The 55,609-nt window shown below is 38.4% G+C and overlaps 6 protein-coding genes across 8 annotated transcripts; 2 read left to right on the top strand and 4 right to left on the bottom strand.

Annotated features, from left to right (window-relative positions):
• Nucleotides 1-8,171: 8,171 nt before the first annotated feature.
• LOC118454982 (uncharacterized) lies at nucleotides 8,172-15,739 on the bottom strand. The gene is made up of 12 exons (XM_087839315.1): nucleotides 15,706-15,739; nucleotides 13,672-13,774; nucleotides 13,459-13,580; nucleotides 13,208-13,278; nucleotides 12,906-13,031; nucleotides 11,631-11,726; nucleotides 11,346-11,468; nucleotides 11,120-11,254; nucleotides 10,949-10,986; nucleotides 9,988-10,028; nucleotides 9,804-9,892; nucleotides 8,172-9,303 (listed from the first exon to the last, which is right to left on the bottom strand). Exons 1-12 carry the CDS (start codon nucleotides 15,734-15,736, stop codon nucleotides 8,215-8,217), a joined length of 2,064 nt encoding a protein of 687 aa, XP_087695441.1. The 5' UTR covers nucleotides 15,737-15,739; the 3' UTR covers nucleotides 8,172-8,214.
• Nucleotides 15,740-16,631: 892 nt separating this feature from the next.
• On the top strand, nucleotides 16,632-19,173 carry LOC102800309 (putative E3 ubiquitin-protein ligase RNF144A-A). The gene is made up of 4 exons (XM_035912459.2): nucleotides 16,632-16,753; nucleotides 17,001-17,101; nucleotides 17,783-17,956; nucleotides 18,696-19,173. Exons 1-4 carry the CDS (start codon nucleotides 16,675-16,677, stop codon nucleotides 19,149-19,151), a joined length of 810 nt encoding a protein of 269 aa, XP_035768352.2. The 5' UTR covers nucleotides 16,632-16,674; the 3' UTR covers nucleotides 19,152-19,173.
• Nucleotides 19,174-20,443: 1,270 nt separating this feature from the next.
• Nucleotides 20,444-28,715, bottom strand: LOC102777634 (uncharacterized). Its single transcript, XM_087839314.1, has 11 exons — nucleotides 28,431-28,715; nucleotides 28,060-28,168; nucleotides 27,838-27,953; nucleotides 27,618-27,688; nucleotides 27,393-27,533; nucleotides 24,369-24,464; nucleotides 24,111-24,242; nucleotides 23,884-24,018; nucleotides 23,720-23,757; nucleotides 22,298-22,338; nucleotides 20,444-22,206 (listed from the first exon to the last, which is right to left on the bottom strand). The coding sequence occupies exons 1-11, from the start codon at nucleotides 28,477-28,479 to the stop codon at nucleotides 21,185-21,187; spliced, it is 1,950 nt and encodes a 649-aa protein (XP_087695440.1). The 5' UTR covers nucleotides 28,480-28,715; the 3' UTR covers nucleotides 20,444-21,184.
• Nucleotides 28,716-29,907: 1,192 nt separating this feature from the next.
• LOC102799729 (ubiquitin-ribosomal protein eL40 fusion protein-like) lies at nucleotides 29,908-31,480 on the bottom strand. The gene is made up of 2 exons (XM_006801760.3): nucleotides 31,305-31,480; nucleotides 29,908-30,090 (listed from the first exon to the last, which is right to left on the bottom strand). Exons 1-2 carry the CDS (start codon nucleotides 31,447-31,449, stop codon nucleotides 29,957-29,959), a joined length of 279 nt encoding a protein of 92 aa, XP_006801823.1. The 5' UTR covers nucleotides 31,450-31,480; the 3' UTR covers nucleotides 29,908-29,956.
• Nucleotides 31,481-41,229: 9,749 nt separating this feature from the next.
• Nucleotides 41,230-46,687, bottom strand: LOC102799452 (ubiquitin carboxyl-terminal hydrolase 50-like). Of its 2 annotated transcripts, XM_087839311.1 has the most exons (12): nucleotides 46,661-46,687; nucleotides 45,257-45,383; nucleotides 45,067-45,163; nucleotides 44,576-44,706; nucleotides 44,382-44,452; nucleotides 43,441-43,566; nucleotides 43,253-43,348; nucleotides 43,037-43,165; nucleotides 42,829-42,957; nucleotides 42,701-42,735; nucleotides 42,514-42,548; nucleotides 41,230-41,806 (listed from the first exon to the last, which is right to left on the bottom strand). In XM_087839311.1, exons 1-12 carry the CDS (start codon nucleotides 46,685-46,687, stop codon nucleotides 41,262-41,264), a joined length of 1,548 nt encoding a protein of 515 aa, XP_087695437.1. In that variant the 3' UTR covers nucleotides 41,230-41,261. The 2 variants fall into 2 exon arrangements, with proteins under 2 accessions (XP_087695437.1, XP_087695436.1); XM_087839310.1 differs by lacking the exon at nucleotides 46,661-46,687 and having other exon boundaries at nucleotides 45,257-45,434.
• A 41-nt stretch (nucleotides 46,688-46,728) lies between these two features.
• On the top strand, nucleotides 46,729-49,599 carry LOC102778494 (E3 ubiquitin-protein ligase RNF19B-like). 2 transcript variants are annotated; one of them, XM_087839312.1, is made up of 5 exons: nucleotides 46,729-46,814; nucleotides 47,935-48,055; nucleotides 48,358-48,446; nucleotides 48,863-49,033; nucleotides 49,143-49,599. In XM_087839312.1, exons 2-5 carry the CDS (start codon nucleotides 47,959-47,961, stop codon nucleotides 49,596-49,598), a joined length of 813 nt encoding a protein of 270 aa, XP_087695438.1. In that variant the 5' UTR covers nucleotides 46,729-46,814; nucleotides 47,935-47,958; the 3' UTR covers nucleotide 49,599. The 2 variants fall into 2 exon arrangements, with proteins under 2 accessions (XP_087695438.1, XP_087695439.1); XM_087839313.1 differs by having other exon boundaries at nucleotides 46,755-46,814; nucleotides 47,977-48,055.
• The last annotated feature ends 6,010 nt before the right edge of the window (nucleotides 49,600-55,609 follow it).

Here is a 55,609-nt window from a genome sequence, read left to right as displayed (position 1 = left end):
TTGTTATTCTCTCTTTCCACTCCTCAGACAAGCTTGACTCAGCAAAGTCAAAGGTGAGTGTTCCTGTGTCAGACACAGATACAGAGTTGCATGCAGCTGTAGCTGGAACCGACGGATATTGGTCACCTGACAGAGTTTTGACAGTTCTTTCAGTCAAGGATGACACAGCTTTGGGAAGGATGAGTTCTGCAATAACCTGGCCAGCAGGTATTTTAATATCATGTGCTGTGTCATTTTTAACTAGAACCGGGACCTTAAATGATGAACATGAAGGCCGTGTCATTACAAAACTGCAAAACAAGAGCCCACCAGGCAAGGTTGACTCTAGAGGCCCAACCATCAGGGTTGTGTCAGATGTTGTTGTGACCTTCCTTGCATATCCATTCAAGGCCATTTTTTTTCCTGCAGGAACAGTAATGCACTTTTTGCTCTGCAGCTTCACTTTCCCCACTCTGCCATTGTCTTGACGGGTTTTGAACCTGTGATAGAGATGCTTCACCAGAGGAGAGTGATGGATGTTTTTTTCCTGTAAGACATGATTTGGCTGAGCTTTTCCTAAGCCAACTGTTTCATACAAAATATCCAGGGTATTAGTCCCTATCAGCAAGGGCACTTCCATGTTTGTCCTGTGATCAGGAACTACAAGAACAAGCGTGTCAACTTCAGCTGATTTCCCCATGACACTTTCAGGGAAATGGATGGTTGTGGATATGTATCCCAGATAAGGCACTTCCTGACCACCAGCACCTTCAATGTCCAGCAGATCCTGGATGGGAAAGATTTTCTGACTGGAAAGGTTCCTGTCATAAAATGACTTTGATACTGTGGTTACTTGGGAACCTGAATCAAGTAGACTGTTACACTGACTCCCTTCAATGGAGACTGCTGCAGTACACTTTGGGCCAATAAGCCTTTTTGGAAGACAGTCAAAGAGTAATTGGGCTTGGGAATGGCTTTCACATGTGACTTTTTCTTTGTCCTGAAATCTTATGGGACATCCTCGCTCATTCTTGGGTGCAGTCAGTCCCTCCACTGCGACCCAGTCCAGTTTAAATGACCATATTTGGCTTCCCACTCTCTTTGCCTCTCCCTCAACTCCTTGTATTTCTGATCAACCAAGATCTTATTTGGAGGACCTTCACACTCTCTGGCTATATGTCCATCATTACCACACTTGAAACAGAACCAAGGTTTTGGTCTGGGTTTAGGTGCCATTTGTTGGGCTTGTACTGCAACTGGAGTTATACTAGCGGAGGCATTTAGGGTGGGATTTCTCTTTTCAGCATGTTTTTGTTTCCTTTGCTCTTTCTTTTTGTTAAGTTGCATTTTTAACTCAGTTACCTGCCTCCTCAAATCCTCTGTTTCAGTGATGTATGTCTGAAGTACACTGGTATTCTCATCATGCGTGGAAGACATGTCTGGGACCAGCTGCATGTGTACGGATGATTTAGCTTTTGCACTCCCTAAATGACGGTTCATTCGATCAAATTTTGCAGCCCTTCTATCTTCTTCAGTCCGTAACTGTAGAAGAAAATCAGAGAAATCAGGAGCTGTATCTGAATTCAGTTCAGACTGCAATGCTAAGATGAGGGACTGATCCCAGCAGCCGCGGCGAAACTGCCTCAGCAAGTGTTTCCCAGTCTCTGAACTCCTCACACCACCCCTCTGTGCAGCTGTGGTGAGCAACACCTGCAACCGCTGAAGATACTCAGATGCCTTTTCCCCTGTGTTCTGGTGGGTATTCAGAAACCTTGCGAAAATTTCCTCCCCATCCTCAACTAATCCATAAGCTGAGCCAAGAAGCTTGACATATTCACGAGGAGCCGCATGTGGGCCAAGCTGCCTCACCAAGTCAGAAGCTGGGGGGAGTAAGCTCTCAAGAATCTTACGGCGTTGTACATCAAGTGGAAGATTATCTTGAATCATGAGTTCCACATGAAGTGACCACGTCTCAAAATCTACTTCATTTTGGGGTTTAGGAACTCTTCCTGAAAATGGGCGAAGACCTTTAGAGCCTTGACTTGGAGTGGGAGGGGCATCGCTTTTGATGACATGCTCCACGATTATCTTTTGGACTTCAGGAGGGTTGTACACATCACTGTCTAATGTTAGTTGAGAGACAGGGTGAGTTGGCTTGGAGACCGTTCTCTGTCCTTTTACTTTAGAAGTGGTTTCAGCTACAACCTCTTCAATCTCTTTATTCTTTACAGTCTGTCTACGTAGCAGGGGTGTCCAACTATTATCAGAATCTGGTTCATTTTCTGAGCCAGAACTGTCACTTTGTTGGCGTGGGAAAAGTGTGGGTGACATTGTCTTTGAAGACTGAGCAGTTTTACAGGCACCATCTACACGCCACATAATGTCTGGGTTCGAAACGCTGGGATGGTACAGAGGGAGGGTGGAAGCCAACTTTATGACAGTTTCTTCAGATTCAAACTCCACCAGGGCTTTAACACCAGTACCTTGCCCTGTCTGTCTTACTCTAAGAACTTTATCAACACAGCCAAATTGCATACAAAATTCAGTAATTTGATCATCAGTAGTTGCTGCTGTAATTCCTTCAATGTATACACACTTCTTCATATCAGTACCATATTCCTGTTCTGCATACATTGTGAAAAACGGTAACACTCAATAACCAACAGCTGTGAAATGTTAAACAAAGACTAACAAAAATCAGCTAAATGGAAGTGTTTTCAACTAATTTTCCATCTACTCCTCCTGGCCTGGCTCGCCAACTTTTGTAATAGATCCCTTAATTGATTAACTTAGGGACATGGATATTCTAGGTACTTTCAATGAGGAGAAGAGGAACAAGAAAACTAAAACACCTCCTTATGCTGTCTTATAGAGAACACTCTATGACATTTATTACAACAAAACACATAACAGTCTCATCAGCAACTTCAATAATATGCAGAATGTTAACAACACTTATGAGACAAAATCAATACAATCCCCCCTTCAATCAGTCAGTTCAGTTTCCATATTAGTATTGGTCCATTTATGTTTCTTGTCACAGTTCTACCTCCACCAACCACTCTGGTTTGGTGAGGAAAGGAAAAAAAGTAAAATATGGTGTTGAAGTAAAAAAGAATAATAATAAAATAAATTCAGAGCTCTGAGAAAAACTTTGTTAATCTACCCGGGTAGTGTGTGTGTGTGTGGATAAGCCCAGTGCTTATCTGCAAAGATGAGTAAAATCCTCATTCGCCGTCCTTCTGGGTGGAGCAATACGTCTCTGGAAAAAGCCCCACTGGATTCGCCTTCCAATCGCCGATCGAGTATCCAGCAACTGTCTCTCGCACTATGTCCCAACACAGTAAAAAACAATTGGAAAAAAGGATGCGTGGTAAGCAAATCCTAATAGTCTGTAACGATAAAAACCTTAACACTTAGAAAAAAAGGTTCGTATTCTCTTCCGATACACCATGCGCTCGGTGCGTTCTTCTTCTAGCTTGCTGGCTATCTGCCCCGCTGCAGCTCTTCTTCTTGCCGCATAACGCAGCGCAGGACAACTATAGCGCCATCACTGCCCCCTGTTGGACAGAATTAGTACTACATACATTAAACATTAAATTATTGGCTTCAACAGCAGTGGATAACCTTGAGAGGGTTACATATATAAGAAAACTGTTTAGTAATCATCACTGAAGCCCCTTAATTCTGCTCTTTTTAATAACTGTGCATAATTTGATTTGGAATTATTATAACAAATGCACTGGTTATCCCAATTAAACCAAATGAAGTAGTATTTCATGCACAAATTTTACTTTTGTGCTAAATTTCCGGGGTCGAAGTCTTTGCGCAAAGTAGGTTCTCTTTAATACCAGGCAGGCATTTCCACACTGTTGAGTTCACTGTCTGCGCTTATTGTTGTTCCTCTCAGCTCCAGTGGAAGGAGACCAGGATCAGCAGAGATGTCCTGCGGCCATGCCGTCACTCCGGAGTCGCTTAATGGGTGGTGTCGCAGCCTGTTGGATCAGGTACTTTCCAGGTTCCGAATAACGTCATTGTTTTCATATAGTTTTACTTTTAGATTTCTACAAAACAAAGAAAAAAAGAATTAATTTGGTTTTAAAGAAAACTACACTACAAAACAAAATGCCGCACTTTAAACAAATGGTGCAAATACTTTCAGTTCAGTTCAGTTTCAATTAATTCTTTAAATGTATATTTAACAGATGATCGTAAGGCTTTTAAAACAAGGGTATATTTGTAGGCTCAAATATTAGCTGGCATACCTTTTTAAAAAAAATTGAGGAGTGAATTATTAAGTAAAGAAAAAGCTCTTACTGCATACCATGTAGATGTTCACACACACACGCACACACACATATAAGCTTGAATTCTCCTCTTCACAGTTGAAACTGAGACTTGCTTACTGCAACCACTGTGCTTGAAGCTGTTGTCCTGTGAGCCGCCTCAGGCAAGCTGTTAACTCTCAGAAACTTCCTCTGATTCAATTGTGACTTAGGGTCTGCCAGACCTCTTCCTGTCAGAGTTTGCCCCAGTTTCTGAGTGCCTTCTGATGGTGAAGGAAACTGGACTCACTAACACCAGACTTTCTTTGCAATTTCTCTGTAGGAAAGACCTACATTTTTAAGTGTTATGATGGCCTGACTCTCTTCCATTGTCAATTGCCTTTTTCTATACACGTTTGTATCAACACTCTACTTTCGGTAGTACAATATTCTTCAACTGATGTGTGTGGTACCACAGTGTGTTTTAACACTGCTTTTAAGCAGACAGAGGGTGTTATATGTAATCGAGAAAAGTTGGAACACCTAGAAATTAGTAGAAGCAGCTTTCAGGGTTTGATCAACCTCTATTGCTGCAGAACAACTTTAAATTGCTAACCTATTTTCTGCTTCCTCAAAAGGGATTTTTTCATATACTAATAAGTCTGAATTACAAAATATACATTGCTTTTCAGTTTTGCATAACCATATCTCTCTCCCTCTCTTATTTTACATCTGGCAGTTCACCACTTACCTTTGTGCCATTTTAAGCTATTTACTGGACTTGAACAACTTGAACTGCAATAAATGACTGGAAAAATTGGGGTGTTCTAAAATCCTTTGAGCAGTAGTGTGTAATATATCTTATTTGAAAGTATAACTAACCACATCTGGTTCTCTATTCATATTTACAATAATAATCGTCAGCTTATTTCATGATAACCTTACTTTTATGCAACCTTAGCTTTTATGACAACTCTGTACTATCAGATAAGCTAACATTAGCTACTAACCTACTGTTAGCTGGTCTGTGAGTGGTATAAGTTGATAGTATGTGGCATAAGTTAATAACTACAATAGACATGGTCCTAAATATAACTTCAGGAATAAAAAAAATATTTTTGCTTACCTTGCAGTCCTACAGCAGTAGCTATAATGTGGGTTTGATTCCATATGTATTGTTTTCATCCATTGGGTTATCCAAGCATCAACCTACTAGGCAAGCCAAACGGGAGGCAAATGGTGGCTAAAGTTAGCAGTTGTCGTCCCACTTCCTTCTTTGTCTTTATCCACAGATAAAATGGAAAGTGCAGACTCCCAGGAGGTAGCAGTCTACCTGACCTGGCAGCCTGGTCTTTGCAGGATGTTTCTTTTTATTATTTCAAGGTTGTTTCCAGGTAAAAATCACACACTTTTGAATTTCGCTTTAATAGGTTGTTCATGATAGTTAATAGTTAATAAATAGAAACAGACAGTCTTACATTTTGGAACTATGTTTCCTGCTTATTACACAAAAACTACCACAAGTAATCGGGTGGTAATAACTTAGAAATTACCACATTATTACGTTCTTGTTTCTTCCTTGTAACCCTACTATTAAGATAGCTGCATTCCCACATTATTACCTGCAGTTTTGGGGCCCTTATTATCCAGTTACATAGATTTCAGCTTAACATTACTCAGCTGTAACCACGGTTGCTACCATGATATTACTTGGCTATTACGTGATTATTACTTTGATAATTGTATAGAATTAACTTGGAAATTATCACGTTCTTGTTTCCCTCTTGTAACCCTACTATTACCCCTTTATTATTAACCTGTAATAGAAAATGCTTAATTTTGCATTATTGTAAAACAGAACTATATACCATTAAAAAATTGTGACTGGTTTACTTTTAGAATGTCACTCAACAGACCATCTTTCAAAAAAATACATCTTGAAAAGTACTTGATATGTGAAGCTAAAATTTCACAGAACTCATTATAAATGTCCAATTTTTATTCTCTAAAATATTTATGAAAATCAGAGATGGTCGAGCAGAAAATGTTCTTAAAATTTGATGATATTACATAAAATATCACACTTGGTATGCCACACAAATGGCACTTAAGTTATGTAAGTTAATTGAAATGCTTCATTGACATAACTCACTCCTTTTGTGAGAATGCAATGGTACATTTATGAAGTACAGGAGAAAAAGGCTGAAATATAGTCAAACTTTTATTTCTTAAACTACATACTACAGACAAAGTCAAAGTAAAATTTATTTATATAGCACATTTAAAAAAACAGCTGTTGACCAAGGTGCTGTACATTTAAGGTAATTAATAGACATAAAAACATAGGAAGACATTATAAAAATGAGGAGAAAGTAGTATAAAATGAGATGAATAAGACAAATAAAAGTAGTATAAAACTCATTCTGATTTCGAAGCCAAGGAATAAAAGTGGGTTTTCAGACAGGTTTTGAAAGTGTCTAATGTTGGGGAGGTCCTGATGGAAAGGGGCAGTTTGTTCTGCAATTCAGGAGCAGTCACGGCAAAGGGCTGGTCTCCTCTGTACCTTAATCTGGACCTCGGGACAGAAGCATTTGATCCACAGACCTCAGTGATTTTGCAGGTGTGCACCAGTTTAAAAGACCAGAGAGGTATGAGGGTGCAAACCCGTGCAAAGCCTTAAAAACAAATACAATTTTAAAATAAATTTGAAAGCTAACTGGCATCCAGTGTAAGGATACTAGTATAGGGGCATATGTGGTCTGTGCTGCAGCATTTTGGACCAGCTGCAGTCAACTAACTAATGACAGACTGACACTAGTGTAAAGACCATTACAAAAGTCTAGGCGAGATGAAATGAAGACATAGATTGTTCTCTGAGAGTCTTTGAAACAAAGGTAGGGTCTCACTTTAGCAAGTAGCCGAAGATGAAAGAAACTGGTCTTGATTACAGCATTAATCTGCTTAGCAAAAATTAGATCACTATCAGAAATCACTCAGAGGTTCCTCGCAAAGGTTTTTTTAAATTTATTTCTAGGGGGCCAAATTCATAGAGGTTACAGGGACCAAACACAATGACCTCTGTTTTCTGTTCATTTAGGTTAAACAATCTAACAAACAAACAATCTAACAAAACCTTCAGAGGACTCACAGATTTACCTGACACTGTAAATCTGTGAGTTGTCTGCGTAACAATGGAATGAGATGCCATGTTTTTTTTGTTTTGTTTTTTTAATTGAACCCATAGAGAGCATTAAATTAAAAAAAGGAGTGGGCAAAGAATGGACCCCTGGGGAACCCCACAAAAAAGTAAGGTTTTTCCCAATGTAACAGAAAAACTTTAACAACAAAGAAATACAAATGAAAGAAAAGCACAATTGCAATTATTGTCATTGACAGAGAGAATCTTTAGTGGTTAATAATTCCTTGGTATTTTTTAACTAATCAAGGCAATACAAAGGCTTATAGATAATCTATATGTTATTTTCTGGCAATATGCACGAACCGTTTTTCAAGAAGAAAACTTGTGATAGTAATATGATTTTTTACAAAACAACTAGTTATATTTTGGGACATAAAACATATCTATTCATCCATCCTCTTCAGGACCTTGCTGTGAGGCAAGATCAAGTGTAGTATATTAAAACATATAGCTAATCAAGCAAACTTGGGTTTATCATTACATGACAGTCTTTGCAGGCAACATTCCACACAGGCTACATTAGCTTGTAGATTTTGTAAACAGGTTCTCATCTATATTAACCTTCAGTTATTTTAATAATTTAATAGACCTTTTACCCCCAAACCATATGTACACCCTTTTCTTTTTGCTGTTGTACTGTTCATTGGTCTAGATTGCTTTTGTGCAAGTTGGCCAGTTTTAGAAATACTCACTGTAGAAGCATACTTTTCTCTTGATAACAATGGAACAATTACAGGTTTATGTATTTTTTTTAAAGCACTTCTATTGAGTTTAAATTACGTACATTTCAAAGTAATTGCTGGAAAGAATGTTGTCAAACTCTGTGCGGAATTCAGGATAAGAACTGTAAGTGCACGGTATATGAAGGGCAGCGTCACAAGTATAACCAACAGGCCTTCTTCTGAGCCCAGTTTCAGCATTAAATGACACAAGAATTTTGTCAACACAAATGACAGAAGACCCAGTGCAGAAACGCAGGATTTTTTCAGCTTTAGTTTCATCAGCAGTTTTAACATAATGCTGAAGATAAGTAAAGGTGGTATGTTCTCTTTGAGACAGCACCATGTTTGTTGTTTCAAACAGTTGCAATACTCTTTTGCCTGTGGCCTTTTTTGTCTCATACAGAGACAAAACACTTTCCTTGTCTGACAGTCTCTGCTGTAGACCTGCCATAGGTGTGGAGAAGCAATCAACTATGTACTTTGGCTCTTGCAGAATGGCCTTATGAGCCATTCTTTCAATGGCAAGTTGTATGTTGGTCTTAGGGGGTAGGGAGTGGGAGCCCATCCTTGTGAAAAGGTCAAACAGGTCCTCGTCATCACTTTCACCCATTGTGCCCTGGAGAGCATTTTCAACTGCTGATCTCTCAACAGGAGCAATGTAGTTGAGAAATGATGTCATCAGAATGTCTATACTGACTGAGTCAATTCCATGAATGCAGGCTAAAATGAAAGCCTTTGACAGCCTCACTGGAAAGACACCATGGTCTAGCAATCCTTTCACCCAAATTTGACCAACCGTTTGCCATTCAGCCTCACAAAAGTCAGGCCTCAACCTTGGAACTCGCTCTGTTTCACCTTCACACTGTTCCAAAAATTGCTCCCAAAATGCAGTGTAAACCTCCCTTGACACACCAGCATCATCGATACCTCTTTCATTGACAAAGTCCATCTTTAAAGTCACAGTCATTATGCTTTTGTCCTTAAATACAACCAAAAGATCTTCAACAACCTTTATCCTACGAATTGATACACTTCGGGGGCTTTCTGGACTTCCTGAGTTGCCAGTTGAACTTGATGGGAAAAGTTGATTGCTGGACCTTAAAGGCAGACTTTTTGCGATGGAATTCTGTCCATTGTCCTGAACACAAGACAAAACATACAAATGGCATAAAAAACACAAATTAATTACACAGATAACAAGAGAAGTGAGAACACACAGGGGACACAGCTGACACAAATTAACATGACGCTACAGGGGAAGCACAACTAGATACATCGAACAAGGAAACACAAGACCTTTACAATAAAACAGGAAACAGAGAGACATGACTGTCCCAAAGCTGTTTCCATAAAGTTGGGCGCATTAAATTGTTCAAAATGTCTTGGAATGCTAAAGCATTAAAAGTTCTTTTCACTATAACTAAGTGGACTATTGACTGTGGACTCTTTAGTAGTAAAGAAATTTCATGGCCTTTTTGCACAGGTAGCATCCTATCATGATACCAAGCTGAAACTGACTGAGGTCCTAAGAGTGAGAAATTCTTTTACAAATTACAAACTATCACACAGATGCACAAACTGCAACATCTTTACAGTATGTAAAAGGTTTTCAGAGTTGCCTACAGTGATAAATCTTACCTGTGGAATTTGGTCTGCTCCCTCATGTATGACCTGCAAATTTGATATGGCCAGGCTGCGCATCTCCTTGACCACTTCAGCAGCAGCATCTGGGAGATGAATTAGAAATTAGGTATGTAAACATTTCATGTACTCACTACGAAAACCAGTTAAGAATTTATTTTTAAAAACAGTTTGTCCTTACCTTTACTTTTTCTGTAAAAAAGAAGATATGCACTCTGGGATCTAATGGAAAAAAGTGTTTAATTCATTTTCAAATAAATCTAAATGTATGGCTTGTGTGTTATACATAACAGCATTTTTGTAAACCCAATTTTTGGACTTTGTTTTATGTGTCTTCATTTTCCCTGTGAAGTGCAGTGAGTTTCAATTATCATTGTCGGGGTTTTGCAAACCAGCTAATTTCTACATCTACGCCACTATTTGGGCTCTAATTTTGCATCATTTACTCTCTACCAGTCATTTAAGAATCTCAATTACTTATAATTTTGCAGAATTTTTACAAATTTTAAAATAAATTTTGTAATTCAATATTATTATTGATAAAGATACACAGAAAATGGACATTCTGCATAATGGGTATTTCAGTATATTTTAAATATAATTTGATACCACCTTTTACTTTTTACAAAACGCTTGTTTTGCCATTAATTCTCCATTCTCTTTCATTTATCCTTATCAGACTTGCGGGGGTCTCGAGCCTATCCAATCTACCACAGACAAGAGGCAGGGTACATCCTGGGGAGGTCGCGAGTCTATCGCAGTGCTCTTGTTTTGCCACTTTACAAAATTATTTAATATAAAACAATTTTCACAAACGATTCAGGCACCAAAAGAAAGATAGCTGTGCATGCCTTCAGTGCTTATTTACTGCATTGTATTTAGTTCTGATCAAGTACTCTTTAAATGGAGCATGGATTAAAGAAATATTCTACATCAATAGCACTATAATAATATTGTTTAATATGTGACAGGGTGTTTTAAGTGAATACCTATGCGTTGATCTATAGTATGTGATGTACAATATATGTACATATATTGTATGTATGTATGTATTCATACCAACTTTCAAGTAATATTTGAACTACAATGGAAAAATAAATGGAAAAATATATACAGTCAGGGAAACAAGCACAAAAACTTACCTCTCAGTGTTATTCAGCTGGAATGGCTGATAATCAAGCTGATGATGTAAAAAATAATCAAGCATAATATGATGGATCTGTCTTGTCACTGTAAGGCATACAAGTAATTGTGCAACACAGTGATTTAGGGGCATGTTTTAGTATCAACAGTGAAAAAGTTATCAGCCTTACCTCTGTGACCCTGGTATCTTGAAAATGATGCCATCTGTCTCCGTGTTCCTCCTGGATCTTGATTGTTGCGGCGTAATTTCCACCTTTCAGATCCCCAAAATGATCCACAACTGCATACAGTTCATATTTCTGATTCTGATCCCCAAAGAAAAAATGACAGCCATCAGAATGAGCAAAGACAATGAAAATGATATTGATTAAATATTAAAATATACTATACATGTACCTCTGGTATCTGCAGGGTTTCAGGAACATCCACATAAGAGTTGATTTTGATGTATTTATAGTTGAACTCAAACCTCTTCAGCAGCAGACACAAAACATCTGGATGATGCTTTATTACAGCTGTCTGAATGAAACACATTCAATTCAATTATATTTTATTCATACAGCTCCAAATCACAACAATAGTTGCCTCAGGGAGCTTGTCTGTTCCCAATACATGTTAATATGTTTTAGTAATTGTATTTAATGCATCATAAAACAATCAAAAAATTTTCTTTAAACTCACCATAGTAGCATCAACTTCGTCACCACACTGCTCACAGTAAATCTGATTTTTTCCACAGAAATCAGAAGGTTTAAAGAACTCTTCAATGCCCTTCACCTGAAAAATGTTATTTAAAATCAGCTCTGACAAAGATGTGCTGACCAGTGAAGTGAGGTGAAGAAGTTTTCCTTGAAGAAGAAGGTTTTTAACATGAACCAGTAACTTTATTAGGTCAGACTCAAAGGTTAAGATATATTGTTTAAGAGAAAAGTGAAAAGAAAAAAATCTAACCAGTACACATATACACATCTTCTCATGTTCATATGCATCAAAGGAGAAGTTGATTTACACAATTTTTAGTCAAACTAGATACCTGATATAAAATGGCCATTATTTTCTCTGTTACACTTAAGCAATACAATTAGTTGGAAAAAGGCAGATTTGAGGACGAACCCTTGCATGACCCTCTAAAATTTAATGAGAATTTGAAAATTTAATGAGGCAACAGCTGGGATATCTGGTTCAATTTAGTTATCATCTTGGGTGAGCTGTAACACTTGACACCCAAATATTACTGTCTAGATTTTAAAAATCAAACTATTTGGCACATTGATTTACATTTTATTTTATTTATTTGGGAATCATTCAGACTCCTGGTGAGACAAAGCGCTACACAGAATCCACTTAAGCAAAGCCAAATATTTTCCTGACACTGATGGATTTGAATTTTAATCCCTTGAATTAAAACCTAAAGTGTGAACTTCAGTCACATGGATTGTTTGACCCACTGTGGTGATGTACAAAGGCAAAACTAGATAAAAATTGTGTATTTCTAAATTAAATAAAGCAGTCCTAAATCAATCATTTAGACACCCCAAAAGTTTTTTTTTATAGGTTTTAGGTTTTATAATGAAATCTGTACTTAGGCCATGGTACTTAACATGGTCCAACAACTATTTCATTTTTATAGCACTGTAGCTACAGGAATTATCATGTCAGTACTCCTCCACAAAGAAATCGTTTGATTTATGCAATAATGATGTGTAAATGGTGTATACTAAAATAGTAACAAAGTGATAAAGTGTAACACATTTTATGCAGTGAAAAAAAATGAGTGTTTTCTTTTTTATAGAAAGTGGATAAAATGAAAGTAAAACAGTTATTATTTACTGAAAATCAGAAAATATTATAAATCTGTAATTGACAAAAGCATGTAAGGTCAAAACAATTTCTCACAGCTGTCCTATCCTGGCAGACAGAACATGCTGAGAAGTTTGCAACTTGTCAGATCCTTACCACACTGTAGTCTTCACTGCAACAATCCACCAGTGAAAGAGGAAGATACCAAAATGGTGTGTCTCCATCAGTCTCTACATGACCTTTAGAGCAGGTGGTCTTGTTTACTAACTGACCGTGAAAGATCTGAAAATACAGATGCACAAAAACCTGTTCATTTTCTTTCAGTTATAATTAGAAAGCATTTGTTCGCAACAAAAGTTGTTCAAAGCATTTTATATTCTAAGGCAAAGACTCCACAATTAAAAAGTGATATATTGATCCAGTGTATAGATATCCTTTAGCATCGATGAAGACCTTACCTTTGATGCATCAGGACTGGTCTTTCTTAAAATCCTCTCAAAGTACTCTGCAGCATCACGCTGTTCATACACTGTGATAAATGCATATTATTATTATTTTTTTAAATAAGTCATTTTGTAATTTTGCCCTACAATTTTCCATTGTTATAATATTTTAATAATTATTTTAAATTATGTATTATTTTAAATTGTTTTAAAGTCATACAGTGCTCAGGAGTTTACAGTGTTAAAAAGGTGTTGTTGTTCTGTACCGTTGTCGATGCCCAGCTTGTTTGTTATTTTATATGTGTATGCTGTATAGTTCTGTAAGTCATCAAATAAGGCTTTCAAATCATGATCAAGGAATTCAGAGTGGGGATTATCTCCAGAGTACCTACACAGGAAGTAAACATGAGTGATTAAAAATGCACCGTAAACTTCATATATGATAAATACAGAATCACACTTAAAGCTGGACAACAAACTTTTTCACAGCCTCTCTGAAGTCTTTGGTCATGAACAGCACCTGCAGCACACTGTTCAAGTAACATGTGGATCCTTGGTTTATCAGCCCATGGTACCTGTTAGCTGATGGGAAGAGAGAATGCATACAAAAAAGATATATATTTAAAACATGAGCCTGGATCATAAAATACCCAAAGAGAAATAAACCAAAAACAGTTATTTTATCATTTCTACATTAGGAGTTTAACTGGGTATTTTTTTCAATGTTAATATTACTCTAAAACATCTCATTTGCCAATTCCAGTCAAATTCAGTCATTTGATTTGGTTGGTTGATTGGGAAAAGCACATACCAATTTATATAATGTCCCAAAATTTACAGTGCAGGGAAAAAGAGAGCTAATAAGTCCAAAGACTACCTGTAAACCTCCAAATTATATTACATTGAACCAAAGATCGGGGGCATCTAAGCTTGGAGCATTGCCAGGAGTATAGTGGCCTCAGTAACTGGTAAACTACAACAGTTTGGAACAAGCAAAACTCTCTTTAGAGTCCAGTGTCTGTCCACAGGGGCAGTCCTAGCCTGTTTGGTGCCATGGGCAAACATTCCCTCTGGCATGCTGGGGCAGCAGGTTGAGGGTCACAGACACTAACAGACAAAATAAACGGATCCACATGACCAGTAATGTTGTGGGGATGGAGCTGGACTCAGTTAGGGTGTCTGAGAGCCAGATGTTGTCCAGGATAAGGACAATGTTGGATAATACCTCCCACCCACTCCTTGACATGCTGGCTAGTCACAATCCTGGGTTGTGCGAAATCCCAGAAATACACCCTCGACAAAGCGAATCTGTGAACTAAGGTGTAGGTCTATTAGATCATGTTGTGGTGATCGTTGAGTTGGGGGACTTTTGTTCATACTGAAGTGCAAAATTAAAACCAATGGAAGACGAACAAGAAAAGTTCAAAGTCATCACGTGCTCAGTTTAGAAAAAACAGAAAAGAAGAGGAGGAGAAACGAGCAAAAGATACAGGTAAGCAGATGTGTCATTGGATAATGGCAGGTCATCCTGAAACAATCAGAATCAGAATACTTTAATATTAATCCCTAAGGAAATAACGTGGATTACAGTTGCTCAAAGAAGAAATGGTAAAAATAGTAACAGTAACAGACTAAACTGTAAATTTAAAAATTTAAAATTGTTATTGAGCCCTTTACCCCTGGTCCTAAAGTGTATATTTATTTTCTTACTCTTCTTATAAATATTGTTTGTTTACTTGCACTGCTGTAACTGGAGCCTCGTCGTCTCGTCTCTCTATATACTGGACTGTATGTAGCGGAGATGACAATAAAGTTTACTTTGACTTCAGCAGCAAGCAGGCGCACCGAGGGCTCTCGCGCTCACTTTTCGCGTATAGAATTTCGAAAAAACGAAAAAAGTCTGTATCATAATGTCTGGTGTTTTCGTGTTTGTTGGTTTGTTTTTATTTTATTTTATTAGATGTTATTAGATGCTGCTCCAGAGAATCCCCCCGCAGCCCACCCTCTCCTCCCTGTGCCGCGAGCAGCAGGCGCAAACGAGGGCGCCCTTACTCCCAGCAAATGGGCGATAGAAAACCGATCGGTGCCTATGCCATCCCCAAAATGCGCTGGCATGATGTCGGGGCAGCATGGGTGCGAGCAACGTTTTTTTTTGCCAATGCTTGTGAAGCCGCCCCCCACCAAGATGCCGCCCTGGGCAACCGCCCATATCGCCCCTATCAAAAACAGCTACTCTCTGTCCAAACTAAATAATCAACCCAGTGCAGGAAATTGGCTAGAAAAAGAATCTGAACATAACCTCAGATCCCGAGAGAGATTTGTGATTCAGCAATGTTCTATCTATTAAACATTTATGGTGATAAGGATGTTGATGAAAGCTAAATGAAAAAAGGCAAAAAGGAAACATCGAAATTCCTGTACGCTGGATTAATATCCATCTCCAACAATACGCCTGAGGATGAAAACAAAAAACAAATAAACAAAAGAGCTTTAAATATTTTCTGAAATCTTACCCAGAGATTTATTGGTGCACTGTCCGTTCATTTTCTGTGCCGTCCTGCAACCACTTCACTTCTGCACCGCTGAATAAACTGCTCCTTAAAAAGAAATAAGCCGCATATTTTACCGGTTACGCTAAGCAACCACTAAACAACAACACATAGAATCCTACCTTCCGTTTAATTCAAGGTATTCCTTCCGAAACTACTTAGTTTATTCCCGACACAATCTGCGATCTACAGATCCAGTGAATTTAAAAACCCCGGATTACTTTCTCTTTCTCTTCGGGTCTGCAATGATGCATACATGCTGTGTTGGAAATCGCGAAATTATCAAATTACTATTTTTTTTCAGAAATTTATTAAAAATGTGAATGCAGAACACCTAATATGTCCTTACTCACAAACACATGTGGATTAACCCAGGGTCTATTAACATGCACTCCTTCGGCAAATTAGGTTTGGGAATATATTTTTCAGTTGGGATGTATTGGAAATTCACATAAGATCATGAAGGCAGCATATGAAGTAATTGAACGAAGCAGTGCGAAAAATATCCTACGAATTTCATTTTTGCTCAATACACAGCTTATAATTTGACTGCATGCTTCAGTTCAGCCATTTGATTAATGTTACAGCACCTCATGAGTGAACGAATATGGTGCAATAAAAGTAGTTTTAGAAATACATTATTTCCCAAACACTTATATTTTATTACATTTATTTCAATTTATTCGAGTTGGGTTAGGAGTTGCCACCTCAGGATGTAGTCTTGCTAATGACCCACTAATTGTATTGAGGTGTGTTGCAGTAGGGACACATTTAAAGAGTAAATAAAGTGAAATACAGATGCAAGAAGACAGACCAGCGTTGTCATGTGACTTCTGGTAACTGCTGGGGGAAACTGAAAGTTAAAAACAAATTCACTTGACTGCAGACACAGATTGTTTATCCACGGAGAGGACGGAGAGTTTCTGAGCTAAAATGACCGACGAGAAAAGATACGACCCCAGAGACACGACGCTGAAATTCGTCAACAGGCCCGATGATCTGGATCCACTACGTAAGAAATACAACTAGTTATCATCACTGAAGCCCCTTAATTCTGCTCTTTCTAATAACTGTGCGTGATTTGATTTGGAATTATTATAATAAATGCACTGGTTATCCCAATTAAACCAAATGAAGTAGTATTTTATACAAACATTTTACTTTTGTGCTAAATTTCCGGGGTCTGCGCAAAGTAGGTTCTCGGGCAGCTGTAGCACAATGTTGAGTTCACTGTCTGCGCTTATTGTTGTTCCTCTCAGCTCCAGTGGAAGGAGACCAGGGTCTCAGAGCAGAGATGTCCTGCGGCCATGCCGTCACCCCGGAGTCGCTCACTGGGTGGTGTCGCAGCCTGTTGGATCAGGTACTTTCCAGGTTCCGAATAACGTCGTTGTTTTCATATAGTTTTACTTTTAGTTTTCTTGTCTAAGCTTGAGTAGGAAAATTAATGTCTATATTTCTGCAAGGTTTTGGTTTATGTCTGTATCCAGACATCCAAATTTTATATTTAAATGTTGCTGATGGATTTATAATATTAAATAGGCAAATGCAATGGCAATATGACAAGATAGATCATCGGATCTTTTAGAAAGTTGTCACTCAAATGTGAAGACACTACACTAACCCTACACCACAGACACCACACATAGAGACTGGGAGGTCTCCTTTAAAGGATTTACATCCTTCTTCTCACTTTGAACCTCAGTAGTTCATGGTGAACATGTCTAAATGCACTAACCTGCTATTACTGCATTTAATGGCTTATTTATTTATGTTATTATTCAATGGTACTATTGATTTTTTTATCGTGAATAAACACATGAACAAAAGGATTTTTTGTTACATGAAAATGTTTTTAAGTAAAAACTCTCATTTTATACCATGTAACCAACAGCCATCGTGACCAAAATCATAATTGTTAAGTGTAAGTAGTCAACACATAAATGGAAACATTAAAAAAATATTGATGCTGTGCCAGTGTTTAGAACTTGTTTCAATAAAAAACATCAATTAGATGTGCTTACATCTTTAACATCTTTTTCAGGGCCAGTACAAATTTAAGTGCCCAGCTCTAAAGGATGGTACGCTACAAAAGTGTGATGCAGCGTGGTCCTACCAAGAGGTGCGCAGGCTGGCAGTACTGACAACAGAAGAGATGGAGTACTTTGAAGAGAACATCGCTCGTCTAGCTGCCACAGAGTACTGTGAATTTAAAACTGTAAGTGTCCAAGTTAACCTCATTTGGGGATAATTTTCTTTGTTCCCTGATTTATATCAACAGCAGGATCAACACACTGAGCTGTAAATTTAATAAAAGATCTCAACCAAAACCGCCTGCGCTGTCATGAAGAAAAAAAAATAGACGGAAATTTTCAACTCTCACTCCCGTTCTCTATGCTGTAACGTGTAACATTGCAATTGGCCATAATTTGGCTGATAACTTGATAAATGACTTTTTTGTTAGAAAGAAAAACATTTTTAGTCTTTTGTTTATTTAAACATTTATTTTGATAAGTAAAAATAAAACCTGAAAAAAAAATATTTGAGGCAATCAGGATGGGCCCATTGTTGAAGTGAGCAGGTCCTGGCCCCTTAGGCCCACTCACAGTATTCAAACTGTGCTTAAAAAAGGTACCATTTTCACATGGTTAAGTGTTTCAGAAATTATTGAATTCTTTAAATGTATATTTACAAGTAATCCTTAAAAAAATTAGGAAAACGTAACTATAAAAGTATTTTGGTTAAAGGTGGTATAAATGTAGTCATTAATCTTTGGTCAAAGCAGTGCCAGCAATTCCCCACTGCTCTTAGTCATCATGATAAAAACAAACTAACTTGGTAAGTTTACTGCACTGATGTGAGGATAATATCAATCTGATCAGTTTCAGTCATGTGACTCTAAAGAAAGAAAGTTTATATCCAAAAACACTGAACTTCTTGAATGTTTGTCATAACAGTGTCCTGGTTGCAAAACCTATGTGGAGAGAGAGGACCTGACCAACCTTAATGTTCAATGCACAATCTGCAATGCAGACAAAAAGAAAGTGTCCCAGTTCTGCTGGCAGTGTTTGAAGCCATGGAAAGGTAGCGCTCCACGCTCTGACCGCTGTGACAACGATGGATGCATCAATCACGACCTCGAACTTCTCAAGAACTGCAAGACTACCGCTCTCCCTCAGGTTGAGGGGGTCGATGCCTGTCCCTCCATCCGGGCCTGTCCCACCTGTGGTCAGAGGGTGGAGCACGACAAAACAGGCTGCAAGAACATCATCTGTCCTCGCTGTCAGAAAGAGTTCTGCTTTGTGTGTCTGAAACTCACTCCTGAGTGCTTGAAGACAAGTTCTTACTTCATCCCCTGCAGTGATGGTGTGGCTCCCAGACAAACCTCCATACCTGTGTGGCGCAGAAACTAAGACACAGCATGCTCTCTGAGTCATTATCCTTCTTATCCTTCTCTCATGTTAGACTTTTTCTTTTATATTTCATTCAGAGAATTTCATTGAGAGAAGCCAAATGTTTTACAGCCTGACTTGTTCATATGCTTTAGATAGTGGTAAACTATGTTTCCTGTATGCATTTTTATGTTGTACAACAGACTTTTTAAAAAATAGTTTTCTTTGACTTAATATCTGTTAAATAATAGTTAGTCATCGACAAACAAGTCACTTGATAAAGATTCCTTGCAAATAAACAGAATACATATTTAGTGTCTGACAAATATCAGTTCATGTAGATATTTATGTGTTAATCAGTTTCTGCAGCTTTAATATAAATAAAATTAAATGAAATTAACCCTAGGTGGAGTAGAGGGCCAACAATGAGACAACCACAAAAGTAGGAATGGTTTTATTGGTGGAGGACGCTGATATTTTTTTTGTCATCATCTATTCTTTTTTACTAGTTTTCATTTGGTTACGGTCAGTTTCACTGCTTTTAGCGTGAGGTGAAAACTGGACCCTACAGAGGTTGCACAAACAGTCCAACTCCACCGGATGCCACAAAACTACATGCCACTGCCAGAAGGTTTTCTGTGTCTCCCAGCACAGTCTTAAGAGCATGGAGCAGACTCCAGGAGACAAGCGGTTACTCTAAGAGGGCTGGAGAGGGTTGTAGAAGGCCTTCCACCCATCTGCAAGACCGGCATCTGTTCCTTTGTGGAAAGAGGAACAAGTTGAGTACTACCTTAGCTTCAAAATGACTTCCAGCACTGGTGTGAATGTCTCTGACCAAACAATTAGAAACAGACTTCTTGTGAGTGGCCTTAGGCCCTGATGTCCTTTAGTGGTCCTGTGCACACTACTCGGCACTGTGGAGTATAAATGGCCTTTGCCAATGAATACCAGAATACTAACACAGTGACAGTAACAATAAAAATAACGGTTTCCTTTCCAAATATTTTTGCCACTATGATTTCACCCCACATGTGCCCATTCTCCTTGTTGTTCTATGTTTACTAGCTGACTGACTCATATTTGTGCTGAAAAACTATGGGAGTCAAATTAAAGTAATGAAACACACCCTCCTCTCTGTTGTCCCATTTATTATATTTCAATTAGGAAGTAAAATTGTTTTAAGTAATATGCATTGAATTCACGTTCATTTAACCATGTTAAGTTTATCTGGAATAATTTTTCTTCAGCTCAGCCAAATTTTTTTTTGTTAATTTGTAAATTTTAAGTTTAAATCTGATCTAAGCTAGGTGAATTTCTTATTGGGTCCAGAGGTAAAGTCATATACAATATATGGACAACATTTTAGCCATGATTGTAATCAAAACATACTGTAAAATTAGTATTTTTGTATTTATTAATTCAGAGCCAAAGTTAAGAAAATCAATATATAAATGACAAAGAAATGGCAACAGATGAGCTCAGAGGGCTCTGCTGAAGAACACAACACACTGCAATGCTTAAAAAGGAAATGCACAGCAGATTGAAAAGTAATTAAGTAATACTGCAATTAAAATCAGGCATTAAACATATAAACACACAAGGTTTACATTTAAAGATTTCCTTGTGAAATTTCTTGTCTGAAATCATTGACACTTTACATTCATTGGTATGTTTTTTTACACAAAGAAATGTGAAAATAAAATGAAATCGGTAATACACTAAAAGACTGCATAAAAATGAAACCATTAAGAAAAAAAGACAAAAACACTCAGCGATAAGATAAATATAATTCTGTGTTAAGGTATATCCCAAGTTTCTTTGAACCTTTAAAAACGTTACGCCAAATAAAGCCTTTAGTCAATTCTAACTTAAGCATTTTGTAGCTGTTAAAATGAATGAAAAAGAGACAAATACAACACTCAAGCTATATTTTTCAAAAAGAACAGTGGAAAAAATGAGCAGTATTATAACACTTTCTCTGCGATCTTCAATGTAATTTTGGTATCAATCATATTCATGAATGAAAATGTGTATTTTGTTGACATTTAAAGAGTTTACATTTTGTTCAAAGTGACCTTCTCACCTATTTCAAGATTTAAACTTCTTCTAATATTTCTTTGTTTTTCTAACCATTTCGTCATGTGTTGTGTGGTTTCATCCGTAGTTTTCTTTATCATGATCTTTGTCTGACTGTCGTCTTTACAAGCACTATCAATTTCTGTATGTTCTTCGTCAATTACTCTAACAATAGGACTTGTCTTCGTTGAAACATGTCCTCCTTCTGTAAGTCGATGAGCTCCAATTCTTGCTTTTGGTTGAAAACACTCCAGTCTTATAATTTCAATATTTTCATCACTACCTCTGTCCTGCTCCTCTGTTAGTCTTTCCTTTGTTATCTTATTTCCCTCACTTTGATTCAGTTTGGTATCACGTTCATTTTTCTGTTCTTTGCTCTGTATCTGCACACCACCAACACTTTGTGATGTACGGGTAACACTGATAATCTTCTCAGCTGTTTTCTGCCCTCTGCCATCTAATCTCATGCTAACATGCTTCACAGCTTCACTGTTGTCAGGATTTTCAGTGGTGATTTCACTCATTTGAATGTATTTATCAGCTTCTTTCGTTTCTTCGCTGTCATCCCTCACACTCCTCCTCTGAGTTTGCACACAAACATCTTTATGCGCTGAATGTTTAACATCATGATTACTGGCTTCACTCATCACATCTTCTTCTATTGGCTCATTAAGAAACCTGCTAATGCGCCTCTGTTCACTCATCTGATTATCTTTAGGTATGATTTGTATTCTGTCACTGCCTGTTTGCTCGTCCTGAGATCCATTTAAGAGGTCATATCTCGTTAACAGCTTTCCTTCTCCTGTCGTTACTTTATCAGCTTCAAAACTTACAAATTTAGAGCTGTAATCTTTTCCAACATTTGGTCTACCTCCCCCATATTCTCCTGTATCCTTTCTAGAGTCGTCTGATACTTCACTACCCTCACAGTCTGTGTGATTTTTATGGCGTGCTGTCAGGGACAACTGTTCCATCTCCTTGATCTCTTCACCAACAGCATCTGCGGGATGAATTTGAAATTTGTTATAAAAGCATTTAATGCATACCAACAAAACATTAATGGAAAGCATTATAAAAAGATTTGTCCTTACTTTTCTTCTTTCTGTAAAAAAGTAAATAAGCACTCTCAGATCTAATGGAGAAAATAAATGGATTTATTTTTCAACTAAATCAAAATGTGTTGCTCATGTATTCAATACAGTGGTTTGAAAAGTATGTTAAAGCTTTGTATATCTACAGATTGCGATATTTGCCCTTTGAAAATTAGCTCCAGTTCAGTCAGATTAAATGGGGAGCAACTGTGAACAGCAATGCTTAAGTCTTGCCACAGACTGTCAATAATATTTAGGTCTGGACTTTGAGTGGGCTATTCTAAACCATGAACATGCTTTGATCTAAACCTAAACCAGTGGTGGGTTGCCATGGTACTGCAGGTGGGCCTCAGCGATAACAGAAATTCAGTTAGAAATGCTCATGTACTGATACATATTTATATAAATGTATTTATATAAAAAACTGAATTTAAACCGGGAGTATGGTTGCTTTATTATATTATTATTCTAACCTAAATTGTCTGCTCTTGATTTGAAGTTTGTGTCTCTGGATGACACGTTGACCTTAACAATTTGCATATAACTTGGTACAGCCTGTGTTGTTTATGTTATTTAATATAATTTTTAGGAAATACATAATTTTTTTTTGTATTTTGATTAGACTGAAGATTTAAGACTGAGTGGGACCCAAGGGATGTTCTGTTTTTTTTAAGTGGGCCTCAACACTCTTGACTTTGGGAATGGCTGATCTAAACCATTCCTTTATAGCCCTCGGTGTATATTTACAGTTGGTACCCTACTGGACAGTGAAGTCCAGTTTTCTTAAATGTGTTAGCTGTGGTGAATTGTAAGCATGTATGCAATCCTTTCAATAGCTGTGGGTCACTTTACTCAATAGATCGGTCGAACATCGCGTCGGCCGAAGCTTCAGACCATTAATTAACTTGACCGAGCTACAACTCTTTAATTAGCACAAAAATCCAATATGTGTATAACATGATTACAGTTGCACCTGCAATAAAAGATTATTATGTAATTCAGCTCACACCTGAAATACAGACTTTAATGTAACATCAACAGTTTCAATAAATGCTCTAATGAAATTATAATGATAAATCATAAGTGATGCAACAGTAATAATAATGGTTATGAATAGTAACAGTAAAATAATTTTCCATCTCCACACGGTGCCTTAACTGTATTAGGATCATTGTGATTTGGGAATATGTGATAAATAAATTATTTCTAATTAAGTACTCTCTGAATATAAAATGGATGAAATAAAAATTTTGCATCAGCAGAATGGTATCATATAGTTATGTGGTATAGTGCATTAAATTCAATGCCAGTGCATTCACCTGCATACGTGAGATATAATATATCTACAGTATGCACTTGTGGAAAATAAAGAAATATTTGCAAAAAACATTATGTGGATATTGGAAAAAGACAAAAACGTACTTCTCAGTGTTGTCCACTTGGAACGGTTGATAATCAAGCTGTGATGGAAAAAGCAAAGAAACATATGATCGATCTCTTTCTCCTCCTCTGTAATACATAACTGTGCAACATGGCTGTTTTGTAATATGTTTCAGCAATAGTGAAGAAAGGACTAACAGTCTTACCTCTGTGACTCCAGCATCATCGAAATTATACCATCTGTCTCCGTGTTCCTCCTCGATCTTGATTCTTGCACTGTAAAGTCCACTTCTCAGATCACCAACATGATCCACAACTGCATACAGTTCATATGTCTGACTCTGATCACCAAAGAAAGAAATGACAGCCATGACAATGAGCAAAGAAAATGAAAAGGATATTCTTTAAATATTAAAATATACTGTATACATACATCTGGTATCTGCAGGGTGTAGGGAACCTCCACAGTACAGCTGATTTTGACGTATGACATGTCATGATAGCTGAACTCAAAGGGCTTCAGAAGTAGAAGCAAAACATCTGGATGATGCTTCATTACATCTTTCTGAATGAAAAACATCAGAATATGTCATTATGTTTTTTTTTCATTATAACATTATGAAGTATTAATTCTATAACAACAAAATCAGCTAATGTGCATAAATCAGAAACAACTTTTCTCTTTACTTACAGTAGTAGCATCAACTTTGTCATCACACTGGTCACAGTACATCTGATTTTCTCCATTTAATTCTGTCATTCTGAAAAACTCGTCAATGCCATCCACCTGGAAAATGCACACATTTCATTTTATTCCTTAATTCCCTCTGACATAAACCCGCTGACTAGTTTCACGGATGTACGGTATTCAGAAATGTTTTCTCAAGAATGAATGTGTCTAACACGAGACAATTAATTAACCCTTGAGTCTAACTTCCTTTTGAAGGAGATCTGAGAGAAAGCAATAAACCCTCACTTTAGTAACAAACTACACAACCAGCACACAATTACTGGTGTTAGTAGGCATTCAGACTGCAGGCTTCTGCATCAGCTGCAGCTGATTTATAAAAAAATCTGTAGCTGATAACTCAACAAACCATTACAGTTCCTTTGTGTTACTTAGTCCAACCCTGTCTCTTACAGGGTGGACTTTAGCACCCCCGTTATCATTGTGGCCTACACTGTTCTGAGTTGTGCTACTACTCTCCCCACCCCCACCTTCCCATGCATGTGCATTTAGGGTAGGAGGTGTGTTCTTAGATTTATGACATGGTCTAAGGAGCTGACACATCAGTAATGAAATCCTAAAGAGTGCCTGATTGAAAATGCTGGTTTAATGATTTATAACACATTAGTTTGCTTCTGACTGTGCTTGGCCTCTTAGTTTAGATCAGTGGTTCTCAAAGTGTGTGGCAGAGTTCTGACAGGTGCAAGTTACCTGGCAGATAAGTTTTGTGGACCTCATGTTTAACATCGGAATCACTTTTACAGCGGAACAAAGAAATTTGCGGCAATTACGTTAATAATATGCGCATCTGCTGCAGCCACGTGTGTAAGTCGACAGCCACAATAAAGAAGTGTGCTGAGTGTGTGAACATGTGGTCGGGTCTACACTTCTTTACTGCGGCTGTCGACTTACACACGCGGCTGCAGCTTTTCGGCTACAGCCTACACACATCAACAACAACAACAGGACTCAGTTCATTCTGTTTTAATCCGGCGAGGCGTGATTGGGGATGCCACTCAGGTGTGTCCGTCTCCCCTACAGCCGCGCCGCAGACCACACCCCGCCAAAGCTCTGCAGTCAAAAACAGGCTCACTACAGCCAATAAGAGTGAATAAACTCTCAATCAATTCTATATTTTTCATCTGTGTTCACAAGTTTCTGGATTTCTTTTTCTTTATAAGACTAAGACTGAACTTTATTTTTGTTTGTCAATTTTTACATTCTGTTTAACTTGTTGCTCGTTTGAAGAAGTGGTGAAGACTAGTGAAGCAGTTTAGTGACAAAAGTTACAAATAGTTGTTTGAAATGAAAGTTATTTGTTTAAAACAAGTTACTGAAGGATTCATTGCGAATTTATTAGAGTTTATTATCTAAATAAAGTTGCAGTTAGGCTTTTCTGTCATTGTTTTTATTAGATGTGGTGTGAAAACATTTCTTCAAAGTCGGAGAACCCCTGGTTTAGATCAAGGAACTGTCAAAGTAGTCCAGGCCCTTTGATCACATTATGGTTAATTTTTGGTGGGGATGTACCAAGTGTGGCAAGAAACAGGTTTGAATTTGATGATTCAATATTCAATACTGTCTTGATTTTAAATAGTTAAAGAATAGGTATACTTTCTAAATATATGTATTTTACTTTATTTAGAACTTTAGTTTTGGATAATCATCTTTAAGTGGGAGATATTTATTTTTCTTTTGTTTTCTAGAAAAATATTTTTCTTCGTTAGTTTTTCTAAAGTATGGCCAACTAATCTGCACTGTAATTATGACTATAAATAAACCACTGCTGTGAAGTAAAGGGAATAAAAACTGGTGAAAAGCCACTGCCACGCTCAGGGGCAAAAGTTAAACCAATTGAAAGTGTACAGTGGAGGGAATAATTACTGGGTGCCCTGCTGAATTGCTCACTTTCAAAGAAATGAACAGTCTCAAATGGAGAGAGACAGAATATAAACCAAAAATCCAGAAAACAACTTTTATTTGCACTGTATAGAGCGAAATAAGAATGTAGTCTGCAAACCAGCCAAAATTCTGGCTCCCACAGACTGTAATCTGTGTGCCACATGGTTACACAGCCAATCAGTGAATTGCAGATACTCCTGATCTCAGCGTGTTATATGTATAAAGCTCACCTTTTCACAGAATCTGTTTGTTTCATTCCAACATCTCCACCACCATGGGTGAGACCAAAGATCTGTCAAAGGGACAAGATTGAAGATCTGCATAAGGTTGGAATGTGCTACCACACCATCAGCAAGAAGCTTGGTGAGAAGGTGTTGGTGTGGTTTTTCAGAAATGGGAGAAACATAAAATGACCACTGGTCGCCTTCAGTGTGGAGCGCCTCATATGGTGAAGATGATCATGTGCCCAAAAGTACACAGGCGGAGCTTGTTAATGATATCAAGGTAGTTGTGACCACAGTCAGCAAGAACACCACTGATGACACACTAATGACATAATGGACTGAAATCTTGCAGCACCCAAAAGCTGGATGGTCTTCCAGTATGACAATGACTCAAAAATACAATCAAGGAAACAAAAAGAGGGGCTAATAAAGAAGAACATTAACGTCATGGAGTGGCCTAGCCAGTCTTCAGACCTCAGTCCTGAAAATCTGTGTAGGGAGCTGAAGCCTCAAAGTGCCAAGTGGCAGCCAAAAAACAAACAAACAAAAAAAACAGGATTAAGAGAGTTTCTGTAAAGAAGAGTGGGCCAAAAATCCTCCTGAGACATGTGCAAACCTGGTGACCAGCTACAAGACCCTAAAACTTTTATGTCACATGTTTTTCTGAATTTTTGGTTGACATGTTGTCTCTCCATGAAACTACCACTAAAATTAGAGACTGTTCATTTCTTTTTAATTAAGAAAACTTTCAAATTCAGCAGGGGATGAAATTTCCCTTACGGTATATGTGGGGGGGGGGGGGGGGGGGAACAGAATGAAAACATAAACATCCTCAGAGGTTTGAGGCTTGTCAGATCCTTACCACTCTGTATCCTTCACTTCCTTTTGTGTCAGTGCAGGAATCCACCAGTGCAAGAGGAAGATGCCAGAATGGTATATCTATGTCAGCCTTTGTCAGGCATTTACAACAGGTGGTCTTTTTTGCCAACATGCCATGGAAGATCTGAAAAACAAATGAACAAAAACCTGTTAACATCTGTTATTTTTTTCCATCCTGCTTATAGATACCCTTTGATGAAGACTGTACCTGTGATGCCTGAGGACTGGTCAGTGTTAAAATCTTCTCAAAGTACTCTGCAGCGTCACGCTGTTCATACACTGAGTGCAGAGATGTTCAACAAAACAAGCCAATTATAAAAATGTTTCTTTAACTATGAACTTTATGGATTATGAATATAAAACTTCAAATGCACAGGTGATTTATAGAATTCAAATGTTTTGTTGTCCAGTGTGTTAACATACTGTACCATTGTCAATGCCCAGCGTCTTTATTATTGCATCCGTCTTTGCAGTATGATTCTGTAAGTCTTCAAACAGTGCTTTAAGATGTTGGTCAATAAACTGAGAATTTTCATTGGTGTACCTAAACAAAGACACTGGTGGTCATGAGTGATACAAAACTCAGTTTTAAACTGCTAATCTAGCTGACATGAATACATTATGGTGCACGACAACGGACAACAACAAACCTTATCACAGCTTCTCTGAAGTCTTTGGTCATAAACAGCACCTGCAGCACACTGTTCAGATAGCATGTTGCTCCTTCTTTTGCCAAGCCATGGTACTTTACATCCGCTGCTGGGGAGAGATTGTTATGAAAGCATGCAAGTAGCAGAACTGCTTTCATACCATAAGCATGGATTACAAAACAGCACAGACAGCGAATAGTTGCACCCGTTCATGTTTTGCACAATTTACTGTTTTGTAGATTGAATTTTACGAGAAAAGCGTCATCTTTGTTGATCAATCCACATTCTAGTGAATAGACTGCTTAGTATTACATTTTTAAGACCCAGTTTCCTGCAAAAGAGGTTGAGGACGCTAAACGCACTGCACCTACCTGCAGGGTTAAAGGTTCCATCGAAAAACTGTCGACCCGTAAAATTCATTTTCAGTCCCTTTAGAACCTCAGTCCCGTTTTACACCGCCAGCGGCCACAAAGACACGGCTGGTTAATAGCAAAACAGTCGCAACTGTTCTGAAAATACGTTTTCTACAAATGCACTAACGCATGTGAGCATGCATTACGATTGCAACTTCAAGACACTCCCTGAGATTCTTCACGGACAAGAGGATTAAGCTGTTTTCACGTCCAGTTAAGTCGAAACTGTGGAAACGGTTTCTGTTTGACTTGTTCGTGCTGTATTCAGGGTGCACCGGAAAAAACAATTATTTCTATTAAAATAAGCGTCACATGACCGAACACTGTTATCCTCTCCAAAAGGTAGTGGGCACTGCACCCGTAAATGTGATAGTTAAAAATATGAACCCGTAGTTATTTAATCAGAAATAAGAAACCTGTTAATATGTTGCATGTGTCCCGATTCTCAAAGGAAGGCGGGATAACTGAACTCTGAAGCAAACAATGCATTCCTTTGGAATACGTCAGTCATCTATTTCTAATTCAGAAAGTGAAGCAATCACTGTTGACACAAAGTGTTGGGTATTAGAGATGTAGAGCAGGTAAAGCAATGACGTTATCTACTTGTTGTTCCGGTTACTACACAGTACACCAGTAAAAACAAATACTTTTATGCAATTTTCTTTTAAGTCCATTTCTGGGAAACACTGCTGCTGTATGCTGAAATGCTCATTGTAAAGTGGGTATATAGTGATATATAGTGTATAGTATATATAGTTATATATACTGGGGAACACTACTTTTTATATTTTAAGTATCTTTTCTCTCATAGTCTGCTTCAACACTAATATTCCTACAGAATGTGTTTTATCCTCATCAGCACTCATCTGATGTGTGTTTGTCAGTGAGTGCTGTGGAAACTGAGACACTCATTCTGTGTTAAATGAAGAGACTAGAGTTGACGTTCAGCCGGCTTTGTTGACTTAGAAACCAAAAACATGGCGAAAATGATGAGCTCATGAGATTATAATTACCAGGAAATTCCACTGAACATGCAACGTTCTGTCAAAACAGCCAGACTGATTCCAGCTGTGAGGGTGTTTACTTGATAAGATTCCCGATGAGATCATTCATGATTTCTGCTTTGCAGGCAGCACATGCCTTTCCTCTGTTTAATAACAATCTTTAAGAAAGTTTCATCAGCTGCATTGTCTTTCCACCACAATATCTGTCAGAAAGCAGAAAATGTACACTTATTTAATGCATTTAATTTTAATTTGTCTTATTTCTTTCCTGAAGACCTCCATACGTACTTACAAAAGAGGATGCATTGAAGAGCGCCGTTTTATTTTATACAACAAGAAAAGCTGATTTTTTTCAAACATGAGCATATTATTGGATTATTGTCACTTTTTATAAACAGTCTATATACAAAGCAACTTGCAAACAGTGGCTGAAGTACAAGCAGCAGTGGCAGCTGAAGTCATCAGTGGAGATGATCTCAGTCAAGGCTTCAGTCCTCCAGGAACCTTCATCACCATGTGGATCACAGACATGTGCTGGATTCCATATTCAGACAACTTTGTCTCAGATCCATCCAACATCTTATCTGTGAATATCAGCCGGAGAGCTTCCTCTCCTGCACACACACACACACACACACAGTAAACACCATTTTAATACATGCATTTTAATAGGCACATCCACAGAGATATATTAGATTACTAGCCCACATTTAGAATAAAAATCAGAATCAGAAAGGGTTTTATTGCCAGATGTTGTGAAGGTTTACAACATTAGGAAATTGCTTCGGTACGCAAAACATACTATAAAATAAACACTTAAATAAACATAAAAATTAAAAGTGCTAAGCAAATAGATATATACATAAATGCAGGTGATGATCAGCGCAAAAATGGAGCAGATGCAGAGAACACAGTAGAGAGTCATGTGTTTGTGTTGGGAACAGTGTTAGGGTTATTGTTCATGAGTCCAACAGCAGAGGGGAAGAAACTGTTCTTATGGTGAGAGGTTCTGGTCTGAATGGACCGGAGCCTCCTGCCTGAGGGGAGCAGGTCAAACAGACTGTGTCCAGGGTGAGAAGGGTCAGCAGTGATCCGAGCTGCATGCCCCAGTGTCCTGGAGGTGTACAGCTTCTGCAGAGACCTACTCTGCAGGTCTATTAAGTAATGTACTTAAAGTTGGACTTGCTTGTTACTAGACTGAGTTTCCACATTATGTGCTTTATCTCCAAAGGTTGATCCAGTTCATCTGGACGTAGCGTTTTCAGTGGAACAATGGGCTGGGAGGTCAGTTCCTTCATCATCAGTTCTTTCGAACTGACCTCCCAGCCCATTGTTCCTTCAGTGGTGCTAGTTTCAGACATTATGCAAATGCACTGTTTATAAGATTGGGGAAACCTGCAGTCAGCTGAGACTGAAGAAGTCACTTGGATGAGTGACAAAACGTTTCACCCACTGAAAACACTACATTCAGATGAACAGAATCAACCTTTGGGGATTTACTTACCTGTATGATTCAGCATGCATCAAGACATATGTGCTTTATCCTTCTACGTCATCACATTTACTCCCTTTACAATATTTTTAAAGAAAAGTACCTAAAACTGCTGCTTGAATAGACCTAGCAGAGCCGGAGCAATATACTAATACAGCAATGTTAAAGAAAAAAGCTTGTTGTTGTGCATAATGCAGTCTACTTTCACTTTTGATTCTTCAGTTTACTAAAAAAACAACATTTTAAATGCTACTGTCAGTTTGCCTTCGTCAGCCATGGGCTACGTGGTGTCACATGATGTAAGTTATTGAAGTCTTTATGTCTCAGTGTATTTACCTGCGGTCTCCGGAAGCCTCTGACTTATTTTTTCCTTCAACTGTTTCACTGTCATGCTCTGAAACTGCTCGTCAGTGTTGCACAGGTCAATCATCATCTTCTCACCCCGTAGTCCATGAACCACAACCTGGTAGATCTTTCCCATTATGTGCTGGTTTCTGTGCCACAGGTTTTGCTCTCGCAGTGCCCGTTGATGAAACTAATAATGACACTTTAGTTTCTTCTTTGGGTTCATCAGAGGGCTGAGGAAACTTTCACTTTCATTTAGATAGATAGATGTTTTTGTTTCTACTCATGAGACTTCTTATCTTTTACAATCAGCACCTCTTTCAAAAAAACTATCAAATATATGTTGATGTGTAAATTAAAATTAAAATACTAAACAAAAAACAGTATTTAATGTTAGGTTTTGTAATGTTGATTGTCATTTATGCTTAGAAATATTTAACCATATATGCTTAGAGGTGTATAATCAATTGTGTAGTGATAGGATGTGTGATCTTTAGGAGGCTGCAAAGGCTTGGTGTGCATTCCAGAGTGTTCTGGAATCCACACCTACATCCTGGGAGCATGGGAAGAGGTCGTACTTTGTTTTATTGTTTTATGGTAGGATAAACGTAGCTATATCTGTTTTAGTCTGAGTGCCTTTTGTTTAGATGAACTGCTGGACTTTCCAGACCAGTAGGTTAAGGGAAGTCATTTATGGGGTCACACTCTGACCCCACACACACACACACACACACACACACACACACACACACACACACACACACACACACACACACAATCCTTTGTTCACATGTATACCTATGTAAGATGTTATATGTTAATGACCCTATGCATATTCATGTAACCACAATAAAAGGAGTGCTATGGGGAACCTGGCTGAGAGTCTGATGGAGGTCAAGTGGTGGAACGACACTTGGCTCCAGGCAGGTCTCCCTCATGCATGAGTAACATGAAGAACTTTGCCTACTTGGTGTTCAATGCTTTTGCTGTGTTTTTAAATTGTCTCGTTCCAGCGGTGGGCCTGTGCTAGACAGACCCAACATTAATTGGTCCTTCGGAGCCGGAGCCCTAGAATTGACATTCACCGAGGGGAAAAAAGAGACACGCCGAAAGACGTCAGCCAGGACGTATAGAAGTTCTTGTAGTAAAGTCCCGAGACGTGAGAATTCGTCATCGGGCCGGTGGATTAGCTGTCTGTTTTTTCTCCTCGCTGGATGGTGATTGACGGGATTCGAGATTAATGCAAGAGCAACACCAAGTAAGTACTGTACAAAGAAGAGCGCTGTAGCTGCGCGGGTTCACGCGAGCACGGTCGCGCGGGTTTCACGCGGACCTGAGCCGTGCGGTTAATCGCAGGCTTATAAAGGAAAGAGAGCGACGGCTCCTTAGCTGCGCGGGTTCACGCGAGCACGGTCGCGCGGGTTTCACGCGGACCTGAGCCGTGCGGTTAATCGCAGGCTTATAAACAAAAGAGAGCGACGCCTATGCCGTGCGGTTTCACGCAGGCAGATGCATCTCAGTGACTGCGCGGGTACACGCGAGTCCAGGAGCTCAACGGCCGTGCAGGTTCACGCAGGCTGGGGAAAGTTATAGGCCTATTTGTGTTGTTTGTGTACGTCTGTGTCAGTTGTTAAAAGTAATCTGCATTAAGCTTAGGGTTGTTCAAATTAAGTACAATGACATATGAGATGAAGTGATATAGGCAAATATTTTAACTAATGACGTGCATAGAGGCACTTGACCTGTTTGGTAAAACTGTCATCTTAATATGAGCCATTGTTGAGATATAGAGCACACCTGTGAAAACAACTAATATGCTGAACCCTGTATGAAACAGCTAAAACTACTTGATGGAGAAGCTGAATATGAAAGTGCAAGTCTTTGCCACTGTGTGGGGCAAAGCACGCAACCACTGTGTGAGGTTGCGTTGCGGTCTCTTCTGAGCTGATGAGCAAGCTACACATTATCAGATTGAGAGCTGTCTGAGAACTCATCAAAGAGAGGGAAACGAAACTATGATAACTGTGATAACTGGAGTGTGCAGATTTTCCGTGAGCAGTTTTTCTGCATCTTGCATTATGTTTCTGTTTATTTGTTTTGTTGGGTTGAAAATAATTAAATAAACTTGTGATCATATTTATGGATCACCATGACACATGCCATTGGCCAAATGATTTATTTATGCAGATGAAAAAAGTGAGTGTGAATGTGTCTGACGTCACAGTGTTTTTGTGCGCTGTGTAAAAGTAGTTGCCTCTGATTGTGAGAACGGTGATTCTGCAGGTCACCAGCTATTGTAAAGGGGAAAAAAAAGGAGTAAAAAAGAGACAAAATTTATATTGTAGATGAAAAATAATCATAGGAAAAAGGTTTTGTGTTGATCAGCCAAGAGCAACTACAATCTCATTTTCTGCTTTTAAGAAAGGACAGTTCACAAAAACAGAGAGAGAGAGATGTGTGTTGATTAAGCAGTGATAATAATAATGAATATGTTTTAGTTTGTCACTTTCAGATGACAAGCAGACCTGAATCAATTTTCCACATGCAGCGGTCGGAAGAAAGTTATAGTTTAACATCATTGGAAACGTTCAGGCCAAGTTTCTGGCTGACTTATTTACAGCTCCATGTGTCCCTCAACCTCACAAGCGAGCTCTCACTCCTCCCTGAAGACAAGGAATGCAGCTCCAAAGAGCAATAACATGGCAGATAAAGAGACAGCAGCAAAGTCCTGGGCAAAGAGTCCCAGCAAGCAGCAGCAGTGTGGACAAACAGCATGAGAGAAGAAGAGCAAACCCATCATCCTGCCTGATTGGATGAATGGCACTGTGTTTCCAACAAGCTGCAACTTCACTGTGCAGGTGACAAGAACATTTGAGGAGAACTGAGGAGACTGTTGGAGTTTGACATTTGCCACCTTTGGAGTAAAATGGCAAGAAGAGACAGTGAAACACAGGACAAAGCTGAAAGAGAACTGCCTGCTATTGGACTGTTGAAGTGGGAGAGGACAACAGAGTGAGAGCAGTGGTGAGAACACATAGGAATTTTGTTGTTTAATATGGGAAATCAAACTTGGGGTTAGCAAACCTGGGGAAAAGAAAACTGACTGCTTAAGTTGGAAAATTGTGAAGGAGTCTGAAACACTGCAAAAAAGAAACATATACAAAATCACACACACAAGCAGAACATGCATTAACCCTACTAACACAAACACAAGAGAGCTCATGAAGATTAGACAACATCTTAAGCATGTGAGTCTGTTTACCATCTTGTCCAAGTCACTTAGTGTGATGCAAAGACCAGTGGACTCATAACACATTAGTTAAGAAATGATCAAATAATAGCAGAGAAGTGTGTAGGAAAGGCAGCTTTAAGAACATGCTCTGCTGGATATGCAGCTCCACAGACATTGATTAAACCTGCCTAATAACACAAACACACATGCAATGAAGGTCAGCGTGTTGTCTCTCATCAGTGTTAAAATAGTGTTAATTTAACAGACACTTGTTATCAAATGCTGAATTTATCCAATGCTGAGAACTAACTCTCTAGGTTGCAGGACAACAGTTTAACTTTTGTGAAAAAAATGATAATTCTGGTTTGACCACCCAGTAATCAGACAATAAATTTAGTTGTTAATATAGTAAATTGGGAGATGCTTTCTGCTTGATTGATGCAGCACAAATAATTTACTGTATGAGGGAAATTCTATTTTTGTGATAACATTTTGAATATGCATTTCTGTTGTCCTGTCATCTTAGTGGGTTAATAGCTGATATGCAAATTAGTTGATCGTTCTTAGATTGAGGAAAGGTGACTGAATTCTAGCACGAGTGAATGAGATGTGTTGGAGTCTGTTGTGTGTTGAGTGGAGACTCTAAAACACTGAGTTTCCTGTTTTGATGTGCGAGTGAATCCTGTACCTAGATACACAACTCTGAATACGTCAGAACAAACTTCTTTTGTGAAGTGCATGACAACATGTCACATGTTTTATGATGAAGGGAAAAAGGAAAACTGAATAAAATGGGTGTGTGGCCTAAATGAGTGAAGAGCACAGACCTGTGGATTAAACTCATAACATATTAGGCTTATGTTGTGTGTTGTGCAGCTGATGGTTGGTTCGGAGTGAATCTAGCTGATGATTTTTCTTTTGTTGTGAAGTTGAGCCTGCCAATTAGTATGATGGTATGATAAACCATGCTAATGGTATGATTTACCCTCCTGAGATGAGGAGCTTGTGTCATGACTTAACAAGGCCTTTTTATTTTGTTACTTTCACTGTGCACTGAAAGTTTTGTTCGATAATCTCTGTTTGAGCAGATTTGCACGATTAGAACAGAAAGCGCTGTACGACACGTCGTCGAGAAAATTGTTACAAGTGAGCTTCTCCACATTAAAATGGGCTCCGGAGAAAGTCACTTATCTGGGACAATTAGAAAATGAGAGTCCCTGCCTAAAAAGGATTCAGCGAGGTAATCCGAGCTAAAGTTCTTCTTTTTCTTTTTGAAATGACGTCATTTTGCTGAGAGTGGAAACTAAATGCGACGATAGGTTCCACTATTAGCAAAGAAAGAAAGAATGAATGTATGAATGAATGAGTGAAAGAGAAAAAAAACTGATTGGTAAAAGCTGACAAAAGCTGACAAGGCTTGACCACTACTCAAGGTTAACCTCCACCTAGACAGGACAAAAGGGTGGATGAATCTATGTGTGTTTCCTTTTACAGGAGCAGAAAGATGACAGCAACATTCGAGGTTGCGTGATCATTTAACCTTTTAGGTGCCACTTTCTGTGTCTGTGCATCTACCAGGGGTGTTATTTACTACCTTGTGTTGCTCACAGAGGAAACTGTGAGAAAGAGTGTATACACCTGCGCAGCGCTAACATTTGCATTTTCTTTTCTACAGCATTACAATTCTTCATGTGGTTTGATCATGTGATTTATACCAGAACAACTAGTTAATGTTTTTCTACTACAGGATTTTTGGGTTTATGTGTGAAGAAAACTGTGTTTACAGGTTATGAGTGGTGATGCTGTTACACTGTGTTTTGGGAAAATGTGAAGGTTACTTTGACAATGTGAATAACATGTGAGAAATTTCCTGTGTTGAAAACTAGTGTCACTTCTTTCCACAGCTATGGATGGCTAACTTTATGGTCTTTTTATGGCACCTCTGGAACCTGTCGACCTGCGTCTGACCACCGGGATGGTCAATGTGTATTGCTAATGTTTGTTTTTCTAAGAGTACATGTAGAGAATTCAGCAGAAGCGGACAAGTGACATGAGAAAAACAAATAAGAGATGCAGTGTTTATGGAATAGTTAAATATGGAGCTCATTAGCTGGCCACTTTTGAACTCCTAGTGATTGATGAGTGGAGTGACTTTGCTTAAGAGAAGTCACCGATTACATTAATGTTAACTGAGCACATGGGATGATCCATGTCTGAGGCAAATTATGGTAATAATTGTAGTTTACTGATTTGAGAAAACCTGCACATGACACTTGTCTTGCTGATGTTGAATGCTTTATTACTCTTATGATACAATTGTTTATAGGTGTGAAGTTTGATTTCACTTCCAGATCTGTTTTCCAGGCCATGATGTGTATGCAGGCTCCTGGCAGAGCCAGGTGTTAAGCAAACTTAATATGCAAAACACGCTAACATCTTTTATTGTAGGGCCAGGGTTACGGAGCTACTCCGGAGGAGATGCCCTGATGTTGCCTGGGACGTGATCTAGCTAACCTTTTTCTTTAAGACAGGAATCTAGGTTTGATGAGTTGACTCATGGGAGTGTCCATGCGTCAAGAGGAGGGGTCCAGGATTAACATGAAACAATGTTTTCTATTATTGTTGCAGTGATTTGTGTGATTAACAGTTCATTTATGGGTGTTTTAACCTATGCAAGTGGAGCATCCATGTTCAGATGAGGCTTTGATGGCCTATAAGTGAAGTTCACTGAACTAAAGAATGTGGTTTGATGATTGTTGACATGCTCTCCAAATAGAAGTTTTTCCTCCTAGCAAGGAAATACAGGTGCAGCAGTAATCTCCTGAGAAATCTTCAGAGGCCCAGTGAGAAGCAAGAACCATTCCAGGCATAGCTGACAGTCCAGGCAGCGGTTGAGGTCAAAGGTCGAGCTGTTTGGGCCCATCATGAGATCAGACTTTGGAGCCACAGCAAGGACCACGAAGCTGCGTTGGAATGAGAACTGTGCCAAGGGGGATTTCCAGAGGCCAACAGAGGAGATTGTGGACAACAGACGAGCACCTGAAGGATGAGGGGAGCGTGCCAAGCTCCATCGACAGCGCAGAGGGAGTCCAAGGATAACATCATGATTCTATGAAAAGCACATGAACCAGAAGCTATGGTGGTGATGACAGCAGTTTCCTATGAACATCACCTAATGCTGTGCCACTGTACTGTGCATATGATGACACTCTGAAGACTGCTGGGATCATAACAGCAGTAAGATAACTGGACCTAGCACCCTTTCCAGAGAGGGGTTTTTCTGCAGAGCATGGACAATGGAGGAGTCATAAGTATCCCCCTCGCAGGACGAAGGCCTGAAGTGAGGTGATGGGGGTTGGTAGAGGCCATAAAACTAGAGTGCTGAAGAGGTCTGCAGCTTTGGAGATAACTGAGACCCATGTTGACAAACGACAAACCCAACTGGTATGTTTGAATTTCTATTCTACATACATTTGGACTCTGTTCCTATGGACAGTGATGGAAACAACTGGAAGAGACATTCATGACGCCCTGCAGAACTTAAACCACTCTGCAGAGAGACATGTGATTTGCATGCCCAGAGGAGCACCACCAAGCTGAGATGTTGTTGAAAATGTTACTTTCTTATTTTAACTATTAAATTAACAATTCATTTGTTTGCTCGTAGGATGCAGTTTGCCATTGGATGAGATCAATGAGGAATGGGATAACTGCTAATACATTTGTTAAACTGTGTGTGTTTACAGTAATTTAGGGGGATTGACATATGCTGTGTATAAAAATGTTTGCATTTACACTGTCAGACATGAGGTATTCATAACTGGGAACTTTTCTAGCATAAAGGTCAAAAAGGGGGGAATGTTAGGTTTTGTAATGTTGATTGTCATTTATGCTTAGAAATATTTAACCATATATGCTTAGAGGTGTATAATCAATTGTGTAGTGATAGGATGTGTGATCTTTAGGAGGCTGCAAAGGCTTGGTGTGCATTCCAGAGTGTTCTGGAATCCACACCTACATCCTGGGAGCATGGGAAGAGGTCGTACTTTGTTTTATTGTTTTATGGTAGGATAAACGTAGCTATATCTGTTTTAGTCTGAGTGCCTTTTGTTTAGATGAACTGCTGGACTTTCCAGACCAGTAGGTTAAGGGAAGTCATTTATGGGGTCACACTCTGACCCCCCCCCCCCCACACACACACACACACACACACACACACACACACACACACACACACACACACACACACACAATCCTTTGTTCACATGTATACCTATGTAAGATGTTATATGTTAATGACCCTATGCATATTCATGTAACCACAATAAAAGGAGTGCTATGGGGAACCTGGCTGAGAGTCTGATGGAGGTCAAGTGGTGGAACGACACTTGGCTCCAGGCAGGTCTCCCTCATGCATGAGTAACATGAAGAACTTTGCCTACTTGGTGTTCAATGCTTTTGCTGTGTTTTTAAATTGTCTCGTTCCAGCGGTGGGCCTGTGCTAGACAGACCCAACATTTAATATTTAACAGTGTTTGCTATAAAAAGGTTCATCACTCAGTTTATTCTTAGAGTTTATGGTCATCATTATAGTTCCTGTGCAGCACTCAGCATGTAACAGCCTAAATTATGTAATGTGATTCTTTATTAGACGTTTCCCTGACTGGAAATCTAAACTCATATCTCATTTTATGATGAGAGCAGGACGTGTTTATTTACCTGCTGTTCCTCTTTAACACGCATCTCATTAAAAATCACTGCAAATATTATTTATCAGTTCCATTATAAAACAACATGTACCATATTCAACATATTGACTGACTGTGGGGAAAAGTATGGTGGCCCTGAGAGGTCAAACTTACTAAACCCAAAGGAAACGACAGCTAATAGAAAATGCTGCAAAAAGCACACAAACCACAGCAGAGGTAGAAAAAACAGAATGGACGTGAAGCTGGAAAAAACATGTCAAAAAATGCCAAAAAGCACATGTGAATCATGTTATTAGCGCACAAGTTATCTTGGACACAAGTGAATCTTTCACTTTTTCAGCACCTCTCAGCACAGTCCATCATATGTTTTTGTTTCTGTCACTCCTTCAGTTGTTGTGATGCATCTGACCTCTCAGGACCACATTACAAAGATGTGTGTTTGAGATCTTCTGCAAGTAAATTCTTCTAACACAAATGCACAAAGTCTCATTAAAGCAACGGTCCCCAACCCTTTTTTTTGCACCACGGACCCGTCAGGCAATATTTTCACAGACCGGCCTCTGACGTGTCACGGATAAATACAACTAGGGATGCACTGATACCACTTTTTTGGAAACGAGTACGAGTACTTGCATTTCAGTACTCGCCGATACTGATAACGAGTACTTAATAAAAACATGATTTAAATTTACAGGTAACAGCTTTAGTCCTATAATTTAACAAAAAACAAACAAACAAGGGACTAGTTTGGAATTAAGAACATTTATTTAAAATGAAAAGCATGTTGTATGCAACATATTACAGAATAAATAATTATAAAAAACAAAATTTAATTTTAAATTTGTTTGTCTGTTTCTCTGTTTAGAAGTCTCACTAGCACAGTCACAGCTGGGATGACATCAGAGGCTAGTGCGTCGTAGCTGCTCACTTTTTTAGTTAGTTCCTCAAAGGGGGCGAGGATGGCAACAGTCGTCTCCATAAGAGCCCATTGGTGAGCGGTGAGATAGTCAGGGAGTTCATGCTCGGACACGCCCAGCCCTCGCTTTTGCTCAATGAGGGACTGGAGCATGTAATACGTGCTGTTCCAGCGCGTCTGTACGTCCTGCTGCAGTCTCTTTATTGGCTGGTTAAGCTGTCCCTGAATGTCCTCGAGGCGGGAGTAGGCTAAGGCGGAATGTTTAAAATGCCCAACTATTTTCCGTCCCACTGCTATAGCGTCAGCAGCTATGTTCCTCTGTGCTAATAAGCGTGGGTAAATAAGCGTGGGTAAACTCTTTGTACTCGTTGTCGTGTTTTTGGTGCTTGATTAAATTACTTGTGTTAAATGCGCTACCTTTTGAGCCTCCTCTGGACAATTTCGCTGAGCACAATTTGCAGTCCGCCTTTGTTTTCGCGTCTTCGTTCACTTTGAAATAGTTCCACACGACTGACTTGTCTCGCCTGCCCTTCTCCACGCTCTGAGCTGCAGCCGGGGCCTGGGGGCGGGCACTCGGCGCCTGTGATTAACCCCTTACATGCCGCTCAAACATAGACAGGTCTCAGACCGTGGTATCGGTCCCCGGTATTGGGGGACTTTTAACGAGTACGAGTACTTTAGAAAATGTAACTAAAACCAGTACTGGTACCAAAAAAAATACCCATAACACATGGGAAAAGACCCAAGGAAACTGACTTGATGATAAAACATTAAAAAATAACGATAAAAACCCTGAAAACCATCAATTTCACACCTGAGCCTCAACTCTCGCGGACTGGTACCAAACTACTCACGGACCAGTACCGGTCTGTGGACCAGGGGATTGCATTAAAGAATTTACTGAACGTTTTAAATACATACACAGTTTGGTAGTGATTTATTTGGATTTACAGAGAACATGTGTAGAGGCCCAAGATGGGAAAACTATGATTACCTATGTGCAGATAAATAGTAAATAAGAAAGACATTGACATATAACAAGGTAAACAAATGCATTCCTGATCACAGTTTACCGATCACAATTAACAACATCACCTCCAAGGCTCTTTTATTATATTTTTTTTCTCTGTCACGCTTGCAGTTTGTTGTTGCTTGTGTTTGGTCTTGAGTTTGCTGTCTGTAGTAACAACGTGCTGTTCTTTCATATTGTTGCTGTTTAAGGTATTTACATTTCTGCCCTGATTTACTGATTTCTTATAATTAGAGGCTTCGTTGATTGTACGGTGACTCTTGGAGTTGTTTGTTGGGTTCATGACTGAAGAACAGTAACAACTACAAATCCTTTTATCAGCAGCAGAGACAGAACCGTTCCCTCCCCGTCTAACAGGCCTGCTGTTTTCTCGTGTTGATGCTTCTTTTAGTGCCTCCTTTTCTTTGGCTTTAGTCTCTCCAGGCAAATCACCATTGTAGCCCTTTAAAATGTCCTTCCCTTTGTCATCATATCTCTCTGGTTGATAATGAGGAAAAGCAGTGTCCCCTCTGTGTGTCTCATGACTCCTTCCTTCAGCCTTGATGTCTGAATGTGCACACTGAGCGTCGTGGTCACTTCCATCAGTCTTTGGAGCTTCTTTGCTCACTTTGAACATAAAAAAAACGGAAGATTAGTAAAACACAGAATGATCAATGACCAATCTGTCTTTGGAGAAGAGATTATTGCTCTCATGGCATTTATTATGAATGTCATAATTTTTGCATCAGTCTGATATGTGTGTGGCAAAACAACTGGTACTCCGTAAAAAAGAGAAGCAGCATTAAGTGACATTTGGCTTTTAGGAAATGAATATTTTAGGCAAACTGGCCAATCAATTGTGCAAAAACAGTTAAATCAGTTTGTGTTACTGATTAATTTTCTGATTTGTACATTAGTGTTCTTCAAAACAGTGAAAGAACTTAAAACTGAAACAAAAACAACCAGCACTTTTTTAAAGCATGCCATTTTGGCTCCTCCTACAGGTCAAAAATAATTCTTCAGATACTCTTAATATTATTTTTATCTACAAGCTTTTGGGAAACACTTCTTAAGTATGCTAGTAAGACAACTTTTACATTTTTACACTCTTTGCACTACATCTAAGTCTAGTGAAATAATGTCACCTTCAATTTCAATCAAATTAAATGTTATTTGTCTCCAAATCACAACAACAGTTGACTCGAGGCACTTTATATCATAAGGAAAAGATTACAGTAGGAAATGATTTTCTTTTCTCGGTGGGTTAACCATTTCAAATAAATTATAATTATGAATTTTAAAAAATTATAAGAGGTGATCTTAAGCAAACTTACCTTTCCTGTACAGGAGGATGTAAGCTGTAGAAGACCTGTTATGAGGAATTATGAGAAAGATGGCATCAAACATCGTCAAAGGTCAACCAGCTGAATAATGTGAACTCCAGCTGCATCATGTCAGACATTACATGGTTCTAGCTCAGGAAATATTCCTCATGTGGCATTAGACAAAATCAGTGTTTACCTCAGTGGGTTTTCTTTAGCAAAAAATAGTTTGACCTGAAAAATGAAAAATAATAATAAATTAAAGACTTAATGTCATGTTGTTAAACACTTAACTGTCTGAGGACTTGTAAAATTATGCTCCCTTACACTTTCAACACGTCCATCATTGAAGCAGTACCACTGCCCATTTTCATATGATTTGATTTCTGCGGTGTAGTGTCCTCCTGTGAGACTGCCAAAGTGGTTAACCACGGCGTAGAGCTCATAAGTACATTTCTGGAGAGAAGGAAATAAAACAAAGTCATTACATTTAAAAGATAAAAGTTAAAACATTTCGCTGTTCTCTCTTAAATACCTCCATGTGTAAAGTTTGAGGCACATCAGCTTTGCAGTGAAGCTTGACATAGCGCCTCAGCTTGTAGTCAAAGGTAAATCTCTTTAGCAGGAGGGTCAGAACATCTGGATGTTGTGTTATCTCCCATTTCTAGGACACAACATAAAAACAACTACATGAACCAGAGGCATTCATCTTTTGTGATAAAAACTTTAAGAGATCAGATTCATCACTCACAATGTTTGCATTTTGCTTTTCATCACAGCGGCTGCAGTATATCTGGTCATCACCAGATACTTGTTGTAACTCAAAGAAAGCTTCGAGTCCTTGCTCCTGCAAATCATGAAGATTTTATGTAAAACAGATTGCTCTCTTAACATTTTGAAAATATATACCCTTGCTTTTAATGAAAGAAAATTCAGTACCACATTGTAGGTTTTATATCTTGAATATTCCACCATTAGTGGCAGAATCCAAAAGAAGCTCCTGGAATCGTTCTTCATGTTGCACTTACAGCATGTTGTCCTGTGATTCAGCTCTCCTTTAAAGATCTGGACACAAAAAAGTGCAATTGTTGCTGTGCACCCATGTAATCAGAGACACTGTTAGAGCTAAACTGCACTGACAAAAGCATTTTGTTAGAATAAAGTACAATAATTTGTGAGGCCTGCTGCTACATCTACTCCTATTTTCTGTTCAGGAATGCAAATAAATAACTCATTTGGCTTATTAATTAAAAAAGTAATTTCTGCTAATTTTTTCTGCTTTTTTGTAAAATGGGAAATGTGAAAGTTCATGGATTAAATATTAGAATTAAAACTATCATTTTGATTAAAGACATTGTGCATGCTGTTAAAGTCATTATCACACGGTGGCGCTCTAATTAATTTGTTAAGCATTGTATAAATGAACTTTTAACCTGTCAACACTCACTGGAATATAACAAACAGTCTGTATAGAATCACCAACATTTACATTTTTAAAAAGATTTCTTTTTAAACTTTTTTCTCCTTGGAAGTTAAACTTCTACCACCATCTGCACTGCTTCGTAAATCTGCATGCAGAATTCAAAATACTTTGACTATGTTTCCCTCTCTTATATTGTCTCGGGTAAATCTAAGTATTTTAATCTTTGATTTTTACTCAACTACCCAGACACGTGTTTATGGTTTAAGAACCTACATAAAAAAATCTGATTCTTTATTTTCCAAAAGACACTTTTAACACTGAGCACACTTAGCAGACAGCTACAGCTGGTGCCTGCTGTGCTGTACGTTGTACATGTGTACCTAGATATTTTCAAATTTCAGCACTGATTAATGAACACTGTGCCCTTAAAGTAAACAGAGCTGTATATTGGTCGCACCTTGGAAGCGTCCTGGCTCGTCATACACAAAATCTTCTCAAAATATTCAGCAGCATCACGTTGTTCAAATACTGAAGATCAGGGAGATAGAAGAAGACGCAAAATTATTACCAGAGCACCAGTAATAATATATTTGTTACTGCATTTCAAATGCACACACAGAATAATGAGACAGGTTAAATAAACCATCTTACCATCTGTGATGCCCAGCTTCTCTGTGATGTTACGCGTTTCGGCCAACTGTTTCTGTAAATCATCAAACAGCTTTCTCAGCTCTGAGTCAACAATTGGTGAGTCTTTTCTGCCACGCCGGTGATCTGGAAAGCTTAATATGTAACCAGGAAACAAAGGTAATGTGATTAAAATCTTTATATTTCCACTTAGTTCCAGATTTTAACACGTATTAACTCCTGGAAGAAATACACTTTCAAATCAATCTGACACTTCTGTTAAATAAAAGAAAAACTTCATCTTGTTTCTTAAAACTGAGTCAAAGAGTAAAAGAAAACAAAAAACATTTTCTGTGATACTCTACATTTCTGATTTATTCTGATTTTCCTACATTTCTTCTTTTTTTTCTTTCCCATACATCTAGGCTTTATGCTAACTTATGACTGCTGTGTTCATCTCCTCAAGACAACAAAGCCACATTTAAAAACATCCCAAATAAAGTTGTTTTTCAAACCTTTTCAAAGCGTCGCGAAAGTTTTCTGTCATGAAAAGCACCTGAAGCACGCTGTTCAGGTAACATGTAAGACCTGGACTCTTGAGGCCATAGTAATCTAAAAGGTAAGTCAGTGGGGGTAAGGAATATAAGTCACACATCATTTAATCAGAGCCACATGCTTTAAGCTGCTGCATTTTATACTACTTACCTGCAACAGGAAGGCTTTTTAGTTTCTTTCTGAACCTCGACACGAGGGAGTGATTCATCCTGATGTCCGTCTGATGTGTGTCTGCATTTTCACTCCTGAACTTTACTGTCAGATGCTTGGGTTCATTCTGTTGAAGGATATTAGATACAGCAGAAGTTAGAGCAGGAGAGTCAAACATAATGCTCGGGGGCCACACTTGACCCGGTAAAGATGCCAATCCAGCCAATTAGATGGCTTTGGAAAATTAGTAGAAAAGCATAGACATTAAGAAGCTTTTAAGAAGTTTTTTCTCCTGATAAAAACCTTCCCTGTGGCCATTCATACTGAGCCAGAAATAGTTAATTAATAGATAACAGTTGTGTGTAAAGTGCTGTTGATATTGCGCTTCTTTTTTCTTATAATAACATATCTCAGGTTTGCATTGTGTAGTTAAACTTCTTTACACTGACAGAAGGGGGAGATTCACTGGTCTGGTCTACTTAAAATTAAAGTTTGCTGTATGTGGCCCAGGATGTAAAGTGAGTTTGACATTCCAGAATTTGAGGATAACCAGAAAGGCACCAACAAACATTCAAACGGCAGGGTCAGAGTTTGGCATAAACAACATGAAAGCACGGATCCATCCTGCCGTATATCCACAGTTAAAGCTGCTGCTGGTGTACAGTGGACCATTCCTGATGACTGCTTCCAGCAGGATAACTCACTATGTTAGCTCAAATCCTCTCAAAATGTTTTCTTTAACATTAAAATGAGTTCAGTGTACTCAAATGACCTCCACAGTCACCAGATGTCAATCCAACACATCAGGTTTAGGATGTGGTGGAACAGCAGAGTCATGGATGTGCGGCAGACACATCTGCAACAGCTGTGTGACGCTGTCGTGTCTGCCTCCTCTCGTTTGTTCTGTTTTCTCTCTTCCTGCAATAACGTCACTGTACTGTGTTATGTGGCATCCTTAAATAAAGCTCGTTAAAGTAAAGTTGAGCTGGTAATAATAAAGCAACATTATAAAGACGATACTTTTACGGTTTGTAGTAGCTACAGGTTTCTTTGGTAATGTGCTATCATTACAAATGTGCTATAAGTAAAATAACCTTGAAACGTCTGATTTTCGAAATCGATTTGAATGCAAATTTAAATTGTAAACCCTTTAAATTTGAATGAATTCGTCCACAGTAACAGTCTGTGTCTCGGGTGTTATTGAACCATGCTGCCGCCTCTTAGCCGTGCTTACCCGCCTTCAGGGGCGATAAAACAGACCATTCAAGCAACAGTAAAACAATCACAGCTTCAGTATAAAGTACCAAACGCACTGACGCTATAACCCGTAAGTCCAGACAGCAATAATGATGATGTTTTCTAACGGTGAGTAGTAAAAGGGAGGGTAAACAGGAGAGTACTCACCGTGCAGCCTATCTGATTTACCGACATCAGCAAACTTTCACTTTCGATGCCGTAGAGACGCTGAACGAGGAAGTGGGACAGAGAGGAGGTGCGACAGACACACAAGGACCCACCGCTGGAAGTACACACAGACCCTGGAGACTCGTGATTCCTGGTAAATGTAATATTTATTTGAATACTTAAACCAAACTAGGGAGTTACTTGTGTGGCTGTCCTACGTCTGGCTGAGCATTAAAATAAAAGCGGAAGTCTTTAAAACTGCTAGAGCTGTGCCAACAAGCGAAGACATTACATTTCTCCCTTTAACAAATCGCCTGTTAATATCTTCAGTTTATCCACTTAAATAACTACGAAGCCTCCTTCAAGTTTAAGTTTATATTCTTTTAAAATATTACATAAATGTTGTGGACATGTTTACTACTTTGTAATAACAATCTCACAAGAAAGAGAAACGTTAACGTTCTGTAACAAAGTTAAAGGCAGCTGGAACTTCCTTGAGTGACTCGCCACACCTCACAGGAGGTTTTTAAATAAGTTGTTTTAAGACTGAGAGCTTCTGGATTCAAAACCCTTTACGTTTTAAGTACTCTTTGTAAGGAACACACATAAGCTAAAACATATGTTTTTTTATGGTTATTTAACTGAAACTCAGCACACAAGCTTTCATCTGGGAGTGAAACAGAGACAATGAATACACTGAATCTTTTCTAGCAGTGTGCAAACTGCTTCAAAAACCTGGACTGATGCAAGAAGACATTAACAAACATTCACCGTATTCAGTCCAAGAAAGACACTAAGAAGACCATACAGTGACACCAACCACAGATAACATAAATGCATCTTCAAAAGCAAATAAAGTTTATAAAAACAAGTCAAATTGTACTTTTCCTCTTCATAAAGGCTCTGCACTTATTCTGGTGCTGTAAAGTGCTTGCAATTTGAATCACTAAAACTACTCATTATTCAACAGCAAATAACTTAAAATCATTTTTTATTTGTTTTTTGTTTAAGAAATATTTGCATGTAAACAAAAACTGAAATCTGAGACTCCTATTTTAATTTGACAGCAGTTTGAGGTTGTAGGGTGTAAATTTCTAGTTTTTTATGCGTTGGTTCATTTCCCTCTTGAAAAGGTGAATCATCAGCACACTGAAGCAGTGTATCAGGCAGCATTTATCCTCCTTTCAGTCCAAACTCCTATCTTGTGAGAATGCCAGTCATCATTTTTGGTCTGTAATTCAGGCTGACATGTTAATATAAATCTTATGTTACAGTATTTGTAGTGCTGGATTCCCAAAATGAGCATTTGTGGACAGGATCAGGTGGAGAAGAAATACGACCCTCTAGACACCACCCTGAAGTTTGTCAACAGAGAGGATGACTTGGATTCATCATGTAAGATTTGTTTTATTTTTACTGAATATAATTTATATTTGGTGTTTTGTTTCTGTTCTGGAAGCAGCAGCTGGACTCCAGCACAGATCAGAGCAGGCATCAAAGACAGATATGATGGTGATTAAGTCAGACACAGTATAAAAGGAGGAGTGGGGATAGAAAGCAGCTTATGATGCACTCTGTGTGGGATTTGTTGGATTTGGATGAGTCGAGGGGTAGCTTGACATGCAAATCTAGTTTGACTTTGTTTCCTCTCTAAACTAATAACATGTTTGATTTGTTGTTGTTCACTCCCTCCTCAGGTGATGACTCTCTCAGAGCAGAGATGTCCTGCGGCCACGCTGTTACTCCTGAATCTCTGACACGTTGGTGTCGCTCCCTGCTGGATAAGGTATGCCGTGTCTTTGTAGCCCTTTTTTAAAATTGTAAATAAAGTTTCATATTTAATTTGGATAACGGTGGTGCAACAAAGTTCTATTTAAGTTTTGAGCTCTGTTAAAATAAATCTTTTTTAGCTAAAATTATTATACAGATGTTACCTTTTAGGTCAAGATCCTGCTTTTTTATAAATTGTTTAAGCTAAATAGTTGGGTACTGGTACTCGTTTCAAGGAATAAGTTTTTTAAAAGGTTATCATTGTGTGTTTGTCAGATTTGATTGTGAAAATAGCCAGTAGCTTATTAGATATAAATGTAACAAAGTACTATTATAATTATTATAATTAAAGTAAGAACCTTGAAGATTTGGACTTCAGTTCTTAGTTATTTCTCTAATTATACAGAGATTCATTTTTGTTGTTGTTTTCAGGGGAATTACAAATTCAGATGTCCGGCTTTAGTGGAGGGAACCAAGCAGTGTAATAAAGAGTGGTCGTACCAGGAGGTACGCAGACTGGCTGATCTGACTGTGGAGGAAATGCAGCACTTTGAAGAGAGCATGGCCCGTCTGGCTCTTGCAGACCACTGTGAGGTTCAGCCAGTAAGTGATTTATGGTTATTATTGTGACCTTTCAGCTTATTTCACTTTGATAAAAATGTTTAAATTGGAGGTCTCTTTCTTTTCTTTAAAACACTGTTTCCCACATCAGTGTCCTCAGTGTAAAACAGATGTAGAGAGGAAGAATCTGTCCAACCTGTGTGTCCAGTGTGTCGTATGCACAGCTGATCAGAAGAAGAAATACCAGTTCTGCTGGCAGTGTCTGAAACCGTGGAAGGGTTCAGGCCTTCGATCTGACCGCTGTGACAACGACGGCTGTGAGAACAAGGACCTGCAACTTCTGCAGACATGCAAAACCATCAGTCTGCCTGAGGTGGAGGGCGTCACCAGCTGCCCCTCCATAAGACTCTGTCCTACATGTGGCATGAGGGTGGAGCATAACAGAAAACGCTGTAAAAATATCAACTGTCCTCGCTGCAAAATGGAGTTCTGTTTTGTCTGCCTGAAACTAAAGCGTGAATGTTCACAGACCAGTTCACCATATAAAATCTGCCCCAGTGGGGTCGCTCCAAGGCAGACCTCCATCCCTGTGTGGAGGAAAACATGAAAACAAGACAAATGAACAATTTAAAATAATGTTTATATTTTCCTTTAAGGTTTAACAATTGTTGATATAAAAAAAAATTATGTTGTATAACTCAGCTCCAAAAGACACATTGAGCTTTATTTTGTCAGCCTTTGTTTCTCTGCCTCCTTCTGGCTGAACTTTAAACTACACAACAAGAGACGGTTTGTTCTGTTAAAATCAGTAACTGTGCAGAGAGATCATTATACATACATCTTTTACTCAAACATGTCTGTGAATATGAAATATGAATAAACTTTATCAGCACTCAAGTCTGTTACAAATGAAATCCAAGCATAACGCATCAGGTCTACTCGTGAGACAAAATGTTAGCCTGTAGTTTAAGCGCAATGTGAAAAATAAAGAACTTATAAAAAGTGCTGCATTTTTTCTGTTTTGTTTCAACATGTGCAGAGTGGATCAGTAGCTCCTAAATTATAAGCATTACAAAAAAAATGTCAGATTGATTAGAAAGAAATTAAAGGAAACCTTTGTATTATATTAGTGATTTGATGAGTAAAAATCAGGATCACTGGATATTATTTATACAAGTTAGCACTTGTATTTCATAGAGGCAACAAAATTATCCATTATAGAGATTCTGAATTTGTAAATTCTGTTGTCCAATCTTGTGCACAGAAATATTCATAACATCACTTTTTCTCAGAAGAAACTAACCGATCTTAAACAAGCCAGCCTAGAACAAAGAACACCAGACTGCCTGACTTTGCTTCTGTGGTTTGTTCACCATCATATAATCTTGTTGTGTCTTTACACTTAACACCTTCTTCCCATGATGGTTTTTCTCCTTTGGACAAATTTATCACCTTCCTTTCCTCACCTCTTTTTTCACTTCCCTGGTCCGTCTCTCTTGCAGCTGTTTTTCTGCCAGAAAAACTGGCAAAAGTTTTTGGATGTTGTTTGTATCCTTTTTTTTTTTTTTTTTAGTTTGTTTTGCATGCATTGCGTAGTGAGGAAAATACACAACAATGTCACTGAGGGGGTCAGTTCGTTCTACGTTACCTTGTGTTTTTAGGCAGTGCCAAAAAAAAGTCTCTGTCAGTTTGGATTTAGTTATTTGCTCTTGCCACTGCGTCAATCACAACCTTGAAGTCCTAAACTACAAGCATACTGCCATCACTTGTGTTCAAGGGGCTGACATGAGGGAGGGCAGTATACTGTCGCATGAGTGATTTTGTGACTCCCAGAAAACCAGCCAACCCTGTGTGGCACAGAGAAAAGAGCCAACATTCATTACATATTATGGTTCTCATGCTCAATATTTTGTTTTAGATTTCTTTGAGAGATTCACAGCAGAGTAGAAGCAAAACAGAAAAATGTCTGCTATATATAAATAAAACGAGCAGGACACACTTTTTTGTAACTGTCAGCAACTCAAGGACATTTTTCTTTTAGCTGAGTTGAATCTTTTACTAAATGAACATGATGTCATGAACTGAAGTAGTGTTCATTTGATATTTAAAGAGTTTGAGTGCTACTGATACCAAATGTTTCACTGGCTCTTCATTATGTGGCAGAGCAACAGCTGATTTATACAAACTACTAATCAAAATAAATCATAAAGACAAAATCTGTGGAAACGGGACTTTAAAGCATCATCATCTTTAGTTCTGTGGGGTGAGTAGAAAACATTCTCTCAGTTCTCTGCCTTAGAAAGATTTCCTTTCACCACAGCTGAGCAAGCTTCAGTGGAGCTTGTAGAGAATCTCTCTGATATGACTGGGGGGACTTCCCAGTTTGCTCAGGAGTCACTGGGCACCTGGACCACTGACATGTTGTTCTGTAATGTTTGTGAAAGGATTTACATGTCAGCTAGGTTTTCCATACTTTGGTTTTTGGGACCCTTGCTTCTTCCTTCAACATCTTGTTCAGGTTACCCCCCTCTAAGATTTAAAACTAACGATAGGATGCGTGAGAGTGCCACTGTCCAACAGCTCATTTCCTTCAAAAAAAATCCGCTGTTGATCTGAAACAGACACAGAAGATAAAAGTGAAGAATACACACCGACTGTCAAGCAAGGCTGAACATTTCTGCAGAACAACTGAAAAGACTCAAGCATCATTTATCAATTAAAATTATAAAAAAATAAATCAATCAATCTCCGGGGAGGTCACGTGATGCACCGACTTGATGCTAAATTACTGTAAAGTTGTGAATTGGTTAATGGTATTGGTTAATGGTAACCATGTGACTGATGCAACCCAGATCCTTTTATTTAGCAAAATTGGGATTAATAGTTACAATTTATTGTTGAGGAGCCAATTGTTCCCCGGTAACAAGTGGTAACCTAAGCCCAGGATAAACCTGGAAGTTACATGGATAAGACGAAAATCCTGCCTCGTACAGTCCTCTGGCAGAAGACTTTTTTTTATTATTATTTTGCACAAACTGTAAATACCAACTTGTCTTAAATTCTCTAAATATTAAATACTTGTTTTTATTATTATTTTCATTACTGCTATTTTCTTGTTATTTTCTTCTTAATATAACTGCACACTTTCTAACGTGTGAGGAGCACGAGCCAAAGAATTTCATTATGGATAAATGTGGCTACACTGTTTATCTGTACATGACAATAAAACTTGAAACTTGGATTGAATTTCGCAAACTTTAAGGACTTTGGTTAAATAGGACTGCGAGAGCTGCTATAATAATGTTTAGTCTATCTGAAGCCAGGAAAGAAATCAACAAAAAAATACCAACTGTGGAAGTGAACAAACTTATCAATATGACAATTCTAGCGTCAAGACACGGGGGAAAGTGACGGATTATAATTGAGGTATTTGAATTGACATTTCGAAGAAAGTTATATGTTTTTATTCCATCAGCTGAAGTCTCGTGGGGTTTAACGAGTAAATAAAGAATAAATATATAAAAAATATGAATTCATACGTAGGATTAGTCGGCATGAAAATTTTATATAAGGTCAGAAAGGCCCGTCCCGATTTTTAGCTTTTTGGGATGAGAATTTCTGTGCTCCTTTAGATTCTGTCAATAATAATGGTAACAACACTGACACAAGTTGTCTGCGCTCAGCAGACATCAGAGTCTGATGCCAGAGGGCTGAGGATACTTTCAGTTTCACCTAAACTCTTCTTATTTTTCCAAGTTCTGTTATGCTCTGTCGTTGGTACAAAGATCATCAACGCAGTTTTGAAATGGGACAGAATCCAGTCATTTCAAAGTGGAATAACCTTTGGATGAAAGGTCTTTTTGAAATCAAAAATCTCTGGGGATAGCGAAGGCGTTACTCACCACTCACTGTATTAAAGCTTTAAAAAGTCACGTTTTTGAAATTTATTTATTTATTTTTCAGCTGCTTTTTCATTTTCAGTCTAATACCTGAGCATTGAGAGACTGGGGTCTGGCATCGTTGAATCATTGAAGCATGAAGAAGGCACTAAACTCAAGAGATGAACCAATGTTCTTTGTACAAACAACAGACAACTTTAAACTAGGTGTATGGAGAAGAGACAGAGTTTATAGGTTCATAGAACAGATACATTACATTTTGTAAGATGTATTTTTTTTTTACCTTTGCCTTTGACATTTAGGTTTTCAAATAATTTCACTTCACATCATGTTTTCCTTATTCAGCCTGAGCAAATAAAGAACATGTCATAAATGCTTTGAAAGAACCTGTTGTTCCAGGAAACAAATACACACCAAACAAACGCCAACAGCATAAACACAATTGTCTCTGATCCTGTGAGTCAGGCTGAAAATATCTGACAAGTTCAACGATTAATATGTGTTGAGTGACTTTTTCAGGTCCACTGACACCAAGTTTCACTTTCTATCTCTATCACATTTGCAAGAATTCACACGTCACCTGTACAATCAGGCGTGTTTCTATTGCAGTTGTTTGCAAAAATGTAAGACACATGTTATACAAAATATAGAGGAATACACAATTTATTCTTGCTATAAATTAAAATGGTGCACATGTGGTAAACTTGTTTTAAGCTTCAAGAGGGGAAGTTTAACTAGTTTTTGTGGCAAAGAAGCAAAAAGCAAACAACAAACAAAATCACAAAAATTGGATTTTTAATACATCCATACCCTCAATACCATAGAAAGCATAATCTATTTTCTAAGCCTCCTTTCAACAGAGATCTTCCTATATATGATGAGCAAACTTTACCTGCCACTTCAAGAACAGGCACATAAATAATTGTAAAAAAGTAAAACAGAAGTTGAATAAAAATTTATTACAGTTGGACCTGCACAGCATCTAGTTGTGTTATTAAAATGATAACTTCAGAGATTCCATACTTCGATTTTTGCCAGTCTTGTCCCCCATCCCACTGTATTCATCAATAGGTCCACCTCCTCCAGGAATCCTCGTTACCATGTGGATGTTAGACATGTGCTGGATTCCATAGTCTGACAGAAGGGCATCATCTTCATCCAGGCTCTTATAGCTGAATACCAGCCGCACAGTCTTCAGCCACAGAGCCTCCTCTCCTGCACGCACGCACGCACGCACGCACACACACACACACACACACACACACACACACAATCATGGGGTTACTTTTAATAGTATGTTCAGTGTTTTAGTGTTTTAGTTTTGCAGCTATAGACTACCTAAAGAGTGTAAGTTTGGTAATTGGAGGCTTTCTAAAATCACTGATGGTGGAAAACACATTTAATGACAGCTTAACCTAAAAACAAAGCTTAATGGTAATCATGAAGTACACATACTTGAGTAATGTAGTGTGTTTAGCCAGATGTTTAGTGTCTTCTTCTTTGTTTGTTTTTTTGTGTACTGTTAAATTTTTGTTCTCATTGACAAACAGTTGATCTATTAAACTGTGCTGCACAATGGCACCTAATTTAGCTTTAGATTTGACAGTAACACGTTATTGCTGCTTCCTTGTTTAGTGTAAATATAGAATGTTAACTTGTAAAGAATTGTTATAATGTTTTCATATGTAATAAAGCTTGGTCTCGACCCAAGGCAAGGCAAGGCAAGGCAAGTTTATTTGTATAGCACAATTCAACAACAAGGTGATTCAAAGTGCTTTACAGAGACATTAGAAACAAAAACAAATAAAAAGCATGATTTAAAATTGATTAAAACAAGCAAACAAACTAACTAATTAACAAACAAACAAACAAACAAACAAAACAGTATATAAAATCAAAACAGATAAAATCAGAACAGTAGATAAAATCAGTAGTTAAAGTGTAAGTTTTGAGTGCGGATTTGGTGCTTTATTCAAATGCAACTGAAAACAGGTGAGTCTTCAACCTGGATTTAAATAAACTGAGTGTTTCAGCTGATCGGAGGCTTTCTGGGAGTTTGTTCCAGATATAAGGAGCATAAAAGCTGAATGCGGCTTCTCCGTGTCTGGTTCTGACTCTGGGAACTGATAAAAGACCAGATCCAGATGACCTGAGGGATCTGGAAGGTTCATACTGGGTCAGGAGGTCACTGATGTATTTTGGTCCTAAACCATTCAGAGCTTTATAGACCAGCATCAGAACTTTAAAGTCTATCCTCTGACGGACAGGCAGCCAGTGTAAAGACCTCAGAGCTGGACTGATGTGGTCCACTTTTTTGGTCTTAGTGAGGACTCGAGCAGCAGAGTTCTGAATGAGCTGTAGTTGTCTGACTGATTTTTTAGGTAGACCTGTAAAGATGCTGTTACAGTAATCAAGCCTACTAAAGATGAATGCATGGACTAGTTTTTCCAGGTCCTGTTGGGACATCAGATCTTTTATCCTTGATATATTCTTGAGGTGATAGTAAGCTGATTTTGTTATTGTCTTAATGTGTTTTTCTAAGTTTAGGTCTGCATCCATCACTACACCCAAATTTCTCGCCTGGTTTGTGGTTTTTAGGTGTATAGACTGAAGTTCTCTGGTGACCTGTAATCGTTTTTCTTTGGCGCCAAAGACTATTACTTCAGTTTTGTTTTTGTTTAGCTGGAGAAAATTGCGACACAACCAGTCATTAATTTCC

The sequence above is a fragment of the Neolamprologus brichardi genome, chromosome 3 (genome assembly GCF_056152115.1).
Source record: "Neolamprologus brichardi isolate AB-2024 chromosome 3, ASM5615211v1, whole genome shotgun sequence".
In the NCBI taxonomy this organism is placed as follows: domain Eukaryota; kingdom Metazoa; phylum Chordata; class Actinopteri; order Cichliformes; family Cichlidae; genus Neolamprologus; species Neolamprologus brichardi.
The sequence above is the reverse complement of the archived record's forward strand: the minus strand, read 5'-3'. Positions and strand labels throughout refer to the sequence as shown.

Coding starts and splice junctions, on each gene's coding strand:
- LOC102777634 (XM_087839314.1), bottom strand. CDS start 28,479: ATGAATTTTACGGGTCGACAGTTTTTCGATGGAACCTTTAACCCTGCA. Junction 28,169..28,430: donor TGGAACCTTTAACCCTGCAG/GTAGGTGCAGTG, acceptor ATCTCTCCCCAG/CAGCGGATGTAAAGTACCAT. Junction 27,534..27,617: donor CCAGTCCTCAGGCATCACAG/GTACAGTCTTCA, acceptor TTTGTTTTTCAG/ATCTTCCATGGCATGTTGGC.
- LOC102799452 (XM_087839310.1), bottom strand. CDS start 45,434: ATGTTTGACTCTCCTGCTCTAACTTCTGCTGTATCTAATATCCTTCAA. Junction 44,707..45,066: donor TTTCGCGACGCTTTGAAAAG/GTTTGAAAAACA, acceptor TTACATATTAAG/CTTTCCAGATCACCGGCGTG. Junction 41,807..42,513: donor CATCCTCCTGTACAGGAAAG/GTAAGTTTGCTT, acceptor TTATGTTCAAAG/TGAGCAAAGAAGCTCCAAAG.
- LOC102800309 (XM_035912459.2), top strand. CDS start 16,675: ATGACCGACGAGAAAAGATACGACCCCAGAGACACGACGCTGAAATTC. Junction 16,754..17,000: donor CGATGATCTGGATCCACTAC/GTAAGAAATACA, acceptor TGTTCCTCTCAG/CTCCAGTGGAAGGAGACCAG. Junction 17,957..18,695: donor AGTACTGTGAATTTAAAACT/GTAAGTGTCCAA, acceptor TTGTCATAACAG/TGTCCTGGTTGCAAAACCTA.
- LOC102799729 (XM_006801760.3), bottom strand. CDS start 31,449: ATGGGAAAGATCTACCAGGTTGTGGTTCATGGACTACGGGGTGAGAAG. Junction 30,091..31,304: donor GAGGCTTCCGGAGACCGCAG/GTAAATACACTG, acceptor GTGTGTGTGCAG/GAGAGGAAGCTCTCCGGCTG.
- LOC102778494 (XM_087839312.1), top strand. CDS start 47,959: ATGAGCATTTGTGGACAGGATCAGGTGGAGAAGAAATACGACCCTCTA. Junction 48,447..48,862: donor GTCGCTCCCTGCTGGATAAG/GTATGCCGTGTC, acceptor TGTTGTTTTCAG/GGGAATTACAAATTCAGATG. Junction 49,034..49,142: donor ACCACTGTGAGGTTCAGCCA/GTAAGTGATTTA, acceptor TTCCCACATCAG/TGTCCTCAGTGTAAAACAGA.
- LOC118454982 (XM_087839315.1), bottom strand. CDS start 15,736: ATGAACGGACAGTGCACCAATAAATCTCTGG. Junction 13,581..13,671: donor TTCAGAGAGGCTGTGAAAAA/GTTTGTTGTCCA, acceptor CTTCCTGTGTAG/GTACTCTGGAGATAATCCCC. Junction 9,304..9,803: donor GAGCAGACCAAATTCCACAG/GTAAGATTTATC, acceptor TCTTGTGTTCAG/GACAATGGACAGAATTCCAT.